The 60948-nt window shown below is 45.6% G+C and overlaps 2 protein-coding genes across 6 annotated transcripts; one reads left to right on the plus strand and one right to left on the minus strand.

Moving 5' to 3' along the window:
- The first annotated feature begins 8026 nt into the window (after nucleotides 1–8026).
- RAB3IL1 (RAB3A interacting protein like 1) lies at nucleotides 8027–38628 on the plus strand. Of its 5 annotated transcripts, none has more exons than XM_081212524.1 (12): nucleotides 8036–8644; nucleotides 21348–21597; nucleotides 23310–23405; nucleotides 24267–24344; nucleotides 26832–27050; nucleotides 27571–27696; nucleotides 29750–29878; nucleotides 30002–30114; nucleotides 31341–31364; nucleotides 32263–32362; nucleotides 33730–33796; nucleotides 34717–38628. In XM_081212524.1, exons 1-12 carry the CDS (start codon nucleotides 8634–8636, stop codon nucleotides 34797–34799), a joined length of 1296 nt encoding a protein of 431 aa, XP_081068650.1. In that variant the 5' UTR covers nucleotides 8036–8633; the 3' UTR covers nucleotides 34800–38628. The 5 variants fall into 5 exon arrangements, with proteins under 5 accessions (XP_081068651.1, XP_081068650.1, XP_081068652.1 ...); XM_081212526.1 differs by having other exon boundaries at nucleotides 8039–8644; nucleotides 27622–27696; XM_081212525.1 differs by lacking the exon at nucleotides 31341–31364 and having other exon boundaries at nucleotides 8027–8644.
- LOC308596860 (eosinophil peroxidase-like) lies at nucleotides 36879–59615 on the minus strand. Its single transcript, XM_081212167.1, has 17 exons — nucleotides 59580–59615; nucleotides 56790–56889; nucleotides 56132–56225; nucleotides 55804–55979; nucleotides 55579–55711; nucleotides 53310–53439; nucleotides 52650–52856; nucleotides 51557–51917; nucleotides 50566–50726; nucleotides 48646–48904; nucleotides 47198–47368; nucleotides 46820–47057; nucleotides 45100–45311; nucleotides 44251–44415; nucleotides 43043–43174; nucleotides 41588–41684; nucleotides 36879–39749 (listed from the first exon to the last, which is right to left on the minus strand). Exons 2-17 carry the CDS (start codon nucleotides 56857–56859, stop codon nucleotides 39656–39658), a joined length of 2700 nt encoding a protein of 899 aa, XP_081068293.1. The 5' UTR covers nucleotides 56860–56889; nucleotides 59580–59615; the 3' UTR covers nucleotides 36879–39655.
- Nucleotides 59616–60948: the final 1333 nt, after the last annotated feature.

The following is a 60948-nucleotide window of genomic DNA, read 5'->3' on the forward strand; positions in this document are numbered from 1 at the left end:
TTGCTGCTAGCTTTGTTCTCCAATCTCGAAACAGGGCAGTGTTCTGAGCCAGAACCAACTAGAGGCATGGTGTGTGTATGGAGACAAGAATTAAGGAAAGCAAAAGGCAACACAGAGAAGGGAGGGGTGGGCAGGATTATAGCTAGAACTTTGAAGGAGGCAAAATGGTATGAGAGGGAAATAAAGTGCTCTTCCCAAGTGTCTTTGTGTGTGAATCTTGGCAGGGGCACTGGTGGAGAGACCATGCCTTTCTTTATTCATCCGTTCATGTTTATTTAAAATATTTATTACCTGCTCTTTATTGCAGTAGCAATCCCAGAGTGGCTTGCATAAAGAATTTAAAATACAAGCCGTACAAGAGAACATCATAAATAAATTTACCTCATCACTTTCAGCAACCAGAAGACTAAGATAGGAGGGACAGTCGGGCACGGGTATACATCAAACAGCTGTGGTCCTGGAAGTTTGACTCTGGATGCACTGGCATAATGCCTTTGCCAAGCTGGTTCCCATCACACATTTTGGACTATGACTCCCATCAGCCCCAGCCAAAATGGCCGAGCTGGCTGAGGCTGATGGGAGGGCACTAGCTGGGCAAAAGATAGATTAGCCTATCTTCATCATCAGCTCATGAAAGTCCTAGCAGTCTATCTGCTAGGGAAGTTTTTAATGTTTGAAGTTTTATTCTGTTTTTAATGTTCTGTTGAAAGCCGCCCACAGTGGCTGGGAAAACCCAGCCAGATGGGCGGGGTAAAAATCATCATCATCATCATCATCATCATCATCATTATCTTCACACTTTACAATTTTTCATTGCCTTACAAACCTTGCCGCCATTTTTGCCGTGGGAGTAATCAAGTGATAAGCTTATCATATCCTAGCTTGCCTTTCATCAGTGGCTATTGTGTTTAACAAATACGGAGCCTCTATCTGCCATAGTTGCTGTTTGACAGGCAGTTTCGCATAACTAAGCCGCCAGAGATAATCTGGTTGCTGACAAGTTGTTATTGCTTCCCAGCCATTATTTTAAATATTAGCTTCAACAGTGTCCATCAATGGATGCTTACATGCAAAGGCAGCAATATCTGCAAACCACAAAACAATGGGGTGCCAAACTCACATGATGTGTAAGAAACATGGAAACTCTCCTTGCCTGTTTCCACTGGCAGATTTCTGGGCACCAACTAAGTTCCTGAATTGCTCCAGATTCATGCAGATGCTAGCTTAGAATTGAGGTGATGACCTTTAGGGGTAGTCAACCAAAGACAAAGTATGCAGCATTTTTTAAACCCCATAATAAAACAGGCAAGGAGAGAGAGAATCTCAGTAGGGCAGTGATGGGATGGTGACTTGTGCATAGCTGTTAACTGCTTGTCAAAACACTCTAGCAGAGTTGGATAATCTGTGTCCGGGGGGGCTGTATCAACCCCCTGGAGGTTGTTTTTTTGTGGTTCACCAAAACCCCCTAAAATCTGTCATTTTAACTTTAAAAAGGTGTTTTAGTTTAGTGGCTGGGAGCAAGAGTGGAGAACAGCATACGGATAGTGAGCTGGGTTAGACCTCCCCCCCCCCCAGCTGCAGTGAAGACCAATATAATACAGTGGTACCTTGGGTTACATACGCTTCAGGTTACAGACTCCACTAACCCAGAAATAGTGCTTCATGTTAAGAACTTTGCTTCAGGATGAGAACAGAAATCATGCTCCGGCAGTGCGGCGGCAGCAGGAGGCCCCATTAGTTAAAGTGGTGCTTCAGGTTAAGAACAGTTTCAGGTTAAGAACGGACCTCCGGAACAAATTAAGTACTTAACCCGAGGTACCACTGTACAAACATCTTTCAAGTAGCTCAGAGACCTCCGCAAGAAGCCTCTCATACAGACACATGCAGGGCTACACTCAGATAGCTTGAGCATGTGACCCTTATCATATGCCTACAGGCCATGAGGGCACACTTCAGGCCCCTCTGCCACATGAGGATAAACTTCCCAGTGGTAAGAGCTCTCTGATGGTGGAAGAACAGACTCTCTCAGAAGGAGGTGGCTTCTCCTTCAGCTGGAATTACTTAAGTGCAGGCTAGATGGCCATCTGCCCAGGGGTGGAACATAAAAAAACATAGGAAGCTGCCTTGCACCAAGTCAGACCACTGATCCATTTGCCTCAGTATTGTCTGCACTGACTGGCTCTCCAGGATTTCAGATGGGGCCATCTCCTTCCAGCCCTACCTTGAGATGTCTGGGGTAGAACACGAAACCTTCTATATGCCAAAGAGATGCTCTGCTACTGAGCTGCAGCCCTTCCTAGGATGCTGCCTTGGCCTGGATTTCCTTCCCGCTCTATGACCTGTTAGCCACCCCTGATCTATATAAAAAAATGGAAAAGCCACCCTGAGCATCAGGGCCACATACGCAATTTGGCTTCACCTACCAATTTCTTGACCTAGTGCTTGCAGGCTTTCCAGCTTTCTTTAAAGCTCATGTGTCACAAAGGCTTCAAATCACAACCATCTAACCTTCCATCTAACCTCCATTTGAAACCCCTCTCCCCCCGCCCGCCCCTCGGCTGCTGTCCATGTTTATTTCCTGTGCGGTATTATTTCTCTAAACTCCAGTCTTTCCTGCTGAGCCAATTAAAGCTGTCTCAGCACTCGTCTGAGGGGATCCTGCATTCCAGACCGTTATGTATTTCAGAAGGGAAGGAGCCACAGTCAGGATCTGGTGCCAATTTAAATCCCCAGCCATATGTTATTGCAATCGATTGGCTCCTCCAGCTGCACAGCTGAAACTGCTCTGGAGTTTGTTTTGGCAAAATGGCCTGCACAGTGAAGGGACTTTTCCTTTTTCTCCTGATACATTCAGCTGAGAAGTATTTTCTTCCATTAGTGTTTGATGAAGTGGACTCTAGTACATTAATGCTATATATCTGAATCTTAAGTTGCTGTTTGATTCATGTTTAAATTATATAGGTGATGCCTTAGTTTCTATGCTGACATTTTAACATTGTTTGGACCGCCTTGCATTTCACATCTTTCATTATGTTGTTGTTCTCTAAACTGCCTTGTTAGGACCATGACTTAAAAGGTAGTGAAGAAATACGTAAGTAAATAAATAAAATGCTTGTAATAGATGTGCTGGAAGATGCTTTGTGGTTTTTGCTAGAGCAGACTCACCCAGCCATCCCTCTGGAAGTTCTTTCATTAGCACATTCCTTCTCCCTCAGCTATCATTTCCTTGCTTTCGTTTTGAAGCCAATTTGTGTGTGTGTGGGGGGGTGTTGCTATTCCTAAGGTTTCAGTTTAAATAATGTTGTTGTTGTTGTTGTTGATAAAGTGATTTGTAGACTATTAGGTGCTGGCTCAGGATGCATAGCACATACTAAAATGAGGCTGCATTTTAAGCTGTATTTTAAGCAGTATTTTAATTAACTCTTTGTTTGTTTGTTTGTTTGTTTGTTTGTTTGTTGTTTTTCTATTACGTTTTATTGTAATTCATATTTGGTGATAGCCGCCCTTAGCCCAGTCCTGGCCAGGGAGGGCGAGGTATAAATAAAAATTTATTACTATTATTATTATTATTATTTTGCTTCCATGAACTGGGTCTGTAACACAACCAGCTAGTGGTTAGATTGCTCTGTCTGTCTGTTTGTCTGTCTCTGAATTCTTTCCATCCTGCATTAGCAACATTCTTTTCTTTTTAACCTGAGGACATATGCATTGTCTTTGATAGCCAGACTCACCCTGCTGTCACCATTTTAAAGCATTAATATATGCATGCATACAAATAAAGTAAAATGAACTCTTGTCAGGTGTTTTCCACTTTTGTCAGTTTGTACTGGGTTAAACCACAGAGCCTAGGGCTTGCCGATCAGAAGGTCAGTGGTTCAAATCCCCGCGACGGGGTGAGGTCCCGTTGCTCGGTCCCTGCTCCTGCCAACCTAGCAATTCAAAAGCACGAAGTGCAAGTAGATAAATAGGTACTACTCCGGTGGGAAGGTAAACGGCGTTTCCGTGCTCTGCTCTGGTTCACCAGAAGCGGCTTAGTCATGCTGACCACATGAGCCGGAAGCTGTACGCTGGCTCCCTTGGCCAGTAAAGCGAGGTGAGTGCCGCAACCCCAGAGTCGTCCATGACTGGACCTAATGGTCAGGGGTCCCTTTACCTTTTACTGGGTCACTAGCAAGACTGTAGTCTGTACTTTTCCATTTTCAAACATGGCTCCTGGGGGCCGTTTCACATAAAGCTGACAGTTCATTATATGGAGTGGAGCAAAACTATGTACTTGTGATTGCCACTCTGCACAGCAAGTAGGGATGCTACCAAATTTTGTACATACTGGAATTAATTAGCAGATTCCCCATCTTGGACAGATTCCTCAACAAATTGGCTATGGAATCTGGTGGTGGTTCCAGAAAATCCCCTGGAAGGGGAAGAAGCACGCATGCTTTTGGGCTTTCTTTGTATAAGAGACTTTGTGCATATGGAAAGATCTCTTGTGATGATTCAGGTCAAGGATACCAGCCAGTCCTAAGCTAAGCATGAGGCTTCCTTACATTAGAAAAAAGGCCAGCAGCTGTTCTGAGCTGTACTTTTGTTCTGGAATCTGAAATGATTATTTGTCAGACTCTGGATGGAAAAATTCCCATTGTCCTAGTGAACTAACTTGAGTGGAACAGAACAGTTCCACTCACATTTAGTTGAACTGATTTGCGGGCATATGGGCACACTTATACAATGTCCAAATTTCCATAACTCTTTCACCTCAACATGGGTAATGGAAAATGGGCTTATATTTGTGTAAATGCCGGATTTGCATGTCAGTTCCTACATAAAGCAGTAATTTCATGTGTGGATCTCACTGAACGTATTGGAATTGCTAGATTTGCCAACCTGTGAACTGGCTGCAAGACACTCTACATTTGTTCCTTTCCCCCAAGCTAGTTAAACAATGCATTTTTACTTGGCTCAAGTTGCCATTGCACAACATCGAACAACCTCACACGCGCACAGTGGAAAGACCTTATCTGGAGGATGATGTTCAGTTCCAGGAATTACAATTTAAGAAGGATGTTGACAAACTGGAAAGGATTCTGGGCAGAGTTACGAGGATAATAAAAGGACTTAGAGACAAACCATAGGAGCAAACATTACACAAACTTGGTATGTTTTGCCTGCCGAAAAGGACTTTGGGGAGAAACCAGTTTATAGCTTTCAAAATGTTTATAAGGGTGTCCGAAAGATGGAGAAACAGTTGTTTGTCATGCCCGCTTATCATTAGTGACTAATGGTAGGGATAGGAAGCAGGGCCCCTAATCTGGAGAACACCCATACAATCAGCAAGAGATTTTTTTACCCCCATGTAGCACTGCGAATGGCTTTGTAAATTCCTCTTGTGGAATTTGTTTGGGAAATAAAGGGAAACACACCACTCACATACTGTACATCCATGTAATAGGCATAAAAGGGCTTGCGGAATTATGGTCATCATTTTTATCCAAGGGGCTATGGACTGCAATCCTATGCATACTTGTTGGGCCAAGGAGTAAGATTAGGTAGCTGGAACTTCTGGGCTTTATAATAATGAGTTCACATGCATGAGACAAGAAGCAAGAAACATAGAAATCTGCCACTTTCTTCAGACCTGTTAACAGCTTTGGACATTTTATTTTTGTCCTAAAATGTGAGACAGTTAGTGGAGGTTGGGGCAGGAAAATTGGAGCCCCCATGCTGCTAAAAGCTGCTGTCTAAAATTACCGTTCAAGATGGGACTGGATGGCCCAATAAGTCTGGTCTTACTTAGAAAGTTAAATGAACTTGCATTTGAGTGTAGCAGGTGTTGCTGACCCTCTGAAGTACTATATAGTTTTGATGCATTAGAATGAAATGGGATTTTGATATTAATATATGAACATGAAAGCTTCAGAACCCTCCTGGATCAGACCAAATGTGTATCTAGTCCAGAATCCTGATGGTTCATTTTATTGTTTAATTTTTACCAGGTCGTCTTTTCCACTTTTGCCATGGATGGGCTACTGCTGTTTCACCTGATATTTATGCAACAGCAATTGGAACCTTGTTTTTGAAGAGCATGGAATTAAGGGGGCAGCATGTCTTTTTTTTTTATTAATAACTCTGAATTTGTCGAGTGGGAGTGACATGCTGCAGGAAGAAGGTATGACAATCAGCTGTGAGTTAAATGCAAGAGGGAGAAACACAGCCCCTTGCATAAAAAACCTGACATTTTCATTTGCTTCTGGCTTTCCATGAAAGTACATCTAGGCAAGGCATCAGCATTGCCCAGCCTCAAGGACATCTTGATATGCCAAAGACAGTCTGTTGCTTACATAGCCATATCTGTCTCTTCTTCCCTCCCTACTTGCTTCTCTTTATTACCACAATATTCAAGGGCAACAGAGGGAACACTTAAAAAAATTATTATAAACCATCAGTGTGTGTGGTGTTTATATAGGGGGAACAAATGTCATTTTTGCTATTAAGGAGGCCAGGAAAATAATGTGCCTTTGCATTAAAGTCCTGTGGAAATGCATGAAATATACATGGTTCTCATCCAACGCATTATTACAGCCACTCTTTTCCTGAATTCTAGTATGTTTCAGCAGCGAAAGAAAGGCTATGCCACCTTAAAAGACTTTTCAAATGTACCTTCAGCAAGAGCTTTTATAGGTAACTTCCTCTTTAAATACTGGTGAAGGATAATTCCAGGGAAACAGACCCTTCCCTCTATTAGGTCTGGTGAAGAAGGGGAAGAAGTTGCTCCATAACATCAATTTCTTGTCACATTTCAGTAGGGCTTTAATTTAAAGGTGTATTATTTCTCTAACAGCAACATATCTCGCCTACGTAAACCTGAAAATCCATGCATAACGATGGTGGATCACAATTACAGTGTGTTCCTTTGAGTTCTTCCCCTCACCTGAGACCATGAACATTTTGAACCAGGTATAGCAAGCCTGTCATGCTTTGCTGACACGCTGTTGAACTGCCTCCCCGCTGAAGCAGGGGCTGCAAGACTGCCTGTCACATTGCACATTTCCTTGAAAGCTGTTCCCAATGAACTCAAGCTGACTTCCAAGTCAAAATGTGAGGGATGGGCCCCTGACCTTCAGAGTCTTGAAATCCAATTACATAGATGTATTTGTTAAGATTGCTTTAATGCACACTTGAGCAATTGCTCTCCATGTCAGGGGGAGCTTTCTTCCGAGTAAACAGGCACAGCAGAATATTGGTAAGCCACGCTGCCCTTAAAGGCTCAGGGTTTGGCAACATTTAAAAGCAATTTGTCATCATATAAAAACTGCTCAAATTATGTCAGTGGAGAGAGACTGGCCCCTTTCCTTTGGTGATCTCCCTCCCACTGTTTTTATAAGGCGGCCGTGAGAGGGCAGTTTGCCTAAAATTGGGGAGAGGAGGGGTGTGTGTAGGTCCATGAATTATTTCTACCTATAATTCCAGCCATGGGCCTAGCCAGGATTTTTGTTAGTGGGGCAGGCTTTTGTTGGGGGGGGGGGAGAACCTCATATTTGTATTGATTTTGATTGATTTCGGGTGGGCAGCTGCAGCCCCTTGGCTATGCCAATGTTTCCAGCCAGGGGTGCCAACTTGAATAAAATATTGGGGAAGGGGCAGGTAAGCCCCACCCTGAATAAGTGATCAGAAGACGTGGCACATGCATGCCATTTGAATGGCAATGCCCATCAACTCCGGCACCAGGCTAGTAAGTAGGAGCTGCCTTATAGGGAGTCACCACTGGTTCTTCTAGGGTCTTCACTGACTGGCAGATCTGCAGGCAGGGGTCCCTCCCAGCCCCACCAGGGCGTCCCTGAGACTGGACCCCGGACCTTCGTTACGCAAAGCAGGCACTCTACCACTGAGCCACACAGCCTCTCCCAAGTGTCCGGGCATAAGGACTTCGGTTGCGCCCGGTATCTCCATCTCAACAGCAATCTTCTACAGCCGCGCGGCGAGCGTTATGCGATCCACGTCTCCTCCCTCCGTCACTCCGGTCCTGCATCGAGGGCGAGACGCTTGAAGAGCGGAGGCGGCGGGGGGCGCATCTTGGCGAGAATGCCTGAATCCGGGAAGAAAGCCCAAGCTGGCAGCTGGCAGGGCTGGTGTGGAAAGAAGGAATTGGGGGTTGTGCAGAGAGTCACGCCGGCCCCGTCACTCGAATGAAACGCAGAGGAGGCCCACGCGAAGGGAGGGGCAGCCCGCGCTCGGGCGCCGCGCGGAACCCGAGTGAATGGACGGGGGGGGGTGTTGTGGGGGGCGGTCACGTGACTCGCTGGCGAGCTGGATGTGCACGTGCATCTTGGCGCTGTGGAAGTGGGAGGGGGCGAGGAGGAGAGCCTCCCGATAGGTCACGTGACCCCTCCCGCCGGCTGACTCCCCCCCGCCGCCCGCCCCGCGCTGCAGAGACGCGCCGGCGAGCCGCTGCCTGGAAGGGCTTCTCCGCCACTGCAGCAGCGGAGCTGGCAGGGAAGGAGCGCAGGCAGAGGCGGATCGATCGCCGTCTCCCCGAGACTTCCATGGCTGCGCCCGCCTCCCCTGCCTCCTCCTCCTCCTCCTCGTGAGCCTCTTTCTCTCTCTCCGGGCCACGTCCTTGGAAGTGCAGCGGAGGCAGCATGTGGAGAGGGTAGGTCGGGAGCCCTCCTGCGGGGACCCGTTTCCAGCCGGGATGCGGAGGCAGGGAGAGGCGGCCCTGGCACTTTCCCTGGCCTTTTGTCCTCTCTCTGTTTCAGCTGCACCTCGGGGAGGGAATGCGCCGCTTGCTTTTGCAGCCCGGTCTTGCTTCTCCTGGGAAGGGAAGGAGCGGCGGGAGGCAGCGGGGGAAAGTGGCGGGATCCGGGAGGGAGAGAGAGAGACGGGGTCCCGAGCGCTGGGGGAAGACGCGTCTGTCTGGGCGGGCGGCGAGGCGACTCCCTGGACCTTCCGGGTCCCGTCGAGGCTCTGCGCGGCCTCCCTCCCGCTCGCCTTCCCCCGTTGCCGGTCGCAAACTTTCTCCCGGACGCTCGGGATGCTGCTGCCCGAAACGAGGCAATGCCGTTGGGTGAGGGTTGCCGCCTAGTTCCCGCAACGTCGGAGAGCGTTAATGACCCTGTCTCCAGAAGTTTTAGCGTCCAAACTCCGTTTTTAAAACCCAGCCTCCTTCAGCTTCCCGCCAACCTTGCAAGGTAGGCTACTGTCACCCCCATTTTACAGACAGAGGCTCCCGTTTACTTTGCATGCAATGCGGTCCCACAGCTAGTTTGGGAAGTGGTTTAGGCAGGACACAAGCCGCAAATCATTTCGGTTCCTAATACTACATGCCCCACCCCATAAAAAAAACAAAACAATCCAGCTTCAAACCGAACTGAGAAAAACAAACGACCTGGCCGCATTTTAAAGCAGGTAGTGTGTACACAGCCAAGGGCGAAAGGACTGTCCCAGGTGGAACCTCGACTGACCTGTACTTGGAATAACTTCATGTTTTGCCTCTAAGGGCAGATATACAGGGCAGAGGATGGGTTTAAGATGCAGGGCAGCGCAGTTAGCTTGTGCGTTAGGAAGATGTTTCTTATGAGCCTCCAGCTAGATGAAATTCCTAGTTAGATGTGCTACCTATTTTCCCCTGAGGGCATTTCCACTCATTTAAGCATTAAAACCAATCCACACTGTGAATAGAAAGCCTAAATTGGTTGGGATATACATTGGATTCCTCTTTTGTGTTTTCTCATAAATTCACAAAGTTGGAAAGCAGAACAACTGGAGCATCTTAGAGGGTCAAAATCTAAGTGCCAGTGTGTAGCAATAGTCTCAGTCCCCAGGATTTTATTGGAATTCTTAGGGGCTCTGTTCAAGAGCAGTTTGGTACTCTCTTGGTGTTTGGCTTGAGAGGAGGACCATGAGTTTTACAGTACACAGTAAGCTGTTTGCTCCTGGGAAGAAACACCTTTGGCACTCTCATGCCCTCATGCTCAGGATTGCAAAGGGAGGGTTAAAGTAAGTGATTTTGCTCCTAGGAAGGAAACGGAAAATTCTGAATATCCAGTTCTTCATCTTTGGATGCCAGTGGCTTGTCTGATCCCTGCTGATGAATAGGGGACAGTGACCTCAGGTTTGCTGCAGAAATATTAGCCACAGAGAAGGGAATTGCATCCCCCACCCCCATGCTGAAAAGTTTTCTGGTTGGCAAAACAAGATAAATGAGGCACATCAAAACCCTGCAGTGACCTTGGTTTAATTGTTGACATGCTGTCAAAGTCTCTAGGACATCAGAGATGCTGCCTGCATCATGTGACAACCACATACTGTGGGCTCTCACAGCAAGGCTTATTTGAGGAATTCTGTGCAAGGGGATCTAGTCTGAAGCAGTGGCTATTAAGAAGCATGGTAATTTCAAACTTTTGGGTACATTTGTTGCAAAGTGTGCACATTTTACCTGTGCCTGAAAAAAATCATGCGGGTTTACATCAAAATTTGTCTAAGCATCCATCCATCCATTCTTGCTTTAGTTAAGGATGTCAGAGGAGGGTAGAGAAACTCTGGCCTGTGCCTTTCTTTCTTGCAACCTCCCCTGCACAACAATTATGCTTAAAAAGTAGGTTCCATAGTTGTCAATGGGAGCTGACTTTTAAGCCTATTTGCTGCAGGGGTGATTTTCGCTGTATGTCTCATAGGTGAGGAGGGAAGAGTTAACCTTTTGTTCCTGCATGTTGTGATTTCCTCCCCCCCCCCAGTGGCGTAGCGTGGGGGGTGCGGGGGGTGCACTGGGCACAACATCTGGGGGTTAGGGTTAGGGGGTGCAAATCCACGGGTTAGGGGGCACAAATCCATGGGTTAGGGGGCGCAAATTACTTGCCTTGCCCCGGGTGCTGACAACCCACGCTATGCCACTGCCCCCCATTTTTGTTCACCCCTGCTGCACAGCAATTAGGCTAGGAAAGAAACAGCTTTGCACTGGTGCAGAAGATTCCTATTTTTGTTCTAAGCTTTAGAATCAAATTAGGGGGTGTATATAACATCTGCGCAAGACAGGCTCTTGATCTGTAAAAGCAGAAGTTTGAGGAATAACATGATTTGCTAATTAAAGTACAGCAGTGAGCCCCCAAAAACAAACCTGTCAGCATTGTTCCCGTACTAATAGTTGGTGCTACTGTAGTACAATCCTGTATTCAGAGGGCCGTAGTGAAACTTTATCAATTTGTATAGCAAACCTTATGATGCTGTATAGTTTTCCAGATACTAACTACCTCTCCACATTAGTAAAAGAAGGCAAGACTTTGTACAGTGAAACATAGATGGCATCTATTCTGGACTGCAAGGATTAATAGAATGGCAAAGAGCAGGCTTATCCTTGCATCGGCAAGGGAATATTTTTCTTCTCTTGGTGACAGAGCATATTCCTAGCAGATTTGGGAGTGGATGATGAGGATCATTGGGACATGCTCTGATGTGTGTTCTCCCTGCAGAATTGTGCTGAAAGTGTCCCACAGGCTTTTCGTACAGGAAACAGCCCTGTCTGATCAGTTCTGCAGGAAACCGCCAGGGCCTCCTGTTAAAAATGCAGTCCTTGCACGTTTACACCCACTTCATTTTGGAAGAATCTGACTTAATACTTCCCATTGTGAAGACACTTGATGATATGCATTGGGCTCCTGAACGAGATTTGCAGGATGAAGTCCACATCCAGCTTAGGGTTGCTACCTGAAGGGCTCCCAAACAGAGACTGCATTTGTGAAACAATTAAGAGAACAATGTTATTACTTGTGTCAGAACATTGACAGCACTTCTGTCCTTCTAAACAATGTAGCAGATGTATTACACTTAGGGAGAATTGTCTTCAAAGGGAAGATACTATATCTATATCGTACTATATCTTCAAACTTAACCAGGGACAGTTCATTGAGATAAGCAGAAGGGGGCAATTCTAATCCTGTCTAACAGTAGCCACAGCATAGTGTGTGTGAATCTGTGTCCTCCTCTTGATTTCCATAGCTTCCAATTGGTCAGCCAATTCAAACAATGTGTGATAAACAAGTGGGGCAGAAATAGGAGTAAAATGACAAGCTGCCATCCATGGGCATTTATCTGGAGATATGACACATGTTGCATGGTGGGTTTGCAGCTGAGAGGCAGCACAGCAGGATGGAAAAGATATATAAATAATAATAATTTATTTGTATCCCACCCTCCTTGGCCGAGGCCAGGCTCAGAGCGGCTGGCTAGCATCATAAAAACAACACAAAAGATGTGGGTAGGCTTGAAGGAAGATGGGGGGGATCATCAGAAAGGGAAGAGAAGAAGCGAAAACTTGTTCCCGAAAGAATAAGAACACTGCTTGAAAGTATTGCTGGGGCTGCTCCTTTTTTATATAAAGAGCCATTTACTCCCATGTGCAGTGGTGAGCTGGGAAAGCTGCTCATAAAGTTTGCAATGGGTTCTCATACATATGTTACAGGATAAAATCATCTTCAGCTTTCCACCTTAACCTGAATGAGAGTCCACAACTTTGGGTTTTATGAGCACCTGAGGAAAGTCTGTCTTTAGAAGATGCTTGCAATGAGGGAAAGCTTTCTTGCTCCCCACCCGCCTTTCTTGCGTTTGTTAGAAAGTGTTCCTTCCAAAATAAAAACTCATCATTTGCACGTTTTGTGAAGCAGCGCCTGAATTCTGTTTGAGAGAACAGACATGTTGCTGCCAACAACTCTTGGAGGGGGACAGGAGGAGAAGGAGAGAGCAGCCGCTTTCTACCATTTAAAAGCAACTCCTAAGTATTCCCAGAGAGCTGGCAGTGGACTTCATGTGGGGTGAGAAGAAAGGCTTTTGATATGCAGTACCCCTTTCCTAGCTTTGCTGTAGGGAATGCTTTGGACCTTAGCTATTTTGTTCAGCTGGCAGTTTCCTTCGCTGGAAAACTGTTGCTGACTGAAGCCCTTTCAAACTAGGCTAGCCCAATTATGTTGTGCTTCGCCCTGCTTCTTTTTGTGAATAATGTTTTTGTACTTTTGTATCTTTAAAGGGTGTATGTCAAACGTGAATCAAGTTTAAAAGTGCTTTGTTGCTCATTTGGCAAAAAGGCCCTTTAAAATAGCCCCTGGGTTCACAATAAAATGACGTATGGAAGGAAAGCAGTAGTCATTCTTGGCAGTTTGAGCCAGGAATTAGGAATCTACTTCGTAGAGCAGGGGTGAGGGAACTTCTGGGCTGTGGATAGACTCTGACTGCCCATCAGCCTCCAGCCAGTGTGGCTAATGGTCAGGGGATCGTGGGAATTGTAGTCCAGCAAGAAGATCAAACCTATCCATTCTGAAGGAAATCAGCCCTGAGTGCTCACTGGAAGGGCAGATCCTGAAGCTTAGGCTCCAATACTTTGGCCACCTCATGAGAAAAGAAGACTCCTTGGAAAAGACCCTGATGTTGGGAAAGATTGAGGGTACAAGGAGAAAGGGGACGACAGAGGATGAGATGGTTGGACAGTGTTCTCAAAGCTACCACCATGAGTTTGACTAAACTGCTGGAGGCAGTGGAAGACAGGAGTGCCTGGCGTGCTCTGGTCCATGGGGTCACGAAGAGACAGACACGACTAAGCGACCAGTGGCGTAGCGTGGGTTGTCAGCACCCGGGGCAAGGCAAGTAATTTGCGCCCCCTAACCCGGTAGGGGCAGAGAGCTGCGAGTGCGAGCGCGCACCCCCCATGTTGCACTCGGTGTGGCCGGCCCCCCCTGCACCCCCCACGCTACGCCACTGTAAACGACTAAATAACAAAACATTAGGAGAGCCATGGGCTCCCCATCCCTGGAGTAGGGAATTGCTGCCGCATGAGACACAAGGCTGAAACATAGGTGTACCCAACCTACAACACAGGTAGGAGGAACAGAAATAAGGCAGAATGCCCTATAGGGCATTTGAACTTGAACCTGGGATTCCTAGGCATATCATCCAACCTTACTGTGGACTAGCTGCATGATTTTGGCCATATTTCATTGCAAACTCTGTTGTTCCATCCTAAAACTGGAATAATGATTACCTCAAGGGTGTTTACAAAAGGGATAATGCTTTTCTTTATTTTAGCATTGGGTTTGCTGACTGAGCATGTCTGGTATCTGGTAGCCACATTTTTCTGCTGGTTCTTCTCTAGTTGTCCAGAGGGCAAGACAAGGGTGTACCAGAATCCTGTGGCATCATCCAAAGTGGGGACTATTGTAGGAAGAAACCATTGCCATGCTTCATTGGTGCCTTTCCCCTCACTTCTGTTTTTGTTTGCCTTTAACGCAGTAGTAGCATTAGACTGCCTGGATGAAACCTGCCTGGATGAAAGCAATACTGCAGGGTTTTTAGAACAAAAGATAATTAGGTGCCTGACCCGATTTATCAGCATTGCCTCCTTCCTCCTCAGCCCCCACAACTCAGCATGCTCCATTCAGGAGGATCCTTCAGAAGGGCTGGCAGAGGAGGAAGGAGCAAAAAAATAACATTTTGCTGAGCACGCTGCTTCTTCCGGCACTTCTTTGGAATCCAAGTCAACAAGTTTACTGAAAGATGTTTTAAAGTTTTTATTGTCCTATCTCTTGCTGTTTGCTGCCCTGGGCTCCTTTGGGGGGGGAGTGTGGGATGAAAATGAATTAATTAATAACCCCATAAGAGAAGTTTGGGGGGCAACAGTTGGCAAGCTACCTTTGCTCTTTTGTCTTTGGCACCATCATGCCTTGTTTCCACAGAGTTACACTCTTGCCAATTTTGCCATACACATTCTAAATTTCCCATTGGAATAATCTCGGTTCTTTTAGTTTTCTGTTAAGATAGCATCCTGTGAAACCATACATTCCAATAAAAAGTTGTGTGTTACATCTATATTTTTAAAATATCCTGATTGTTGATCAGGGTTAAACCTAGCGTGGGGGTAAGACTGGCCTAGTTTTCACTAAACTGGTAAACCAGAGTTTAGTCTATACCACTTCCGATTACAGTGAGGTGATTGCACGATCAAGTGCTCCTTCATACAAAAAAGTCCCCAGAATATAGAAAACTAGATGTAAGGGAGAAGGTGGGACTAGAAGCTCTCTTTTCAACATACGGTTTTCTACATGCAAACAATTTGAACCCCCATCTGCAGGTTGGTTCAAGATGGTTCAGAGCAGGTTTATTTGTTCACTAAGAGTTAAATATTTGCACCCTATTTCTGCTGCTGTGTAAACAGTTAGTGCCTCATTGATAGTTTCCAGATGATTTGTTTGTTGAGCATCTGCCCTGATTTATTTGCAGTTTTCAGGGAGGTTAGATGAACTTAGCAATTTATTAAACATTGATTCTGATTTATTTGCAGGGAGGTTAGATGACATTGTGTCAAACAGGTGTTATCTCACACTTTCCAGTGCATTTCACGGTCAATAAGCTTATTGCAAAAGGCCCAGATTTTTAAGGAAATGGTTTGGTTGTGAAAGAGCACCAAATGCACTTTTAAGTGTGCAACCTATATTTGCTGGTATGTGATTGAATCCCACCTAAAGATAGTGACCATCTCAATGTGCCCCATGAATATTCCCCTTGTGCCTGATCCAAAGCATACTTTCCAAATATGTGGCTTCTCTCTGTGTCAGCATTCATCCTTCACTGTTTCTAACAGACTTGCACTTTTTTTTAACCATTCTCCCCACATACTTCCCCTTTTTTAACCTGATGTTTTCAGCAGTTCCTGGTTTCTTTGATTTGCAGGGTGAGAGAGAGAAAAGAAGAGAACAAATGGACTTGTTGTCACTGCTCAGTTATTATCCCCACTCCCTCATTTTTAGCTCTGCTTTGCAGATGCATGCCAGAGCAGAATTGTCCAAATGTGAACTTGAGATGGAAGACTTAGAACAGGGGTCAGCAAACTTTGCTACCAGCAGGCTGGCTCACTGTCCCTCAAATCTTCTGGTGGGCCGGACCACACACACACACACACACACACACACACACACACACACACACATGCATGCTCGCGTGCACACATATACCGGTGGAGGGGGCTTTTCTCTCTCCCCCTCCCCCTGCTTTCTTAACTCGTCTGGTGTTGGCTGGGAGCCAGCGGCAGCTGAGAGCCAGCAGTGGTGGTGGCACCTCTTGTTTCAGGTCCATGGCCGCAACGCTGGCCAATCTGAAGCCTCGCCGCCCGCGTGCTGAAGAAACCTGGCACGGCTTCAGATTGGCCAGTGTTGCTGCCCCCCTGGCTTCAGATTGGCTGTGGGAGCTTCTTGGAGCCAATCAGAAGCCGCCTGCTCACCCATTGTGGAAGTCAGTACCCACGCGGCAAGGCGCTGCTATGCCACGCCAGTTTAGCATGGAGACTGGGCAGGTGGGTGGCAGGGTCCTCGGGCCGGATTAAAGAGCCCCTTGGGCCTTATCCAGCCCGCGGACCTTAGTTTCCCGACCCCTGAGTTAGAAAGTGCATGAGATGAGACACAGGTTGAAGCAGGGAACAAAGTCTGTTAGGATTGGGGGAGGGTGCAGAGAGACCTTACCTGCCTTTTGAAAGCTGCAGTTCAAAAATGCTATTTTTTTGTAATATGAAGATCTGCAATTCTGCTTCCTAATTTATCAACTTGGCTGTAAATAAGAGAGGTGGGCTAACCAAGGGAAAGAGACGGCGGAAGAAGATTGGAAGAAATTCAAAATTTATCTTAAAAAATATTGTAAAATTAATGAGTGCTAAAATGCCGAGGTTATAGAAAAAAGGGGATTACAGCTGCAAAAGATCAAGTAAAAGAGAAGAATAAGGGAAAATTAGATAAATTTAAGGGGGAAGATTTGCTGAAATAAATTTGGAAATAGGGATGCAGAAAGGGGAGGTATGGGGAAGTCGGCGAAGTAGGGTTCAAGAAAAAAGGATTTGAAATTATACATGTTTGTTTATGTGTTTGTTTTTATTGTGTTTTGTTTGTGTTTATATAAATGTTGAAAAACCAATAAAAAATTTATTAAAAAAAAGAGAGAGGTGGGCTAGGCTAGTTGCTCAAGACTTCTGCCTTCTTCATGCAGACCAAGGTTTCCCATTTCTGCAAAGGAAATGGGGCCAGCCTGAATGAATCATGACTTTCCTCATAAACTTAAGGAATTGAAGGAGTTATCTTTATCCTAAACTTTCATTCTTAAAACTTTTATAACAGTACTTTGTTTTCTTGTAGATTCCTATTCATGACTTGTTCCCAGTGCAGATCTTGTTCCTGATGTAGATCTTCACTCACCCTTTTTCCTGATATAAATCTTTATTCCCCACCCCTCCCATTCTGATGTAGATCTTTAACCCCCCCCCCCACTTGGGTCCTGATGTAGATCTTCACTCACCCCTTCTTCCCTGGCAGGGCCCCTTTGCAGATATTCTGTTCCAAACTCTAGTTACAAATCCTGGTTATCTTGGGTTAAAATTTGTGCCAATGTACCCTTTAAGAGCCTTTAAGGCGGAGAGAGGGATTTGCTTCAGAAAACAGAGGCAGCACTGGATCTTTTACAGAGGGAGCTCCTGGTCTTTTAACCACAATTGATTGGCACTGTTAAGAGTGTGCCAAGATATTGATACGTGGGGCTAATATCCATCTGTGTTCCTTGTATCTTTTTGTTTTTGTAATGGCTCGTAAGTGTTGAGCCTAAATTTCTGGACGCCTTCCATCGCTTCTCCTACTCATGCTGCTTGGCTGCCCAGTGTGCTATTTTACTTGGAGTCAAAATTGGAATTGTAAGGGGAAGAGCTGCCAGATTAAATATCATATTCCTTTTTGCAGAACTGGTTCCCTGTTGATTGTTCTTTCTGCTAATCTTAAAATACAATTGCCATTGCTCAGCCGCTCTCTTTGGTGCATCTCAGCTCACCCAGATCCATCTCTTGTCTTCTAAGGTGCCTGTTTCTTTATTTCTTTCTAAAAAAGCAACACCTGCTTTGATATGTCAGAGTTGATGCACCACACCTGTTAAAAATGTAGGTCGCATGACTCTGAATTGGCAAATTTAGAGATTTCTCTGATCTGGGTATGAGATACTTTGAGATCACGTAGTTGGTTATATCAACTGCACGTCCTTTCCCTCTCCAGACCTCTTTTTCAGGGTCTCATCTAATAAGATATTGACTATAATTCAACAAAAGCATAGCCTGCATTTTCTTATCATTGGTTTTTGAATGATTTCTATCCCATTGTTAACCCACATGGCTATCTGAATAGCAGCCATGACCATGATATTCTCTTCTACTTTCCAAACTCTTCCCTGGAGAGGTTTCTTCCTAGTCGAAAGGCTTTGCAATAAGTGTATTGCTCTTAATTATTTATGCTTGGGGAATTCCTTTTTTAAAAGAAACCTTCAAATGGCTTTGCAAAATCTCTGGTGTTTGCCTCTGTAGTCATCCTGTGAAATATACTGTTATTATTTCCATTTTGTTGGTGGAAATTTGAAGCAGAGAGAGAGGTTTGGTATCCAGGGCCAAGGTAGAATTTCATTTCAGGCCTCTCTGACCAAATCCAACATTCCACCCCTGTAGCCATCTTGCTGTCTCTGGAATCAAATTTTGGCTTCTTCTACATATGCACAAAAGATCTTTCTTGCTACACACACACACACACACACACACACACACACACACACTCACAGAGAGAGAGAGAGAGAGAGACAGACAGACAGACAGACAGACAGACAGACAGACATTAGCACCTCTGTTTGCAAGCTGATAGGAGCAAGAGTTCTTCTAAGACTGAACTCCCATGCAGGATGCAAGTACCATTGCAGGAAGGGACACTTTATTCTGAGTGAATATGCACATTTACTTGGCTGTCTTTATCTATTCCTTGCAAACCTGGCAAAGGCCATGTCTTCTTTATCTGCTTCTGCACCCCCTCTCCTAAACAGTACATATATTCTGTTTTGTTTTTTTAAAAACTAGGATCCAACTCCTAGACTTTACCAAGCTATTTGTGTCTCTTCCCCATATGCCATTTCTACCCACTTACGGTGATTTTTGTTTGTGTGTGTCTTATTTTTTTCTCCTTCAACTCATTTCCCCCCCAAAGCCCAAGGACATACCTTCTAAATTCAGTATAGCATCGTTCTCACAATCAGCAGATGGGATGACAAATGTTTGCATGAACTGCACCACTTCACATTACAATTGGGAGTTCATAGGACTGAATACTACTCCACATATATTCCCTGTAGTAATAAGAGCTCCCGGTTTCATTGCGAAGTGGTTAAAGCTCAGGCACAGACTTCTTAGCCCATCTGGTGTCGTCGTCCCCACCTGAGGATTAGCTCCAAAGGACTGAGAATTACTTTTAGAGAACTGACTATACCAACAATTCAGAAGTATCTACCTCCCACAGACTGCCTCTGGCTTTTGTGTTCCATCCCATTGAGACAACCAGGACTGTCCTACCCACTGGAGAAAATAGGGGCATTTCTCCCAGGCAGGGATGGGGAATCTGTGGCCCTTCAGATAACATTGGACAGCAGCTCCCATCATTTCTGACCATTGGCCATGCTGGCTGGGGCTGATGAGAGCTGGAGTCTAGCCATATTTTGGGGAGCCACAGGCATTGGACTAAGCAAACCTGAATGTTGTTCCTTAGTTCACTTGAAGCTTGATTGCTTTTGCTTGCCCGTTGTTTCTTCTTTTCTCCCCAACAAAAACAATGTTAGGAAGCTATCTTTTATTCCCTCGAAAGGAGGAGTAGACGCAACATGTTGGATGGACCTTCCAAGATTTATTCGTAAACTTTTGGCACTTTGTTTAGAACTGCAAACTCTTCATTATTTGGATCATTTCCAGCTTTAAAGAGAGTATTGGAAACTCTTAGGGAAACACCCATCCTGTCTTGTATGTGTGTTTGTGTGCTCTGCTTCTCTCCCTTTCTCTCCCCACCATGCACACATCCACTTTTATGGAACATAGGAATCTTCCTTACATCAAGTCAGAACATTGGTCCCTCTTGCTCAGTCTACCCAGGCTGGCAGCAGCATTCCAGGGTTTCAGGCAGAGATCTTTCCTAGCCCTGTCTGCATATGCCAGGGATTGATCCTGGGATCTTCTGAAACGTGTTTGTGTACTCTGCCATTGCACCCTGACCTTTCCTTGGAAGTTCTCTGCACTATTCTGAACTGGGCAACAGAGTGGGAAGGAAGCAGTGTTCTGTGATGTCGTAAGGCTCAAAAGCTTGTTAACAGACACTGGCTCGGAAATAATGCAGCAGTCTGACCTTGAGGCCCCTCTGTGGCCAGGTGTGCAGGCATTCGGAGCATGCAGGCTCCTGCAGAACAACATCTGGAATCCCTAATGGAATTTGGCTCCCGAATAGCATTTGCAGATGTTCACCTTTTTGATGCAATGAGTATGACTTCCTCCCGTAGAGCTGTAGTGGTTCTAGTTTTTATTCTTGTCAGTGTAGTGTGGTAACTACAAAATCTAATGTGTGAATTGCTGCTGTGGCGATAACCTTGGTCAAGGGATAGATGGTGGTGGAACCTATTTGTTTCTATCAGAAGTAGAAAGAAGATTTATACACTTAATATAGGAAACTAGGTTATACCAGATGGTACTTATTTGCCCATTGGGCCTCTTTTTAAACTACACACTTTGTACCTCTCAAAAACAAGTGCAAAAATACAATTCAATTGGGGTTCAAAGCAATAATGCATTCATTGGGGACTCCCCTAGAACTGATGAGAAAAACATAACCCTCCTTCTCCACTTACCTGCAGTCCATGAGAAATTGACTTCAATGAAAGTAATAAGCATATTACAAACCTACACCAGAAAGGTACAAAATCAAGAGCTGATAAAAACAGGGAAAATGGCAATTAGGGAAAATTGTCAGAAATTTTAAAAAATCCAAAAGCAAATTCTCAATCGAATACAAGTCAGTATAGAGTAGCTAGGCAAAGCCAAAGGTTCACACATTCCAAATTCTAGCATAATGGGATTCTGGATTTTGATTGTCTTCTTTTGTATCAACGTAAGCCAATACCAAGTCAGAATCAATTTGTTGGATTTTGAGGTACCCCAAAGTGTTGTCAGCTTAGGTGTCAACTTCTTCTTAAATGTTAAGTGCCACACCTTGTGAAACTGGTAGCCCCGCATTGCACCCAGTAAGTCCTGCCTGTGTTTTCCTGGGGTTCTTTGTTGTTGACACTTGACAGCAGCATCTCTCCAGAGTATAAGGCAGGTGTCTTCCCTCTTGTCGGCTAATCTGATCCATATAATCTCTGAGCACATCTCTCTCTCTCTCTCTCCTATGTTTCCCATTTCCCAGTCTTTTGTCTTGTGGTGGGGGGATGGGAGCATATCTTCCATGTGTTGAGAGCCCTTTTTAGCCACCCAAAGCTCATTGGTTTCTTTCCAACAGCCAGGCCCAGTTTGAGGATACCCGGCAGCATCTCCAAAAGCAGCCAGTGGTGGGACAATGGAAGCCCCTTGCACCAAGCAACAGGGGCCAGGAGCTGCAGCAGCCAGAGCCTTCTGCCAAGGACTCAGCAGGTGGGGATGAGAACCAGTCCGTGGCGCAACTCAACGTCTCCCGCTTGCGCAGCTCCTCTGTGGAGATCCGTGAGAAGGGATCTGAATTCCTGAAAGAAGAGCTCCACAGAGCTCAGAAGGTAAGAGGTTTGGTCAAGATGGGAGAACAGGATGGCCACATCCAAATGCCATGGTAAGCTCTAAACATATATTGGTGAGCACAAGCCACAGGCACAGGGCAGTGCCTTCTGAGTCAGAGCTTGGGTCCATGTAGCTCAGTGTAGTTCATACTGACTGGCAGCAGCTCCTGGGACTTCTTCCTTTCCCAGAGATGCAAGGGACCTTTTTGGTGCAGAGCAGATGCTCTGCAATTGAGCTGTGGCCCATCCCCACATATCTGTGACTATGTGAAGCTTCTTCTGCATTGCTCACTAAGGGGCATTCTGGGTCTCTTATTAGCATGCAGTGGGAAGCTGCTCCAAGGAACAATTGACATTTTGGGTTGTATCCAGTGGTGTCTGTGCATGAGTGGAATGAATGCTGATGCAACGGGACTTCACCTTCACCCCCTCCCCACTGCACCATGCAGGGAGTGTAGGGGGCTGGGGGTGGGGCGGAAATGAAGGAGAAATCTTGTTGAGTGAGTAGAATGCGGCTTGCACAGTGTTGGGTTCACTCCACAGTAAGGCTAACCTGCTTGCCTTCTGTATTGATTCTGTTCTGTCAAAAGCAGGCTCATGCTGCTTTGTGAGTAAGACAGGTGCTGAGTGGGCAAAACACCAGAATCCAATTGCAGAAAAAGAGCGTCTGCCTTTATCTCTCAGTCTCAATTAAAGATGCCACTGCATAATGTGTGGTTTGCATTATAAATGCATGTGTGCACCTTCAAGCATTATAGGAATACATTTTATATTTCTGGTCATTCGTGGTGGCCTGATACCTTGGACTTGTGCACATTGCTTATCCTTGTTCATACTGTTCTTCCAGTTACAATTGCACTCTTTAATTAAAGAAGTGTGATTTGCTTTAAAGGAAATTGGAGAAATCAATTGATATTATTCTTTCAATGTCTGTTGGGCAATGGACAGCTTGTATGCCCTTAGGTTGCAGAGCAGGCAGACCACAGCACTGGTAGTTTTTTCATAACCAAACATCCAAACTGGTGTTGAGGGTGTGACAGTTTGGTGTAGTGGTTAAGAGCGGTAGACTCGTAATCTGGTGAACCGGGTTCGCGTCTCCGCTCCTCCACATGCAGCTGCTGGGTGACCTTGGGCTAATCACACTTCTCTGAAGTCTCTCAGCCCCACTCACCTCACAGAGTGTTTGTTGTGGGGGAGGAAGGGAAAGGAGATTGTTAGCCGCTTTGAGACTCCTTAGGGCAGTGATAAAGCAGGATATCAAATCCAAACTCTTCTTCTTCTCTAAGAAGATACAATACGTGCTGGCCTACGGGAGACATAGATTCTAACCGAACTCCCCTTTCCCACCCACCAAATATTTGCCTGTAGGCCAGAGATAAGAGTTAATGCTGACAGTTAAGTACCGGTATCTTTGTTCAATCTTTTGTGACATATATGGAAGCCCAAGGTAGGAAAACACGCTGTTTTTCATTATGGTGTCTTAGAAACCCTTGATCAGTAGCTGTGGGGATGAGGGGTGATGCCTTAGTTTCACCAGCATGAGAAGGTATTTTCTTAGCATGCCCATGGAGAGGCTTTTGGCTAAGGCCTTGGAAAGCCACTGTTTATGAGTTGTGACTTGGTGCCTGCCGACTCCTTATATCTGTGACTGTGGCCAAGGAGCCTTTGCCCCAGGTGTGCTGTTTCGCTTACTTGCATGTTCTGCTCTGCAGGAGTTGAAGTTGAAGGATGAAGAATGCGAGAGACTTTCAAAAGTCAGAGAGCAGCTGGAGCAGGAGCTGGAGGAGTTAACCGCAAGCTTGTTTGAGGTACCGTCTCGTGCCTGGCCTGAAATGAATCCCAGAGCCTCCAAGATGGTGCTGTTCACCTTTAGGAACCACTTTCAAGGCCTTCCTTATGTAATCGGAACAGGCATGTGGTGTGTGTCTGTATGAGTGCACATATTTAAACCCTTATCACCTTCACATCCTCTTCTGAGGCACTTTTGAGCAGTCACAGTGTGTGGGATGGGGTGCTGCCCTCTCAGTTGTGGCTGTGCTTCTGTTTGCCAAGATCTGGAGCAGGCATGGTAGTGGCAAGGGTGGGAGAAACACTTGGTTGTGGGGATGGGACGGTTGCCTGTGCTTGGGCCTGCTGCCAGCCCAGTGCTTCCCCTGCCCTCACTGCTGCCCTGCTCCCTCCAGATCTTCGCAAACAGAAGCACTGCCAGAAGGGTGGCACAGTAGCACTACCCCATCAAACATGCCACAGCTGCTTTTGAGAAACAAGTTTACACAAAGCAGTAGAATGATCAGGCGTGGCTACATGTGTGCCCGCTCACAGAAAACTAGCATGTCAATGAGACGCTTGTCACCTAGATGTCTTCCTGCATCACAGTTGTCTCTATCCAGGGCACTTAATATGCAGGAACATTAAAAGGTTATTCTCTCCTGTCCTCCACCCCCTTCAACTATCGCCAGAAGTGAAGAACTGCATCGTGTTGTTTTCATGATCATGTGCCTCAGCTCTGACAGGAACTTCCTTTTTTAAAAAAAGAAAGGTTCTATGTAATTTTCTGTAGTACCTCCCCAGCCCTAGGAGGAAACTTGTATATTACAGTGCCGTTTAGCAAATGCTGCTGCTTTGTATACAGGTGTGTTTTCCCTTTTTTCTTGTTCTCTCTGCTATAGGAAGCCCATAAGATGGTGCGGGAGGCAAACACCAAGCAAGCAGCATCCGAGAAGCAGCTGAGGGAAGCCCGAGGGAAGGTGAGCCCTGTTCTGCCACAGAGAGCCATGCCCCCCTTACATATACTCATGTCATGGGAGGAAGGGCAACCATGCCTGCTGGCTCTGCCCCAGAAGCCCACATAATGTCCAGTAAAGAAAACCTTCATGCATTGGCTCTTCATGAGATTGGGTTTCCTGATTACATGGGGAACCTTTAGCATGCCTCTAAGTGTGTGTGTGTGGGGGGGGGGTGCCAGCTCTCCTTTTCAGATTTTGCACTGAATGTGCAGAGGTTGGCAGCCAGCAGAATGTGGGGGGCAGTTTGAAAGAAGGGCTAATATGCGGCAAGGAGCAGGTAAAGGTGACTTTCTCATTGGTCCAACTCACGTTCCATGAAAAGAGAAACAAAGCAAGTTTGGGACCCACTGCTCTAGACCTTTTTGAGTTTGGAAAAGACATACAGCAGGATGGGAAACCTCAGGCCCAGGCAGCAAACCCAGCTCCCTAAGTCTTTCTTCCCTGTCTAGGCCTCAAACCTTCTGCAGCTCACACCCATTCAGCCCAAGCCTCGCCTCTCCCTGGCCCTGCTCCGCATGTGCTTTTGCCTGGCTGGATCATGTCCTTGAGCTGTGGTAACCCCTCTTAACTTGCCTGTAAAGGAGAGATTTTGGGGGTGTTTGTGTGTGTGGAAACCTCTGCATTCTTGGCTGAAATATGGCCTACTGTTGCTCCACCCTCTCTTGCCTCTTACCCTTGCTCACCTCTGAAGTTTGGCCTCCTTGAAAGCTTCCCAGAAGGGAATGCCTAAAAAAGGGCTTCCCACCCTGATACACAATGTCTTAACTTGGGTCCTCCACCATGAGAAAATTTCTTCAGATGACTCTGCACTCCTCCGTTTTTGGCCCAGGATTCTGTGCCTGCTCTTTATCCAAAGGCTTCTGGCATTACTTGGCAGTGGCTGCTCATGTTGTGACTGTTTTGGATGAATGCTCAATTCAGTCACAGTTCCAAGTGGCTTTTTGGGAACAAGGATGCGAGGCATTTAATAAATATTCAAGCAAGATCAAGGGCAGAGGTGCATCTTTGTGCCTCAATTCCGGCCGGGACACAGGGAACGCTTGTGAGGCTAAGAGCAGATATGGCCCAACGCTCTGTTGTTAGCTGAAAGGGCAAGAGATTTGCAGAGCGCACTGGGTGGAGAGAACAGATAATTAATGCCTAGAGCACTGCAGTTCCACTCCAGCAAGCTTGCAAGGTCCCTGTCTCAAATTTCGCCTGCCCATATAACTGCTCCCAGCGAAAAGCAAGGGAATGCAGTGGTAGGTGGCCCCACCTAACCAGTCCGTCTGCCAGGGAGGCCATTGAAGGTTAGTTGTTCCTCGCTAATGCAGTGGTCCCTGTAACCCCTTTCTTGATAAACTTTGTAGAACCAGCTTCTCTAGAACTACTTGAATGTCCAAAACTCTGAGACAATGCCTGAGGGTTTCTGAAAAGGATCTGTAGCCAGCAGTCCAGAATGTAGTCATAAAAAATCTCATTACCATATGGCTGCAGTGCCACCTGTTGACAGTCCTAGGCAAAGCATACAAATGCTTTCTGTCTCTTCACACAAGCTGGATTCTTGGGTGTATTTTTTTATTAGATTCCTGAGAAGTGCTGCATTTCAAGTCCAAATATTTTGACATTTTAACCTTCCCATTTTAGGGGTGGGGGTGGGGCGGGATAGGAAACTGTGGCTAGGACTGTACCAGCTTGCATATGTTCAACACAGAAGTGACTAGATTTTTTGAAAGTGCACTCCTAACAGACAGCCAAGGCTGGTGAGGGGCAGGTGACAATACTCACAGCACAGCATCCCAGATATAAGTGTGGGGGGACCACGTTAGCATACTGTGCAAATAAAAATTCTGAATCAGTGAGAGCTGAATTTGGCAACCCGTATCCATAATAAAATATGCTTCGTTTTGCATATTTCATGATTCCTCTGTTACGTTTTGGTGTTCCTCCTCATAGATGTGCATCAGGCATCTTCACTGTGCAGCTTTCAGCAAATGCAGAAAATGCACCTCTTTATCCTTGCCCTGATGGAACAATCACATTAGCATGACATGAGGGTGAATAACTTTGTGGAGTACTGCAGCCCATGCCTCCTGACCTCTGGGCATCTGACCCACCTCTGGCTTCTGAGATTTCACCAGGCATTACTCATGCACTTTCAGTCTTACCTTTGTGCTCTTAAGCACTAGATATTTTTTAGTATTTTAGGTAGGTGTCTGCACCTGCATGGAACAAGGAGCACATGCAGCTTCGGCTGCACAGCTTGATGCTCTAGACTTCATCAGGCTCCCTTTTCCTTTTTAGAGAACAGAACTGAGTGGGTTTGGGTGAGCCATTACATGTTCTGCAGGAAACAGGCAGGCAGGTCCCTGGATTGCATTCAGAGCACCTGCTTCCTGTGTGGAACTAGGTCCTGTGATGAATGAAGAACATGGCACCGGTGATCTCTTTTTGTCTCCTGCCACCCAGATTGACATGCTGCAGGCGGAGGTGACCGCCTTGAAGACTCTGGTAATCACGTCTACGCCTTCTTCCCCCAACCGGGAGTTGCACCCCCAGCTCCAAAGCCCCTCCAAGGCAGTCTTCAGAAAAGGGCACGGGCGGAATAAGAGCACCAGCAGTGCGGGCGCTGCCACTGCCGCCAGCCAAGGCCTGCCTGTGGAGCCAGTCAGCAGTGAGTTCAAAGAGGTGGGTCAAGTTTATGGGTCAGCATTCTCGCTTGAGGTTTTGGAAGGAGGGGCTACTTAGCATCCGTCACATTGGGGAGTGGTGCACATGAGTGGGGTGTGTGGTGAGGTTAGGGTTCAGAGGGGAAAGGTCCTTTTTATCTTGAAACTTGCAGACCCTTCTCTGCTCCACTACAGAAAGCAATTGAATAGCCTTAAACTGACCTCGTTTCATTGCATAAGTCTGGCCAGGTTCTTTAGCTGCCCTGGACCAGAGCCAACAATTGCACTAGGAATGTGGTTGAGGGGGACCTTAAAAGCAGGTGTAGGCAAGAACCTGAAAAATTCCTTGAGTTGCTTTGACTACCACCTTTATGCAGCTTCATGGGGCTTTGTGCTTTCTTATGAACGGAGTCTTCCTCTTCCAAATCTTCTCTCCCTCTCACACCGTTTTGCTTTCTCTCCTTGTCTTTCTGTCTCTTCTTCCTTCCTGACCCTGCTACCTTGTCTGCCTATCTGTCTGACCCTCCCATTCCTCAAAGTCTGGGGTGCCCACCCTCCTCTCCCTCCTTCTCTGTATCGTCCCTGCGAAGGCTATCCACATCACCTATGAGCCAGGCTGGCAGTCCCTGGCATCAGACTCTTCCTTCTCTTCTCTCTCATGGCAGGTAATCTCTCTCTCCGTTTGGGGTGGCAGCAGGGTGACCCGATGGGGAGGAGGAGGACGGGGCTCGCCCGCCTTTCTAGTCTCTCTGGCAAAGAGATGGTTTTGGCAGGCAAAGCCTTTTAAGCAAGCTTGAGGTGAAATCTCTTCTACAAAACCACTCAAGGGCACAAGAGCCTCGTTCTCCTTGACATCGGTTTGTCCTGCTTGGGGAAAGCAGGAAGGCTTGGATGCAGTAGCCTCTTACAGCTCCCCACCGCTTTCCGTTCTTTCTTTACTACTAACGCCCATTTTTGTTCTGTTTTCTCTTTAATTGTTTCCTCCCTTCCCTCACCCCATATTGTGGCTCTGAAGTTGCCTCCCGGTGTCAGGTGAGCAGTCTCTGTAACATGGCGCTTGTATGCTGTTGGTTGAGACCTTTCCCGGGGGGGGGGCAGGAGGAACTTTTTTCATGGTTATATCATGCCTGTCTTGTAGCTGTTTCTTCTCTTCAGCGTGGCGGGGGCAGGCGAGGGAACAAATTATTCTTAAATATTCAGCTTGGGAAGCAGCTAACTCGTTTAAAGATGCAACCAGACACAGCATAGTACAGTTGTTTCTGCTCAGGGCATTTTTTCAGGTGGGCACCATTGCCATTATAAGAGAACAAGGGAGGCTTTAATTGTGAGTTCTGGCACCACCTCCTCTAGAAAAATAGCGCCGCTTTTGCTGATAGGCCTTGAATCCCAGGGTGCCCTAAGCTCTGGTGTATGTCTTTTAGAGCAAGGCATGCTGGGAGTGGTTGGGGAATCCCGTCAGTGACTTTCTGGCTGAAGAGGGAGAATCTGGAGTCACTTCTGGATTTTAAAACTGTGTGTTAGAAAAAGCAGAAGTATTCTTGCCTTTGGATATGATTGATTGATTGATTGATTGATTGATTGATTGAATTTATATACCGCCCTATACCCAGGGGTCTCAGAGCGTTTCACAGAATAAAATCAAGATATAAAACCACGAAATACCTAATAAAAATAAAAACAACAACCCAATAGTGCCCCCCTCCCACACAAAAAACAATTTGGAAGGGCTTAGGATGTAATATGTGACAGTGCCACAGTGTGGAAACCCGAGAGCTCAGAAACCAGAAAGTAATTGCGGAGAAAGAGGTGACCAGAATCTTCAAGGAATCAGGGCTTACCTGACCCCTTGCAAGTTTAAGCTATGGGTGTCATTTGTCTTGTGAGCCTGCTCCTTGGAGTATTTTTGCCTTTCTGCAGTGTCCCATAAAAGGCCTTCAATGGAGGGCTCCTTATGCTGATTTCCCCTCCCAGCATGCTTGTTTCTGGGTTCTAGAATTGGGCCCAAGATCAGCACAATAAAATTTGCCTGTTTTCCCCTGTGGACTTTGGGTGACCCTTGTTTGCTTGGCTGGGAAGTGAGTTCTCTCCAGCAAAGCAAGGTGGCAGCTAAGCTCACAGCAGACGGGCACCACATGGGATGGCAGTGGAATAAACCCGCTTAGTGGCTGCTGTTCTTCTATCTCCCATTGGCACAGGGCTGGGGAACCTGTGGCCCTCCAGATGTCAACGGCCTCCAACTCCCTGGCCATTGGCCATGCTGACTGATGGGAGTCAGGAATCTAAAACATCTGGGTGGCGACAGTAAGCATTCATCCTGAAGAAGAAATTAACCTTCCACAGCTCCTGCGGTGGGTGTGTGGACACATACTGGCTTGGGCATTTTGCAGCTAAAGGTAAACGCTCCCATTGCTTAAATTTATCTGGTATTAGGATGGATAGAAAGTATGCTGTCTCCTGATGCTGTTTCCCTTGGCATGGCCCTCTTTTTCTTCTTGTAGACATTGCTTCGTGTCTGGAGTCTTACAGATTCCAAGGCAATGAAGTCTGCTGCTTTGACCCACAGGCCACACTTATTCTGCCTGTTTGCCTCACAGGTTGCACACCAAATACTGCTTAGTCTGAGGTAACCTCTTGGTTCTTGTACGCTAAACCCTGCTGAATCCTTTGTCTCTCCCCTCACCCCATTGTCTGCTCTTCTGTGTTTCTTTGTCGCCGTAGGTGGATTCCATCTTGTTTGCCGAATTCCAGGCTTGGAAAGAGTCTCCAACTTTAGATAAATCATCTTCTTTCCTCGAAAGGATTTACCAGGAAGATGTAGGGCCATGTCTAGACTTTACTAAGCATGAGGTGAGATTAAAAAAGGTTTGGACCGAGGTTTTGAGAGAGCTGGCGTGCTGGGATTTGTTCCAGCAACTGCTCCCTCCTTTGAACCTTGCCTTGACTTCCCTGCCTTTGTTTTATTTGTTGCAGCTCTCGGAGCTGATCCAGGCAGCTGTGGAGCAGAACACGCTCACTATTGAACCCGTGGCTACCCAGGCGCTGCCTGTGGTGAAGGTGTCGGCCATTGAATGCGGCGGACCAAAGTAAGGAAATATTGGCCGCCTCTGCTGCCTCCCCTCCCTCCTCACACAGATACACATCTGGCCTCCTTCACTGCTCCAGGAGCAGTTGCCTAGCAGAGGGAAATGCTGGTTAGCTGTTCATGGAGTGCAACTGGTTTATTCCTTCCTTTTATATCCCACTTTTCAGCATGCCCCATGTGACTCACAAGATAGGAAGGAGAAATCAAAGCAGGGAAGGAATCAATGACAGCAAAAGTGGGGAGGGGAATGAAATCTTGAACGGGCACAAAAATAAAGCTGCATTGCAATGAATTTTGCAATAAAATAGGCAAACAAGAAGGGAGTTGTAAAGCAGAGGAAGGGAACCTCTGGCTCTGATGTTGGACTAGAGACTCCCATTATTGCTATTGGCCATTCTGACTGGGACTGATGGGAGTTGGAATTCAACAGCCTCTGGAGGGCCACAGATTCCCCATAAGGGTTTGCAGATATTTTTGTTTTTTGTATTATTACTTAATATTTATCTTGGACACTGCTTTCATAGCCTCAGGTGATGAAGTCGTTTATAAATATGTAAAACAATAATACCCAATACTAATAAATATGGTGCCACCATCAGGAAATCCCTGTGCTTAATAACTGCTGCCCCAGAAGGTTTTTGCGGGGGTGGGGGGCATTTTGGTACATTTGGAACAGTGTAGTTATAAATTCACCCAAGTATGCAGGGATGGTTTTTGAGTGCAAAGAGCCTTCTGTGAAAGGAGGAGCAACAAAGGAATACACCTCATAGAATAAAGCTAGCATTGCATATCAAGCTAAAAAGGCAGCAAGCCATAAAAACAAGAGAATATTGACCATTAGAAACTTGTTCAAATGAAAAGCTCTTTATTGCATACTTAAAAGCAGGAAGCAAGGGAGCGTGGAGGCATTCCTGTCTTTGTGCCATCACTAAAATGGTCCTGACTTATGTCCCCATTTGTCTGGTCTCAACAGGATGGAGAGCAGGGCCTCTGATGGGCAGGTTAACCTCAAGGTTCTCCTTTTCTGAGCAACAGCTCATGTAGGTGAAGACTTAACTTTCATAGCATCAGAAGCCAAGGGTGTGACTGAAATCACATGGATTTTCTCTCCCCTCTTTAAAAAAAGTCTTTCTCCAGCGTCAACCATGTTTTCTGGGGTTTGCCAAACAGAACACCTTCTGTATTTTCATCCTGATTTTGGTTTCCTCCTCTTGTTTCTTCTCACAGTGGCTTCCGGTCCCAAATTGTAACGTAAGTTACTTATTTTAAGGCAACGATGAAAGGATGCCTTGCTCCACTAATAAGTTACTAACTTGCCTACTTACTAATGGCCTTGAAGTTGGAACTAGAAAGTAACTCTTGAAAATTCATGGTGGTTAACCCACTGAAAGCATATCAGTCATCCTTGCTTGGAATTCTCTTTGAAGTTGATGGCCTGACTTTCTGTGGTGCTGGGTATGAAAGCCTAGAGAGACCTCTGGCCAATAATTTTCAATGTTATTCTGGAATATTAAACCCACTTGGCTTTCAGAACTGCCAAAAATGTACCTAATGCTTCACTAACATTTTTCACTTTCAAACACAGATGCAAGAAAGTTTGCCTGCCTGCAAATAGCCTGGGAAGCCTCCATTTCACACATGACCCAATCCTAAGCATGCTTACTCATAAGTAGTGCTCTTTTTCTTAAAAAAAATATGTTTAGAGGTACTCTCATTTTCCTACTCATATTGAAATACTTTGCCTCAATGAGGCCAAATTCACAAAATGTTTAGGGGTATGCATCCCCCTGCATCCCCCCCCCCAGAAAAAAGCACTTCTTATAAGTAAGCCCTACTGAGTTTGGTGGGGCTTCTTCCCTAAGAAATATGCTTAGGATTGCAGCCTTCATCACTGTATCCCCTGTTTGCTAAGGGTAGCAAATAACTGAGAGTGATGAAACAAGAATATGGTGTACAATATCTTGAAGAACATGTCTCTGAAATTCCATATCCCAATGTTCTCAATAACATCATGCATTAAACTGTTGGGTCTCTTGGTTTGGCTTTCACTAATCACCGGCATAGTTTGGCTTCTCTTTTTCTTCTTCATTCCTTTTGTCCATTCATGTCTTTTGAGGACAAGCTGCTTTTCCTTTCTCCCCTTTTGCAGGAAATGTGCTCTAAGTGGCCTGTCTCGGGCCTGTAGGCATCGCATCAAGCTGGGAGACTCTGGGAATTACTACTACATCTCCCCTTCCTGCAGGGCCAGGGTAAGTCTCCCAAGAAGCCCTGAGATTATTTGCACAGGGGCAGGGGCAACAACCATCACATGGAACTGTCTGGTCCTCAGCATGATCCTGTGGAAGTTAACACTTGCACTACAAATGTCTGCAGTCTTTTGTTTTGCTGAGAACACAATGTCCTTCTGCCATTTCTGAAGAACCCAGTGCTCTTGTACATATTGCTCATGTACAAAACAAACCGTGTTTTTAAGTCTAACATGTATTGTTCAGGCTCAACCAGAGCTGAATTCATCAGATGCATTAAGTAAGCTGTGAAGTGGTGGATATTACACAAGTGGGACCTGTTCCCAGCGGAGGTTCTCCTCTTCATGGACCCAGCCAGTCATCTGATCCTCCAAGATGCTAAAGGGTTCTAGCAAGGCATTCACTTCTTGCTACCCCCCTCACCCAAAATAAAAACCTGGTTCCATTTTGCTTTCCTAACTGACACACAGCATTCTTTTGCTGTTGGTCAGGCTCCGTCTGCATTGGGCTGTTCTTTGTGGGTTTTTCCTCAGTAGGTTTTTTTAATATATTGCACTTCTATAAACTTTGGGGTTTGGCTCCAATCTATCAGCACTCACCAACAGAGTTTGCTGTTAAACTGAGGATATCCACATAACACTGTTCCATTTTTCATTTAAGGAATTCATTATGGGTTCCAAGTAATAAAATAAAATGCTGCCTTACTTTTTCAGTGGAAGTCTGCGAATCATTAGAACACATTATTGCTCACAGTGTGCAGAAAAGCCCTGAAACACACATACACAAATGTTCTTTGCCAAATCTGCTATGTTTATCCTTATAAACATACCTGAGCCTCTTTTTTCCATTTTTTAAAAAACTTCACGAAACTCTCTTAGTCATATTGGATTTGCCTCTCCTTCTCTAGTGTGGCTTCTGTTCCTTTGTAGGATACCAAAATAATCCTGTAGCAAATCCAAAGACCCATTGTTTCCTCCTGTTGAGACATGTTTTCCCTCTTCTATTGAGCCCATTCTTTGCAAAGGCTGCATAAATATGTAACTTATAAATGTATATGAATATACTGTATTGTAAATATTTTAGTTATCAGTATGTCAATTGTTGTTACTAATAATAATTTATTATGTTTATAATATTTTATTATGTTTATATCCCACTTTTCCTCCGTGGAGCCCAGGTGGTATACATGGTCCGTCCCCCCTTTTCCTTTTATCCTCACAACAATCTTGTGGGGTAGGTTAGGCTTAAGAGGCAGTGCCTGGCCCAAAATTATCCAGTGAGCCTCATGGCTGAGTGTGGATTTGAACCCTGGTCTCCCTGGTCCTAGTCCAACATTCTAACCAGTATTCCCTCCCTCTTTATTTTTCCAGATTACAGCAGTATGCAACTTCTTCACCTATATCCGTTACATCCAGCAGGGACTGGTGAGGCAGGATGGTAAGTGATGTGTTGGCCTTTCCCATTTTGGATGTGAAGTCTTGGCTGCTCCCTTGTTGCTTACTGGCTAGCTCCTAAGACTGTGCAACCACTTCCTAGCATGGAGGAACTGCTGGCTCAGAGCTCAGCTTTTCATTCAGAGACTTGGCAAGGAGCTCCCAAGAGGGAGGGATCGATTCTTCTCCACCCCATGTGCACAGCTTGTCATTTTTACCCAAGGCAGGCTGAAGATGAATGACATTGCCACACTAGCCAAATGAAGTGTGAGGCAGAAAGCAAAGTGAGGGGCAGGGAAACCAGATAAAACGAGATGAGCAAGGTGAAGCTGAAGTTAGGATGGCTGCAAGTCCAGCTTTGATCCTGGTAGAATTTGGCCCGTTTGAAACCAAGCTCTGGTCCACAGATACTTGCCAGATCAGTGAATGGGGAAAGATGCGGTGTCAGAAATGTCAAAGGATATGCTTAAAAAGAGTATGCTAACACTATGCCTCTAACCCACAAGGGAAGTAGCTTTGCCAATCCTTAGCCTTCATTAGCTACATTAGTGACATTCATTAGTGACAGTCAGAAGGTGCTGCTTCTAATGTTAACGGATGATGGGTGGTATGCACATTTAATCAATGTATTTTTTTAAAAAAGACAAGCTGAACATCAGCCTGCTGTGTTGCTCTCCTAGACACTAGATGGGTTGGCTTTTCCAAAAGGAGGATGTAGAATCTATTGGATACTACCTCCCAATAGCCCTAGTCAGCACAATCAGTGGTTCGGGGTGATGGAAGTTGTCATCCAACAACATCTGGAGGGCCACAGGTTCTCCACCCCGGTGTAGAGCAAACATGCATACTTGTCTTCTACGTTATGGCTTTCTCTGGTGCTTCACTCACCTCTCTCTCTCTCTCTCTCCCTCTCCCCCCTTGCAGTGGAATTGATGTACTGGGAAATCATGCGTCTCAGAAAGGAAATGTCCATAGCTAAGCTGGGGTTCTTTCCCAGTGAGATGTAGCTGAGGACCGGCACTCTGGAAGGGCATCACCTTACCACTACTCCGCCAGGCAGTTAGAGGGCTTGACCCAGCACATCTCCTGGTGCTGGCAGGATATAAACTGAAGCTGCCTGATGTAAACTGAAGAGATAAGAAGCACAGATTTCCCCCATTGCATTATTTGCAGAGCTTCCTGACAGTGCTTAGCCTGATGCGGAGTAGCCAAGGGACCAGCCCTTCTGTGGCTCAACTGAATGAAGTTGTCTCTGGACTCCTCCCTTCCCCTGTCTCTATGCATTCCACAGCCATTATATATCAAGTCTTCTTCAAAGATCTGCTTCTGCAGGTTCTGAGGCCATGGCTGGCCCTTGGGCTCATTATCTGCTTGCTGCTCTGCAATGCAAATGTAGCTGGGCATTCCCGTACAACAGAGAGAGAGAGAGATTCGGACTCTTCCACGCAGCTGCCAACTCCAACCGCGACTGGGCATGGGGGTGTCAGTACTGTATGGTGGCCTTGTTTGATGGCCTCTACGTGTGTGTTCTTCGAGTTGTTTCCCAGGCAGCTCTCCTCCTGAGGAGCCCGCAAGAGTCAGCCGGGGGCTGATTTCTATTTATAGCTCAGGGTTTGCCGTTTGGTTGTGTGACAGATCCGATACCTTGCTCTGTGTAGGCAGGCATCTGTTCTAGGCCAAAACTGGCTGGAGCCTCGCTTGTGATGTAAAAGTGGGGAAATTGCATAACAGGCAGTGGCCCACAACCACATTGAGGTCAGCTGCGCGAGACCGCAGATGCTTTTGCTCCCACTCTACAGGCCAGAGAGTTGGCTGCTGCCACATTAGTTTTCTAGGGAGCAGCTGTCCTCAGCTGACACCCTCCTCCCCACAGGCTCCTTCACTGTGCTTTGTTGCAGTCCAAACGACACTCTTGTGGTATTTTGTGCAACACATTTCAGCTCCGCTCTAGCTTCCCATTTGGTGCTTGCGTCTGCCTTGACAGTATTATAGACTCTTGTATGAAACATTCTCCCTTTTGCTTCATTCACGTTGGAGCTTAAGAAGGACTTCACATCTTGAATATTCTGGCACAATTTTGGGGTTTGTACAGCTCAGCCTTTCCCAACCTAGCACCCTCCAGAGGTTTTGGGCTGCACCTCTCATCATCCCTAGGAAACACAGCTTATGATGAAGGATGATGGGAGTTGGAGTCCAACAACAGACTGGGGGACACCATGTTCACCACCCCTCGTGTACATCCTGCATTTATATTTTTTTAAAGGGGGGGGATGGGGATAATATTCGGATTCAAGTGTTACAAATAAATTTTGGCCCCTAAATGGTTTTGGTACTGTAAAAAAAAAAGAGAACCACACTTGATTCTGAATTTGTAAATCAGAGTTGGAAGACCTGTTGAATGTTGACAGAAGTGAAAAGTCTTCCTCACTTAGCTTTTGATATGATTTTTTTTTTAATGGGAAGGGGAGAATGAGGCTTATCTTTTGGATGCTGTGCCTGATTTCTAAACTGGGAGCGGCTAGGGTTGTGCTTTAGCTGGAAGCAGCATCCTCTGCCCTGAGAGCCATTTCCTCCTATTCCCAGGCAAATGGGAGGCTGGTTGGTGGCTGCTCAGTAGTGAAGGGGAGGCACTCTGCCCATGCTGGAAAGCACTCACTATGCTATATTCCACAGATGAGCTCTGGCACTGAGGACGAGGCTTCAACGGTGAACCCTGGTATCCGTGAAGCCCTGACAGCATCCATGGCCAGAGCCTCACACTATAAATACAATGAAGTACATTTAAATCATCTTGGCCATAGCGAGTGGTTGCATCATCACCTCTGGTTCCATTAGGCAGAAACTACTGGCTGGTGCGAAAACGTCTTGAACACCCCAGTGCTGCTGGTTGCCCCTTGATGCCTGCACTGTACACCTGGCTTTGTGTGATCTTGTGATTGGCAATCCCAATTCCACTCCCTGGAGGAGGAGCACCATATCTGCTTTCATAGGAAAGAATCGCCTGCCTTTTGGGATTGTGTGCAATGGAGAGCACTTTTTGGTATCATTGAAGTAAATGCCTTTTCTTTCTTTCCTTTCCTGTTGAGTGCAGTATCTCCTTAGCATTACAGGTAAGTGGCTGTCTTATTAGACCTCAATGGCTGGAGGGGAATTGTGGGTTCCCTGCCACTTGGCTGCTCAGTGGCCCAGGGCTTGGTTTCATCTTGATCACATGTAGTAGCACTTGCATGCTAAGGATTATAGTAAATATATATATAAATATATATATATGTAACTTAAAAAGCTATTCTCCCCAAAGATGTATCTGGGAGAAAATATTATTGGAATTTATGCTTACAGGAGAAAACGTTGCAACAACACTTGCCTCTTCCTGCTTTAGACAAAGCTTGCCATAAGTGAAAGGACAGCTTCTCAAGGGATCCTCTTGACCTTGCTCTCAGCCGTGGGGCCTTCTGCTCCTCACCTCTGCAGGGATGGTGAACTGCCAAGCAGGTTTACATCCAGCAAATCTTGAAATGTCAGAATTCCTAGTACCATGGCCTGCTTCCCATTTCCTTGTCTGCCTTTGTGTTTGTGGAGGGGTTTATCCCTTATTTCCTATAGCTAATTTCACTTGATTCAGTAAGAGAGGATTCCCATACCATGCTCCACATGGCAAGCTGCGACCCTTCAGATATTGCTGGACTACAGCTTCCATCATCCTTGCCCACTGGCCATGCTGGCTGGAGCTAATGGGAGCTGGAGTCTTCTACAAATGATCAAACCAGGCCAGCTCCTGATTAATGACAGTCTACATGCTGCTTTGCACATTATGGCAAGCCACAGACTGACTTACCATGACCACTTGAACGTGATGGCTCCCTGAGAAGAGCTTGCACCTGCTTTGCTCCTCCCTAGACTGCTTAGGTCAACATGCGACAGCAATTAAGCCAAGGTTTGGCCTTCGTGGGATCCTGAGTAAGGTCTCATGCCCTTAACTGCAATCTGTAATTGTAGGACAAAACTTGGTTTCTGATTGTAGCTAGGTGAAGAGCCCAGGATCTGATGCCATGCTAAGCCAGACTCTGGCTTAGCTCCATGCAACAGTGACCTAAAAACTGCCCCAGGAAGGAACAAAGCCTAGGCACCAGCATGTTCATGTTAAGTCATGGTTTTCCTTAGTGTGGTGTGCAAGCTCTCAGTGCCTCTCCCAAGAAAGAGTTCTGCTCCAGGAGAAGCATTCAGTCACGCATCATCTCCACACCTTGATAAGCATAATTATTAGTTGCCATATTTCTTCTATCATAGAAAGACTTCCCATACTATCTCCCTGGTTTTTGCTGCAGCAATTGGGAGTGCTGCCTGGAAATTCCTTACAATAAACAGACACTACTCTACTGGAAGCAGGTACTGACATTGGAAGCTGCCTTCTATTGAGTTCAGCCTGTGCTCCACCTGGCTCAGAGTTATCTGCTCGTGGCTCTCCTTGGTCTCTGTTTAATGGGTCAGATGCTGTAAGTGGGAGTCCAGTCAATTCTAACAATGATGATAAATTAATTGAAGAGCCTGGCTTTCTAAATTCATCCACCACTCACAGCCACTCTCTCCAAACTGCTGGAGGAAGCACCTGTTTTGCTTCCTGTCTCTTACGGGAAGGGGCAACTGCTGAGCTGTTCTCTTGGCTGCATTATTATCTCCTTACTCACATGTTCATATTTTAATAAAATATACTGATCTCTATTTAATAAATAGACTGCAGTACTGACAGTGAGGCTGGTTCTTATTGCCTTTGGGCTGTTTTATTCCTTTTGAAGCCTGCATGTATTCCAGCTGCAAAATAAACAGCACATTTTCAAAGCAGAGTTCATTGTATTTCTCTCCCCACCCCCTACGAAGATTAATTCTTAAAACTTGTATGAGATGATTTTAGCTTCCTGTAGGGAAGAGGTGTGCCCAGAATTAACTCTAGTACACACTAAGCTTGGATCACCATCAGTTTGTGTCAGGATTACCTGCCACCTGAGCCTTGAATAGATTAAGCGGTAATTAACCAAGGATAGGAACTGCCAAGCTCAGGCTGAGACTTCAAAGGCCTGTTGGGTCCAGCTGGCAAACGAACACAGATACTTCTGTCTTGCCTTGTTCGTGGCTAGACAAGCAGCCAAGGGGCAAAGTAGACGAGTGGACATTTGTAATGCAACATTGACAGTGTAAAAATAAGTAGTCTCAGGTGTTTGCTTTTGGAACAGAGGAATGGCACCAACAGATGTGGCATTGCTTAACTCTTGAGATGGGACATGTGGTTCTCCAGATGGCATCGGACTTCACCCCCCATCAGCCCCAACCAGTATGGCCAACTGTTAGGGATGATGGGAGTTGTAGTCCAACAGCATCGGGAATGTCACAAGTTCCCCACCAACCATTTCTTCTGCTTCAAGCTTCTTCCTGGACATACTCTACTGCATGTGCATTGGAACCCTGATGCGGATAAGCAAACTTGTGTCTGGGTGAGAGAAAATTGCTTCCTTTCATAAAAAAAACCCCTCCTGATATGACCCCAGTCTATTTGAAGGTATTTTCTAACCAAGTGTTGCCAGTATAGGCTTTTCCCTAGGGCCAGTCCTAGAGGGCTACCTGCCTCCCCCTCCTCCAATCACGCCATGGGCTGTGCCCAGAGCACCCAGTGAAGCCCCTAAGTTTGACCAATCTTCAGTGGTCAAATCTTCTTTGCAACTCTCTAGAAAGATGGGGAGGAAGGGCATTCTCTAGAAATTATTTGGCAAGAATGATTTGAGAAATCTTTAAACTTGAAACTAATACTAATTCAGAGCCACAGTGGTTTGGGTTCCTGAGATGCAAGGCCTGGAAGAGAACTTGGGGAGAGCTAACTTGAGTCAGGATTCTGGCCTTCTTTGGAACACTCCTGGGGACAGCGACTATCTCTAGAAAGGGTGACCTCCTCCTTGCTCCTGAAGCACCTAGGAAGCAAACAGCAAAACAAATGGTCATGAGTGCTGAAGGGGCAGGGCAGGCTCTTCAAGCAGCATGGGGCTGGAGACTAGAGAACAGGGGCCATCTTCAGTTCTTGAATCAGCTACACATTTGGAGCAGCTCAGTCTGCAGGAAGTTGTTGTGGAAGAAGAGATCTTTACCAAAGGAGGAAAGACACACTTGTGAGTCAGAGGTGCAGACTCTGTTGCCCTTGGGATGCTGCTGGAGTCCAGCTCCCATCATTCCAGGCTGCTGGCTAGGGCTGTTGGGAGTTGGACCACAGCTTCCCCACCCCTGCTGGAAGTGCTGGCATGGAGAGATAATAGATGTGGGTGTCACTAATGCACACAGAGGCAAAGGCATGGGACAACACACTCTGGGCTGAAGGTGGTATAGGCTGTTTGGCTTGGCCCTTAATGTTTCAAAGGGAAAACTAAGAATCATAACAGTATGTTTCATAGTTGTCCTATTAAGGCAGGGCACTAGGTGTTGGATTTCCAACCCACAGCAGCCCCATCCAGCATAGCTAATGGTCAGGGGTGATGGGAGTTTCAGCTTGGCAATGTTTGGAGAGCCACAGGGGCCCCACCACTGACTTGGCAGGGCAAACAAGCCTATAGCTGCAGTGCAACCCTGCATTTCAGAAGAGAACACTTGCAGTTAATCCAAAATGTACAGAACTGTAAAACATTTTGCAGCGATAAAGCTCTTTGTAAACAGTTTTTTTTAAAAAAACCCCAAATAAACAGCAAATGTCAATAGGAGTCCCCACCTCCGGATAGCTGTAGTTGTATAGTGAGCCACTCTGCATTTCACAACTTAAATGAGTGTCTTAATACTTGTTTTATGCATAGCCTTCTCTTTTCAGAGGATTAGAAATTTAATAAATAATAGCAAAAATTGGCTTTTAAACTGTGTTTAGGGGGTGTTGTTTTCCATTGTGATTGTGGTATTATGGATTAAAAGTGGTATAGAAAAAAGAAAGAAAGAAAGCTCCATTGTATTAGAAATAGAGCCATCACTGTATCAGGGCAATAAAACTTTCTGAGGTTCCATTCAAAGGATTTCTAAACACAGCTGCTTTACTCCACTCTTCCTCTTAGGAGTGAACATCTCCATATTAGGAGAAACATACAGGTTTTGTTCCACACAGAAGTCAGCCTAGATCTCCATGTGTCTCTCCAGTAATGTCTGAGGACACATGATGTGGATTACATTGTGCTCTGGTTCCCCAGCCAATAAGATGCAGCAGGGATTTTTAAAACCCTCCTCTTTAAGTACCGTAAAAGTGACCAAAGTGCGGATGGGGAGGAGAGATGTGGCAATCAGGTGGCAACCAGACATTCCATATAGCTTTGTACCTCAGGTTGCACTATATAAACACACTTCTGTAACTAGGAATTTAGTTCCACTGACATGCATGTGACTTGGAGAAAAACAAGAATAATATTGGATGTAAGTACATGCAAGCTGCAGCAATATTCAATGACTTTCCCATCCTCTTCCCTGGCCTTCAAGGATTCATCTAAACTAGGGAGAATGTACATCCCCAAAACATGGAGAGGGGAAGCACAAACCCCTCGTGCTTTCCTGAAACAGCAGAAGAGGCCAGAGGTCCATTTGTGTCACTTGGAAAAGTTACGTGAGCAGATAATTGAAAAGCGAATAAACCCAAAGGCCACAAGAAACCACAAGAAAATATTACAAAGTTGGTCCTACTGAATCTATTACTTCACTTTGGCTTTTTCCCTCTAAGTGGGCCAATGCGACTACATACATTTTTTTAAAGGAAGAAAACATTTCCAGAGGCGTAATTCAGCCATACCTTCTATGCAGTGCCACAGCTGCGGCGATGAGAGAAATAGCTCCGGCCACAATAGCTGCAGCTGCAGCCAATGAAGTAACAGTGACTCCTTGGCCCCCTAGGACAGAAAACAGCAGCGCTTTTAGGGCAGATCTCACGTGCCTTGCAAAACCTGTGGTGCGACTGCCTTTGGAAAACTGTACGGTTCTGGTCACCTCACCTCAAAAAGGATATTATAGAGTTGAAAGAGGTTCAGAAAAGGGCAACCAAAATGACCAAGGGGACGGGGCGACTCCCCTGTGAGGAAAGGTTGCGGCGTTTGGGACTTTTTAGTTTAGAGGAAAGGTGAGCAAGAGGCGACATGACGGAAGTTTATAGAATTATGCATGCCATGAAGAGAGTGGATAGAGAAAGGTCTTCTCTCATAACGCTAGAACTCATGGGCATCCAATGAGGCTGAAGGTTGGAAGATTTGAGAAAGATAAAACTACCGTATTTTCTGCTCTATAAGACTCACTTTTCCCCTCCTAAAAAGTAAGGGGAAATGTGTGCGCGCGTCTTATGGAGTGAATGCAGGCTGCGTAGCTATCCCAGAAGCCAGAACAGCAAGAGGGATTGCTGCTTTCACTGCGCAGCCATCCCTCTTGCTGTTCTGGCTTCTGAGATTCAGAATATTTGTTTGTTTGTTTTCCTCCTCCAAAAACTAGATGCGTCTTATGGTCTGGTGCGTCTTATGGAGTGAAAAATACAGTACTTAATTCATGCAGCACATAGTTAAACTGCTTCCCACAGGAGGCAATGATAGTCACCAGCCTAGATGGATTTAAAAGAAGATTAGACAAATTCATGGAAGAGAGAGGGCTATGGACGCCATGATGGCTCTGCTCGGCCTCCGCAGTTGGAGGCAGTAATGCTTCTGCATGCCAGTTCTGGAAACCGCAGGAGGGGAGAGGGCTCTTGGGCTCAGGTCCCGCTTGTGGGTTTCCCAAAGGCATCTGGTTGGCTGGCCACTGTGAGAACAGGATGCTGGACTAGGTGGGACATTGGTCTGATCCAGCAGCCTCATCTAACCTTCTTAAAGGTAGGCAGAGCAACAAAAGTAAAAACCCCCTGTTTCTGCACACACTAATGCATACCTTTCTATCCTTCATCCAGACAAGCAAAAGGCATTATCAGCGTTCAAGGGGAGACGTGTGGTGTGGGGAGAGTCTTGAGGGCTAGAAAGAGAAGCTGGGGCCCCCCCAGGCCTACAGTTTACCACCCCTATGATGGAGGAAGACTCCAGGAATGACTCTTTTAGTTCCAAGTATAAGATTGAGCAATCAAAGCAACGAGATAAGGGAGAAACGCAGCTTGAATAAGGATGCTGACATCTCCCAAACCCTTCCAATTGGCTTCTCCCAGTGAGGAAATGAGGTCAAGGGCTTTGCTAGACCTTCTGGCTTCCTCACAGCCTGGTCCCTCGACCCAACCTACCAATGCAGGTGGTGCCATCCTGAGACGGAATCAGGGAGCCCTGACAGGCACATTTGAAGCTCCCAGGTATGTTCACGCAAATCTGCAGAGAGGGGCAGGGATTCTCTTGGCCATGCTCACATTCATCAATGTCTAAGATGACAAGAAGGGGGTGGGGGGGCAAAGAGAAAGAAAGGAAATGCTTAGAGCAGTCCCTACAGCATCAATGAAGAAAATGAAACTCACGGGAAGAAAATGTCATTTCCTGACATAGGACTAGCATCTCTGGAGCCTCCTTATTTGGGACTCTCATCAAAGATAGACTTCTGTACTTTATAAATAAATAAATAAATAAATAAATAAATAAATAAATAAATAAATAAAAATAATAGTAATAATTTATTGGGTGGCTCCCAACAGAATATTAAAAATACGATAAAACATCAAACACTAAAACTTCCCTAAACAGGGTTGCCTTCAGATGTCTAAAGTCAGATAGTTCTTTATTTCCTTGACATCTGTCGGGAGGGTGTTCCACAGGGCAGGCGCCACTACCGAGAAGGCGCTCTGCCTGGTTCCCTGTAACCTCACTTCTCACAGTAAGGGAACTGCCAGAAGGCCCTCGGAGCTGGACCTCAGTATCCGGGCTGAATAATGGGGGTGGAGATGCTCCTTTTCACAGTTGCAGTGCTGGATTGACACACAAGCTAAGTAAGCCACTGTTTAGGGCCTCAGATTACTAGGGGGCCTCTAAGCACACATAAAATACTAAATTTCAAGTTCCACATAACTGGCTAATAATAATAGAACAATACACTTTTTAAAAGCATTGCTTTAGGGCCTCTTAAATGCAACAAGGCGTTGGGTCTCTTGATCTGGGTGTGAATAGCAGTGTGACCTGGAGGAGCTGGACAGTGGTTTCCGTGACCACCACTGCAACACACAAGCGTCAGAGGCGCAAGCCAAGCATATGTATGGATACACTTGTAAGGCCAAGTCTTACAAGTGTATCCATACAGACTTGACAAGAAATCTGCCTGCAATGTATGTCACACATTTAGGTGGTAAGGGGATAGCAAAGCTGTAAATAAAAGTGGGAAAGGGGCATGAGGTAAAAAGTAGCAAGAAGTGAGGCTGAAGAGGGGTGGCGTCATTGTTTTTTTTAAAAAAAATAATCATGACATACTTTATACATGCGTCCCCAAGACTCTTCCTGTGGTAGGTCTTACCTCGGCAAACAGGCAACCCAGTGCTCCACTCTCTGTCCTCAACATTGCAGGTTATAGAGGAAGGACCCTCCCGAATGTAGCCAGGCCAACACTCAAAGAACACCGAGGCTTTACACTGGACGTAGTGGGCACCTTCAACCAGAGGGACCGGCCCACAAGGTGTGTCTGTGGAGAGAGAAGAAGAACACAGCAGAAGGACTTCCTAGGAAATGCACCAGTTTGAAAGATGCAATACACTGGAACCAATTCCCAGATGCAGACCTCTTAGTGTTCCATGTCCCCAAATGGGAATGAGTGAATATTGCAAGAGGGGAAGGGAGAAACGAAGAGAGGACATAAGGACTTCTTCTGGATAGGGCAGGGCAGTGTATGCATATTTGGTAGTGAACACACAGGCACAGTGACAAATGTCTGGGCTATGGCAGATGTATTAGAAATTTATTACTAGCTTTATTATAAAGGTACAAACTGTAATAAATTTACATTTATTATCAGCACTTTGTTCTGGGGTTACTCAAGTGTATGCAGTACTGGCACATTTTATTTTTTCAAATGTTAAAAAGTGTGGCACTTACTGTAACAACATAGTGAGCACCACCCTTCTGTAAAAAAAAATATCCTACAGCAGTTTACATAAAGGAAAGCATGCAATATATATATATATATATATATATATATATATATATATATATATATATATATATATATATATATATATATATATATATAAAGTTATACACCCCCCTCCCATCCCTGAGACTCCCTTCTTAAGTGCCTGAAGGTGGCTGAGAACAGGCTTTCAAGCCCTCTGTGAACTGTGTTCTGAGTTGTGGGCACTCCAGGTTCTACCTGCTGAATCTTCCCTCCATGCGGTCAGGTCCACCCTTGGAATCTGGGAGCTCTTGCAAGACACAAAGTCACTTGGGAAGTGACTGGTTGAGAAGACGTCTGCAGGGAGGTGGTGAAGGTGGGTGTTGTCGCAGAGGATCCGGAACAAAGTCACCTTTGCTAACTCTTCCCTCTGGCGAGGGGTGAACACTCCTTCATTCTCCCACCAGAACCTGCAAAAGAAAAGGGGGAGCAAAAACCTGTTCATGAATACCTTATCTGGCTGAATTCATTTATTTCCTGCACTGCTTCCTGCTATTGAATGTAGCCAGAAGATAAGGAAATGTATAGGAAGGAAGGAATCTTTCCCTCACCCTGCACCCTGCCCCAAGTTTGAAATCGAGAAGTAAGTCATGTGGATTGTGTAGCTGGTGTGAATGCCACAGTGAACCCTATTTGTGGAATGGTCTGCCAGGATCAGGCAGCAAAGCAGTCCAGCAACAAACCCATTAATTCCAAGCATATATACCATACCTCTCACAATATCCAGTCTAGTTTTGTACTTCTCACAATATGCCACAAGTTTGGAAAACTCAGTGGTGGCCAAAGGATTGGAGAAGATCAGTCTACATCCCAATCCCAAAGAAGGGCAGTGCCAAAGAATGCTCCAACTACCGCACAATTGCACTCATTTCACACGCTAGCAAAGTTATGCTTAAAATTCTACAAGGCAGGCTTAAGCAGTATGTGGACCGAGAACTCCCAGAAGTGCAAGCTGGATTTCGAACGGGCAGAGGAACCAGAGACCAAATTGCAAACATGCGCTGGATTATGGAGAAAGCTAGAGAGTTCCAGAAAGACATCTACTTCTGCTTCATTGACTATGCAAAAGCCTATGACTGTGTCGACCACAGCAAACTATGGCAAGTTCTGAAAGAAATGGGAGTGCCTGATCACCTCATCTGTCTCCTGAGAAATCTCTATGTGGGACAAGAAGCTACAGTTAGAACTGGATATGGAACAACTGATTGGTGCAAAATTGGGAAAGGAGTACGACAAGGCTGTATATTGTCTCCCTGCTTATTTGACTTATATGCAGAATTCATCATGCGAAAGGCTGGGCTGGATGAATCCCAAGCCGGAATTAAGATCGCCGGAAGAAATATCAACAACCTCAGATATGCAGATGACACAACCTTGATGGCAGAAAGTGAGGAGGAATCCTTCTGCAGATTTTAAATTGGAAGCTAATTGAGGGTAAGGATCTATGTATTTTCTGTTTATGTAGGCTGAACTTTAACCTTGTACTACCTGCTGTGGTCCTGATATGGTTGGCTACCCCCCCTCCCTGTGCTTGTTAACTTGTACTGAACATGTGGGGTGGGGGTGCATTATTCAGTGATTGCATCTTTCATTTGCTAGGAATAACTGAATCAGTCCGTTTCTGATCCATGTCACTTCCACATGTGTTCACCCATAAATCCTCTCTATTCCATTTCCTCATTATTCTGTGGCTTTTTGTAAACGAAATCCCACTTCAAATTTACAGTTAAATACACACTTGAGCATGCATTTCTAACTTATTATGACCCTTATAGCTGACAACGGTGTCAAAACAACTGAGAAGCGCCACGGTAAGCAGATAACAAAGTTCTGACCTGCACATTAGTCTGGGAGGTACAGATCAGACAAGTTTCTATCTTGGAATTTGCAAAGACTACATTCCTCAAAGATTCCCTACCTGTCACCATCTCGCAGGGCCTGGAACTGCCTTCCCAGCAAGCAGGCAAGCAGTTCCCCCACTCGGGCACTAGGCAGGAGAGGTTCTGCGATGGCCCCAATCCAGACATCAATGTTCTCAGGCGTCCCATACAGCTTGAGTAGTTTGTGAGCCAGGTAGCTGCTGTTGAGGATATGCCGCAAGTCAGAGAAAGTGTGGGCCTCTGGGAGACCGCAGAACCTCCTCCAGGAGTTGTAACCTGCAGGGAGCACCAGAAAATGGCATTTGAAGAGAACATCAAGTGTTAGTTCTAGAGGGAGGTGCCCTCTGCTTCTGATGACCTCTCTTTCTCTTTGTCTCTCTCTTTCCTGCCTCTACCCCTGCAGCAGGGTTACACACCTAGCAGTCCATGGTCCCGGCCTCTTTGCAGGTTCAGAGCTGCCAGGTCAAGGGACAGGGCCTTCTTGGGATGAAACAGCTTTTCTGTCAGCTCCTCTGGCATCATCTGAGTGGCTGTCTGGAGCTTTGCAAGGGTGAAGATCTCTCCACGTAGGATAGGATCGATTCCTCCTAAAGTTTGCGACAGAACTTCAACGCCAGCGAAAACAAACCAGCATTCAGTCTTTATGGCAAAGCTCTAGGGCAACTTCTCACACAATATTTGGCATTCTGAAGCAGATGATTCAGTAGAAAACACTGTTATTAATGATCCATGTGCACAGGCTTCTCAGCACCAGACACAACATGCAGGTGTTTTGTGTGCAAAGCATTCATGACGATCAGCTTAGCAAGGGCCCTTTTCATGGGTTACACCCCGAAGCTCTTCCCCTTGTCTGTGTTACATTTGCCCCAGTTTCTAGGACAAGCAATGGCGATATGGGGTGGTGCCACAGGATGGCTGAAAGATGGCCTCCTCCCACAAGGCCCAGGGAGGCACAGAAACAAGCTGCACGCTACTGACACGACAAAGCACCGTAGGTTGAACCCTGCGGCTGACTATATTCACATAACTCAAAGGTGGAATGTCTATAAGCAGAAACCCTGGGGATTTTTAAGCCTAACATAAATGGTGCACATTTCTTTCCAGCATCTCTGAATGTTGTAACCCTGCAAACAATTCTCTCTCACTGCTCTCCACAGGACCATTCCTGTCCATATGTAAAGGATGCCACTCAATCTCACATTCCCTCAAATTCCTCAACAACAGCAGAGGCTTAAAAAGTAAAAGTAAAAGTACAGACACTTTATTTAAATAACATATTGTTTCAGGCTGTTTTTAGGATGAATAAAGGTGGTAACCCTATGACAGCCCTGTCACTCCCTTACAAGATTCCTGTCACCAGTAGGATCTCAAGCCCCCCCCCCCAATGCACTGTGACAGGCTTCCCTAGGCCTGTTTTATCGCATACATTCAATGAAGTCTGCTATAGGCACAAGCCACAATAAAAATATTAAGGTCCTACTGCAGGAACTTCTAGTTGATTTTGCTGCAACAGATTAATAAGGCAGCCACACTTCTGGAATTCAGCCACTCAAAAACATGATTTACTCAGCACAATCTGAGTACAATAGTTCTTAGATGAGGAATGGGGAACCATTGGTCCTCCAGATGTTGCTGGACTTCATCTCCCATCATCCCTGACCACTGGCCATGCCCACTGTGGCTGATGAGAGTTGGGGAAACATCTGGAGGGCCACAGGTTTCCCACCCTTGCCCTAAACATTGCTGATCTCTGGGGCAGATCTGGGTTCAATGGGACTAACACTGTGTAACTTGATAAATGACATCACCAAAGACAACATGCCCTTTCCACCCGCTCCCATCTCATGTGTTGCCAGTTCTGTACCTTCCTCGATGATCCTCCATGGGGAGAAGAATGACTGATGAAGAGATATGCTGGGGTGACTGGGATTCTCTTCAAAGTTTTCATCCAGACGGGAGAGGAAAGGATTGATGGTGACGTGGGCAAAGCGAAATGCAGCTGTGGCAAAGACATTGGAGATACGGGGGTCAACAGACTCGTCGTAACCAGAGTATGGAGGAAGGTAGGCCTCAGTGGCTTCTGGGCCAAGGATCTTTGGGACATAATCCCTCCAGTTTATAATCTACATCAAGTGAACAAACATAAAAAGGAGAAATATACTTGAGTTCAGTGGGCTTGATTGAGCATCTAGTGCAACCAATGGATGCTATTTCTATCTGCTTTGTACCAGGCTAAGTCCAGTAGATATGAACACTGAAAAACAAGGTGAGAGCACACCACATGGAGAAGGTAAGAGGAAAAGAGCCTTGCTCTTCCATTAGGGGTGGCCATTTATGAACGGCTAATTTACTATAGCATATATGTAACCACATGGTAACTGGCTGGCTGCATTATCCTGCCAAGCGGTAAAGATAATTTTACCACACAACAAGTGCATTCTGTGGTAAAATGGTTGTGTGCCTCCATTTTGAGTCCCTTCCTGAGCAGTGCCACTGCTACTCACTGGATGGATGGTTGCCAGAGGAGGAATCTCAGTCAAGCGGGGAGCCATGGAGATGTGCAACAGGAGCAACAAACAAAAAGCATTATTTCATTTGTGCTCAGGCTAAAGTGGAGAGAAGCAGTCAAAATGGCAGCTCAGTCACAGAATTGTACCATGGAAGATACAGATTTGTTGGGAAGAAATTGCTCATTGGGCCTCAACCACTGCAGTGCAATAGATAAAAGTGTTGGGATGCATGCAAGAGGCTCAGCAATGAAGCTCACCGGTGGCTTATTCCCAGGCAATAGCTTTCATGTTCATCCATCTCACAGGTTGGCTGTGAGGATAAGCATGCTAAAATAACATTCCCTTTCCTCTGAGACTGCAAAAATATTCTGCGAGCTCTGTTCCCTAAACAATTGGAATGTCTCTGAATATTCTGTGCCACCACACTGGGTCAGCCAAACTGGTGTCAGGTGCTTCATTGCCTATTAGGATAGCATAATATTGATGACCTTTTACAAATGAATTTGTAAAAAACCATCTGGATTTATGAGAACAAAATTTCTAATAATGTCAACGTTTCCTCTCAGCGACTTTCATATCTGGTGAAACTGAACCATGCCTCAGAGAAAACACTTGAATGGGATTTCCCCCCTCCCCTTTCCATCCCTTGCAGACGCTCTAGAAGGGAGCTTGAGTCCCAGGAGGGAGATCAGTGTCCTGCAAGTTAAAGAGTTTTTCTATTTCACTGCCAGCTGCACTTTGACCCTGGTGTTAGTTTTGCGGTTCTTGCATTTCTTCACAAGAGGCCTGGTAAGATTAGAGCGCCTCTTGTGCAAACATATCCGCCTGCATTAACATGGCTTGTTGAGTGTTTTCAGAATTACCAGCTCTTATCTGACATAAGAGCAGGTTCCGCAAAGCAAGCAAGGTGGAGCAGCGTGTGAGTGATTGGCAATAGCAGTGTATTTGGAGCCAAACTGTGACACACCAGCTGCATGTAGAAAACACCAGCTGCATGTTTAGATCCCCTCCATCTTCCCCATAATATCTAGTAAAATTTAGTCATGTCCTGACATCACAGCAACCGTGGTGCATGACATTGTAGAACCATAGAGTTGGAGGGAGGGGGCCTCATTATAGCCCAACCCTCCTAGTCCCCAAACACGACTGCCATTTTCCACGGCAGATATACACATACATACAACATGGATGTTATATATAATCTGCCCCTCAATGGGAACTGTATCCAGCCCTCTGTTGAAGGAACTAAGCAACGACATGCCTGAGGCCCTCACCTGGAGGTAGGCCCCAATGACTTTGCGAGTCTCCTGATACAGAATTTCCCCACTCCACTGGGGGTTGAGCTGGTGGAAGGTGGTAGCGATCCTGTTGCTCTCCCTCAGGAACACTGTGTGCAGGACTTGAATGCCTAAATGTTCATTGGACCGCGAGTCTCCTGGCAAGGAAGAGACCAATGCACACAGTAAATGAGATAGAAGTTACACAGCCTTTGGCAGGCTTTAAGCAGCCTGCAAAAAGCGGGGGGGGGGATGTTACATACATGTTTTGGGTGGCGATAGCCCTGTTTTAGTATTTTCACCATTCACTTCCATCAGTGGAGGTCCCACTGATGGAATTTTGGCTCCAGATGTTTTCCCCTGATACCTCGAGGTAGAAGCCACCCATCTCCCCAGTCCTTTTTCACCTTGTTCCCAGCATCCAACAGGACTGGCATCCTTCTGAAAACTCACCCACGAAGCTCCCATATATGGACCAAGCACACAAGTCAGTTAGAGAGGGGGAGAACCCTACAGCCTTTAGGTGGTGCTATTGGACTTGTTAAACCACAAGTCAGACAAAGCAGATCCCATTACGGTAATCCTGAAAGGCCGTGCACACATTCAGGGGACTCCTGTACAAAGCTAGGAGACCCACTGCAAAGGAGAATTGGGCTCTAATTACTTTAACAGCTGCCCAGAAGAGGGCTTTTTGGCATCTTGTGTTGCAGGGCTGAGCAGGGGCTAACAAGGGGTTAACAAAAGGAAAGTACTCTCTTCCTTTTCATCTGGCCACACTGTTCAGCAGAGATGGCAGCCGTAAAAAACAACAACAGCAGCGATGGGAGCCTGTGGCATTCCAGATGTTGTTGAACTACAGCTCCCATGAATCCCCAGTCAGCATGGCCAACAGACAAATATGCTGGGAGTTGGAGTCCGTCCATGCCTGCAGGGCCACAGGTCCCCCATCCCAGATGTATTCTCAATAACAGAGAAGCCTTCCTCTTACCTGCCACAAAGCAGGGCACGTCAGACGCATTGGCAAGGCAGGAATCCCGCGTCAAGGCACAAGGGTTTGGGGATTTCTTCTCAGCAAAGGGCAGGAGCGGAAGGCCACCGTCAGAGAACTCCTGGTTGACTGCCAGAAGCCCCAGTGCCTGGGTGAAGTTGCGGAGCTTCCTGGCCAGCGAAGCCGTGCTGCCATAGATCATGCTGCCGTCCACAAAGGAGGTGAGGCTGTTCAGCTGCTCCCGGGGCTGCAGCTGCCCCAGAAGGAAGCTGGATTGTCCACTGCCACAAGCTGGCGAAGAGCGGATGAAAGGCATGCACTTCATTGTTCCCCCACCCAGACGGAGGTCGCCAGCAGGGATCTGGCACAGGAGAAGCAGAGTGGTCAAGAAGCCCTGGGTCTGATTGACAGGCAGCCAGGAAGAATGGAGAGTGCACATTCTTTACTGAGTTTCCACAGCTTCCCATACAGAATCAGAGTCTAAAGACAGAGGTGGTTCTCCCCCATGCCACACTGCGCCCCGAGACAGGGACATAGTTACAGAGTGACCCAGGGGAATCTGAGCACCCAAAATCTACTCCCCCTTCCCAGCCTTTAAAAACTATTCCTTCATTATTTATTTCCTAAACTTTGCCTTCTTGTTGAAAGACAGCAAGCTGAAATTGGCATCTCTGCATATGTATTAGCATATATAAATGATCTTAACTGGTGTGTACTCTGAGCTTTTTTTAAAAAGGACCTAGCAATGGATGGATTAATTTCAAAATGGTAGGCCTCATTTTTTTTTGCTTTCATGCTCAACGTGGCTGTAAAGTCACCTCCTGGAATGAATTACGTTGTATAGATTTCACTTCTGGTTTGGTATTTTAAAAAGCTCTGTAAGCAAGCCCTGTGGACCTGTCTGGATATGACAGTGGAGGAAAGTATTTGCGAATCCATGTACTTCTGAAACACTCTCATGGGGGTTGTGACATATATAAACCAGCTCTACTTCACATTTTGGTAAAAGGTAAAGGCGACAGTCCTTACTATTAGGAGGACTACGGTGAGTTTTCTTCTTCCTAAGTTTTTTGTTGTTCATCGCTGTCTTTACCTGAATGGGGAAGCATGGATTCCGGTTGATGCAACCATGGGAGCAGTCTGCTCCGTCCGTGAAAGAAACGGTGCTGGCACTCTGGGGGGTGAGATCCATGTCGTGATCAATCCACTGGCCCCACTCCACCAGCATGTGGGTGTAGGAGCTGTCCAGGGAGATGTTCTCATTCCGTGTATGCAGGATTTCATGGGACACCTGGCGCACCTGGGAGAACAATTCATTTCAAATATGAACACTGTTGGTCTTTGTGAATAACGCAGTATATTTTTCTACTTTGTGTGGAAACGCAGTCCAAACTAGTCATGCTTTTCATGGAAATTCTAAAAAGTTAAATTTCGAGTGCGTACTTTTTGACAGTATTACGAGACATGGAATTTGCAATTGCCATGGAGTGCGTAACTTGTCCATGGGAAACTATGAAAATGTCACGTGCTCCTCACTCCTTCATGCCTTCACAGATACACTTTCCAACATTTCTGTGTAAAGACCCAGTAATGTTGGCACGTCATGCAAACCAAAGGGTGCTTTTTTTTAACATCTTAACATTTATTTTAAAGCAAGCTAAGAAGGAGAGCTTTGGAGTTGTCTTATAAACCCTGTGTGAACTCTGCCATCACCATTCATAAGAGATTCCAAGTCTTGCCTGCTGCTGCATACCAAAGGCAATGAGAAGCCGTTGTAGGTCTTGGATTGATTCCATCCTTTGGGTGCAGAGAAGCCATCCTCATAGTCTGCAGGTAACCAGCGGGCGTAGGCTGTGTTTGCTGCTCCCCAAAGTGGGTTCTTCCTGCAAGGGAAAATGAAATCTCATAAACTGCAGGAAATGAGCAGGTGGCATTGGGCTCACATAAGTAGAAGGTGGAGAGGGAAAACGGCTCCTGAATTATACTACAGTGGTACCTCGCAAGACGAATGCCTCGCAAGACAAAAAACTCGCTAGACGAAAGGTTTTTCCGTTTTCGATTTGCCTCGCAAGACGAATTTCCCTATGGGCTTGCTTCGCAAGACGAAAACGTCTCGCGACTTTGTTTCCTTTGTCTAAAAACAAAGACATGTTTTGTTTATAAAGTTAATTTATTTTCCCTTCAATTTTTGAACTGCTCTTTACAGTATGTGTGACTTTAAAGAGCAGTTAATAAACTGTTGTTGTACCAAATTTGGCTTTGTTTGGACTTTTTTTGACCATAGGAACGCATTAATTGATTTTCAATGCATTCCTATGGGATTTCGTGATTCGCAAGACGAAAAATTCGCTAGATGACAAAACTTGCGGAACGAATTAATTTCGTCTTGCGGGGCACCACTGTACTTGAGAGTGCAGATGAGGGAATCAGAGGACTGTATGGTCTTCCATATCCAAGACACTGGCTCATCGAAAGCAATAGATGTTAGGGAGAAAAAGATGTCAGCCTTTCCCTGGGTATGCCCATTCTGTATCTGCAAGTTTTTGTTTCAGTGGGAGAACTTCAACCAAGATATCCCCTACTCACCAGAGGATTTACCAAGTGGAAGCATTTTACTACCTCATCTGTGCAAACTAAAGAAGCACGGGGGACACTTTATTTGATACAGAGGATTTCCTAAATAACAGCAAACAGGCAGATTTCTGTGGTGTATTGATTCGTAGCCTAGGACACCCATGGGGGTTGTTTGTACTGTGTGTTGGGCAGAGGTTTGTGAGCAGATAATTTTTGTGTGGTTTTAAAACTTCCTTTATTATTAAAAAAGCAACATTCAGTATTGGTTTAGAAATAATCTTTATTTCAATATACTGCTATTTAGTTTTATGGAGGTATGATTGATGTTTATGTTATGTTATGATGTTTATGGAGGTATGATTCCTCACGAGTATGTGACTAAATATATATAAAAGATTACTAGCCATGTTCAAAATAAAGATGACATTTTATGGAGAGTTGAAATTGTTAAAGGACAACTTTAAAAGGAAGGGCTGGCCTGAGGTTGGGTAGTTAAATAAAGATGGCAAAATATACAGATATAATTTGCTTCCATTTGGCAAAGGGACAATTCCCCACAGTTGGTGTTTTAAATTGTTATGAAACAAAAATAGATATGTTAAGGGTTCTGCTGGCGATATAATTGTTTTCTCTGCCTTTCCCCATTCTTCCTCCTCTACCTTTCTTGATTGTTTTATAGCATATGGCAGTATTTAGCTGATTCCAGCCTAGCTACCAGTTGCTTAGTTTGCTCTGTGTACGCTAGATGTGGGGCCTATGGATCAAAAACAAAATGATTGCTTTGGAGGTCTTCTGAGGATTTTGTGTTCAACTGCTGTATCTCATGTCTTACAGCAGTATTCACACAGGGTTGTTTAACTTCCCAGCAAACTTCATGCAAGCACGTCAGAATGAAAAAAAAGTTCTCTGGAATCGCTCTCTCTGTATTTGCATACAAACAAGAATTACAAAAATAAAAATCAGGAATCCCCTGTATTCTGTTTTCAAAAGAAAAGGTGACTCTGTAAAAGTGCCCTGGGGGAACATCCTACTATCAGCAGAAAGTGGGGAGTGTGAAATCATCTCTATGATTTCCCCCACTACCTGCAAGACCTGTGCAAAAAGGCACAGCTAAAAATAGCTGACTTTCTTCACAGTTTATGTTATTTATAAAAAAAATTATAGACTGCCCTGTCATATAAATCACCAGCAACAAAATACAGCAACATTTACTAGTACAATAAAACATAAAATGTCATAAAAACAACACAAAAGAATCATAAAAAAGACAGGTTCGTCCTGAAAAAAATGAAGCAACCGAAGAGGCCTCCTGGCTTAAAAAGGTCTTCAGGAGTTACTGGAAATTAGTAGCAGGTCAAAGGGTATTTTGAAGAGTGCAATTTTGCATTAAATAATATGGCCAGTGCTTTTGCAGGTTGCAGGCCTGAGGACTGGGCCAGCAGAATTACCTGTTGTTGCACGTCCCATCTATGGATCTGTACTTTTCAGTCAAACAGGTGTCTGAGCACTTGATGGGCCGCAGCTGAGCAGCACAGCCAGTTACTTCTGCCAAGGTGGAGAGATCATGGCCGCTTAAGACTCCTTGCAGAAGAAAAGGGAGAAAGAAGATTCTCAAGAAGGTCAGGAGGTGAAGACTGGTACTTCTCGGGCTGGGTGGTGGATGCAAGACACACCTGACATGTTGGCATAACGCTTCTCCCGCGTGTACACAAGCTGCCGAATGAGCTCCACTGTTGTGTCCATCAGCTCAGCCGCATGAACCGCCGCGTTGGTCTCTGCCTCGGGGTGCTTGAACAGGCTCAGCAGGTCGCTGGCACTGAGGGATCCCTTGGTCAGCACTGCTTTCCCTCTAGGATTTCACGGAATGAGGCATGGCTGAACGAAGAAGACCAGAAACCCCCACAAGGCCTGGGGTGTAGGCACAGCGGGCAGGAGCAGAGAGCATGACAAGGAGGGAAAGAAAGGTGCTCTATACCACCTGCATCACCTGGAAATTCATACCTGCTTCTAGAGCGCTGATACGCCAAGGAGACCAGCTGCTTTGCCTGTGCCAGGGCCTCTTTCACCAATGGCCTTTCAAGTTTGCTGTCATTTTCTGAGTGAGGGAAAATAGTAGTCCCAGAATGAAAAGAAGCACAAGGGTCCACATTGATTTCCATGGCCCAGTACAAACCTATTTGTTTCTAGGCCCAAATCAAGGTGCTTATGATTACGTTTAAAGCCCTTAATGGCCAGGGGTCAGGATACCTGAAGAGCTGCTTTCTTCCATATGCCTCTGCCCAGCTTAAGAGATCATCTCATGAACCTCTGCTTTGTATCCCATCCCAAACTGAAGTGCGACTGGTGAGTTTGCAGACTGCTTCTTCTCTCACCATTTTCAGATGACTACTGAAAAAAACTTTATTATTCCACTGAGCTTTTAACAATTACTTGAGCCTCTCAATCCCAATGGATTTTAACCATCTGCATTTGACCTTTTGTTCACATCTGAGCTCTGGGAGCGTTTGACTGGTACCCATTCCTGATTTCTGCTTTTTGGGGCTGGTCTTAAAAAATGGAAAGGATTTTATTTGCCAGTTTTGTAATTTTGCTTCTGACGGCTTTACAGTATACTGAAAACTATAACCGATTAGAGCTGAAAGTGCACAGTGTAGGTTACCTGCATGGACCAGATTGGCATGAGTGCTGAATAGGGATATAACCACAATTGGCACAAGTCCAGGGAGCATCACTTGGGTTGGAAAAGCCGCCACAGAGTGCTGAGGATTGAACACGTACACGGATTAGTAATTGCTACAGTGCTGTGAATAAATTATCAGCAACCCCCTTTCAGATAAAATTGGTGTTTATGTAGATGATTTTAAACTTAAACATTATACATACATGGAAATAAGTAAGTAAAAATCAATATATGTCATCGAAAGATCCACATGCAGGTGTATGCCCTCCAGTGTGCTCTCACTGCTGTGTACAAAAAACATGGGCCACAATCCATACATGTCTACCCTACTGTTTCTTATGAAATATTTCATTTCGATGCATTTCTGTCCCAAACTAGCTTCAATCTGAACTGCACAAAATAGTTTTAAGCCAGTAATGTGCTCACACAGTCTAAGGACAGAAATTGATCTCTGCAATCAGTAGGCTTTCTGCCCAAGAGCACTCTGGGAAAAAGTTTGTTAGCAGCTGGCAAGTGATATGCCTTATTCTCAGCAGGGGATCAGAGAAAAGATGAGCAGCCTGACACTCCTTCTGCCTCCCAGCTCCACCCTCCAGAGAGGAAGAAGGGATCCGATTAGAGAAAGGAAATATGGCGAGATTCCTGCCTGCTGCTTTAAATGTCTGGTTGTGTGCGCAGCCTGCCTGAACTGCTTGTGCCCCTGCTTTTCTCTCCCTGTAACCTTTCCATATCCATCTGTGGTCCTGGTTTCACTCCCTGTAACAATTTTCTTATCTGTTCTCTCCTGTGTAATTTGCTAGGTCAGATTGAGTTAAGGAGAGTGGATTCAGAGATCTGCACACATCACTCTTTGAAGTGCAAGGCCATCTGATTTTGATGGAATAGATTTCATTGCATCACCCTTACGAAGTTGCCCAAATATCCAGCCCTTTATCAGTGACGGTCCCTGTCATCACCTGCTTTCAGTTGAAAAAGAAGAGATTAGCAGGTGAGCTGAGGAAGCAAAATCAGCTGTTGGGGCAAAGGCAACAGGAGGGCTATGTGTCCATTAGTCACTATCAGAAAGGGTTCCTATTTGCTTGAGAGATATGATAATCTTTATATAACATTCATCGCAGACAGGTTTCCCAAAGAACAGGCAGTAAATGGCAGTCAGTCAACCTATTTATTCTCCTAGAAGCCTGGTTTATTAGTGGGAATTAAGGTTGCCAAGTGACCCAACCAAAAAAAACCCCAGTTAGGCCTCCTGCTCTTGTGCCTTTAGAGAGGAATGTCAGCTCCAGAAATCAGCAGCTGAACACAGCACAGAGAAGCATTATTCACCCGCCAGTGTGTGCAGATCAAACCACTGTTGAAAGCACAGGAGCAGTTTAAAAAGTTAGCAGCACTAGTAGGAATAATTAATTAAGCACATATGGAAATTAGGGTACTGCATTTTATTTTATATTTTTAATGACCTTGTCTTGAAACTTGCAATTTAATAAGCAGCACCCAAAGAATGTTATACCTTCCATGTAGGCAGGATACAGATTGCACACGCAGAAGCTATGCATGAGCTAAGAAAAGAAAGGGAATAATATTTTTTTTAAAGCGCACCCACAATTCCAGCAGGAGAGGAGGTAGAAACAGAAATACCAGGATACAGAGAAAGCAGGAACAGAAGGCAGAATGAGAAACTTTAGCTAAATAAAGACTGAGATAGTGCACACATAATGAGGTGTCCAAGTGATGCCACATCCACCCCACACATTTAAAGCACATAGCTTAGCTGCAATTCCCAGCATCCTTTAACAAACTACAGGATTCCTTTGGGGAGAAGCCACGCGTATTAAATGTAACAAAGAGGACAGGGCTCTTACACCCTTCTCACTTGCGCAGCAGAAGGCATTTCAGCCTGGCAAAGCTACACCTGCTACTATTCCTGCTTCTGCACAACTATTAAAGTCGTCCTCGCTCTGGCCACTTTACTTTTGGTGACCTTACACAAAGGAAACAAACAGCAGACATGCAGGAAGGCTGCGAGAGGCTGAAGGTGAAAGATCAGGGGCAGAAAAATACAAATGAATGTCCTCAACCAAGAAGCAATATAATCTATACGAAAAGAACAAATAAAAGGACCATGGGCTGGATCGGTATTATATGCAATGCTGACAAAATACAGATCAGGCTGCTGGGGAAGGGAGGTGACAATAAAATGCAGCCTTTAAAGGCAGAAATTCAAAAGGTACAGCTTTCCCCAACACACAGAACAGATCCACCCAATTATTTCCACCTCTGCCCCTGTCCAGCTGGCCCATGTGTGGAGAGGTGTACACCAGTGTGTATAGAATTTAGTGGCACACACTGATCATAACCTCTGCACAGAAGCAGACCCAGGGGCACCTCCACGTGCATTGACGTCTGTATCTTCCGTTTTTGCAGCGCACGGACTGCCCACACTTAGGAGCCTATGTGAGCTGAAATGTACACGTGTGCAGCTTTCTTTGCAGAAGTCCCAACCAAACTGTACCCTGCAAAAATTGAGAGTACAAATGGTTGGTTGAGAGTGTTTAGTCCCTAGAAGTAAGGATCAATGCACAGAGGTCAGAGATGAAGCCAGCAGTTCCCACCCCAATTTCCCCTCCAAGCATAAATATTTAGAAGAGTAGCACACACTATTGCATCCATGGAAAGGAGGCATAATTTCTGCACATAACAAAAGTGGGTGCTTTTACCCTATAGTTAGTCAGGCTTCTGGGGGGGGCACCCCAATGAAGCCCCTGGACTTACCACTGCTTGGTGTCCTATCGTCCATATGTCCCCCAAAGCCCCCCAAAGGCCTTGCAAGGTTTGAGTCTTTTCTCCAGGCGCCTTCCTTTTATTTGCTGGCTTCTAAGGAGGCATTTCCAGAATGTTATTATCACCTTGCCAGTACAAAGCCCTTTCAAGGTAACTTCAAAGAAACCTAATTAGTTTTACAGAGCATGAGGATATTTTATCTTCTTGATATGGTCTTCTCTCTCTCTCTCTCTCTCTCTCTCTCTCTCTCTCTCTCTCTCTCTGGAAAACAAAGATCATCTCTTTGGAGATAGGATAAAACAATTCAAGTTAAAACAGGAGGTCCAGAAAACAGCTTCATATTTGGCAAATGTAGAACACTTTTTAACACATGATCAAATGGAAGAGGACCTCTGTGCATCCAATGCTATTTTTGCAGTGCCCTTAGTCAGCCAGCAGGGGAGCTTTAGCCAACACAAAGGCAAACCAATACAGTGGTACCTCGGGTTACAGACGCTTCAGGTTACAGACTCCGCTAGCCCAGAAATAGTACCTCCCGTTAAGAACTTTGCTTCAGGATGAGAACAGAAATTGTGCTCCAGCGGCACGGCAGCAGTGGGAGGCCCCATTAGCTAAAGTGGTACCTCAGGTTAAGAACAGTTTCAGGTTAAGAACAGACTTCCAGAACGAATTAAGTTCTTAACCCGAGGTACCACTGTATTGTTTCCTAAACACATTAGGTCTCATCCTTGAGTAATGGACTACAGCAGAGGATTGCACACACTCAGGTTCTGCTTCCAAATTTCCCATGGGCATCCAGATGGCCACTGTGAAAACAGGATGCTGGCTTTGGGTCTCATCCAGCAGAGCTCTTTTTAATGTTCTTATATAGCTTAGTGCTGCCAGTGTAACTCCCCCCAGCTGCCCAGGCCATACAGTGACACCCCGGAGGGCTCAAAAGTTGGCACTAGGCAGTTCTTGCACTTAATAATGCTAACCAGAAATTGTTTTTTATGCTACAAGAGTCCGAGGTGCAGCCTGGCTAGGAATGGAGATCAGAAAAATGCCAGCTGGGGTGCTGGAAAATTCAGAAACGGGAATAACGTTTGCAACACAGTGCTCAGTTCGAGAAGATACCTCAGAGGAAAGCCTCGAAGCCAAAAGATTGGGTGATTATTTACAAGTGTGGACAGCTCCGTGAGTAACGGCATGTTTGAAAGATAAAGCAAGCCCAAAATATGTGGACTGGATCCAGATTAAAGGGTAAAGGCCCATTGGCACATCTTTCTCAAGCAGGAAGCCAAACACGGGTATTATGCTCAGATGAATTGCTCCACTCTTCCCCCAAACCGATTTTTTTTCCTTGCAAAAGTATTCAGCA

The sequence above is a fragment of the Podarcis bocagei genome (assembly GCF_964188305.1).
Source record: "Podarcis bocagei genome assembly, chromosome: 1".
NCBI lineage: Eukaryota > Metazoa > Chordata > Lepidosauria > Squamata > Lacertidae > Podarcis > Podarcis bocagei.

Bases quoted from the DNA above. Each gene is read 5' to 3' on its own strand.
- RAB3IL1 (XM_081212524.1), top strand. The intron at 30,115-31,340 runs GTAAGGAAATAT...TTCTTCTCACAG, and splicing joins ATTGAATGCGGCGGACCAAA to TGGCTTCCGGTCCCAAATTG. The intron at 33,797-34,716 runs GTAAGTGATGTG...CCCCCCTTGCAG, and splicing joins GGGACTGGTGAGGCAGGATG to TGGAATTGATGTACTGGGAA.
- LOC308596860 (XM_081212167.1), bottom strand. From the start codon at position 56,859: ATGCTCCCTGGACTTGTGCCAATTGTGGTTATATCCCTATTCAGCACT. The intron at 48,905-50,565 runs GTGAGGGCCTCA...CACTTGATGTAG, and splicing joins TCATTGGGGCCTACCTCCAG to ATTATAAACTGGAGGGATTA. The intron at 39,750-41,587 runs GTATGGCTGAAT...TTTGCTTCCTAG, and splicing joins GCTGTGGCACTGCATAGAAG to GTGCTTCAGGAGCAAGGAGG.